Source organism: Vigna unguiculata, chromosome 3 (assembly GCF_004118075.2).
Source record: "Vigna unguiculata cultivar IT97K-499-35 chromosome 3, ASM411807v1, whole genome shotgun sequence".
In the NCBI taxonomy this organism is placed as follows: Eukaryota; Viridiplantae; Streptophyta; class Magnoliopsida; order Fabales; family Fabaceae; genus Vigna; species Vigna unguiculata.
Genome location: NC_040281.1, coordinates 545358 through 596124, shown reverse-complemented (window position 1 = coordinate 596124; position 50767 = coordinate 545358). Strand labels below are relative to the sequence as shown.

Sequence of the window (50767 nt, the reverse complement as noted above, 5' to 3'; positions counted from 1 at the left end):
ATTAAAACTTTAGACAATAATAGTTTAACCTTTTTTTTATCCACTTTTAATCCATCACTTCAATCACTATTAGATCATCACATCACTAAAAATAATCAAAATAAATGATCTAATGATAATTGAAGTAGTAGGTTAAAAGTGGGTCAAAAAAAGTGGGTTAAAATATTATTTTCTTAAGACTTTATTAAACTCTAAATTAATTCCTATTAAAAATAATTACAAGATTAATAATTTATATTTGTTTTTGAGTGATTCTTTATCATTCGTAATTTTCAAAGAATAAAATTTTAAAATCATTTTAATTTATAAAAAAATTAATTTCAGATAACAGTCATTTAAACGATAAAAAAAAGTTAAATGTAATTATATTAATTTAAAATAAGGTAAAGGGTGAAATTCAAAGATATATGTATGCAAAAATGAATCCTTATATTTTTTTTATATAGGTATAGAGGATTATTATTCGGTATCCATATTTTTTTATTTTACTTTTTAAATAATTGTTTTTATGTTTTCCTTTTTTGAATAGAGAGTAATATGCTTAGAGTAATAAGTTAAACAGTGTTATTCGGAACTACAGATTACTGAACTATTAAAAACTATTTTGGTGATAGTAAGTGTTGCCGTTGCTTTTTCTTTTGCATCATTTATTATGCATTTGTCTAACAATGGGATTTTTTTATTAGAAAATATAAGCTCTTTAAAAACTATGTAAATATGAATTCTGGTAATATAGACATACAATTTACAATTACACTTCATGAATCCAATGTGTCTTTTACGAGAAAAAAGAGTCGAGCACTCAAAATATTAACAAGTAAAAAAGTAAATAAACATGATGCATACTCACTGATAAAAAAATAATTTAGGATAATAATAATAATAATAATAATAATAATAAAATAAATTATATTCCTATAACTTATTTCTTGTATTTTAAATGTTCTAAAATGTTTGGTTTAAAAAAATATTGATCTTAGGATATTGTTTATGAAATGTAATAAGGACAGAGTGTGAGAAGAGAAACACTGTGTTAGAAAAAAGTGAGTAACTACATTAAAGTTGACATTACAGTTTATTTGTGATCACTCTTAAAAGTTGCAATTACAAAATAGTGAGTTTATGGATTTGATTTTGTGTTGTTTGCATTAAGATATTCTGATGAAGAAGTTACATCAATGATGTGGCTATTTCCCTCAAACTGTTTCCATCTTTCGAGTGCTTCTGGTAATGTCATATCAAAATCAATTTCATCTGCTTCATTAACGTTTGTTTCTGAAGGCTTCCACACTTGAACAAGAGGAGACAACACATTCACCACATGACTCATGTCAGGGCGTTGGTGAGGCTCCCTTGCACAACAGTGTCCTGCTAACCCTGCAACAGTGCTAATACTCCATAATGTTTCCTCATCAACCTTAATTGTTGGGTCAATGGTTGTTATGAATGAATCTTTGTTTATTAACATCTTGCGAAACCACGTAACGAGGTGGATGTTCTCTTCTGGTTGACTATCATCAAGTGCCTTTCTTCCTGTTATCATCTCCATAAGAATAACTCCAAAACTATACACATCAACCTTTGTGGTAAGTCTCCCAGTAGCTGCATAATCATGCATGATATTCTCATATTAGTGCATTGAATATTTACATTTTGAGTGTCTATTCTGATGCATAAGAAACAAAGTTACGTTTAGCAAGCGTGTAAACGAAGATTATCCAAGTGGGTAAGAAAAAAAACATAGCTTTTTGAAAGAAAAGTTTGAATGTTAATGTACCTGCATATTCTGGTGCCATGTACCCAAAAGTTCCTGCTAATCTAGTTTGAAACGAGGTTTTCCCTTCAGGAGCAAGTCGAACCAGTCCAAAGTCTGATACTTTAGCTCGCATATCATTTCCAAGCAAAATGTTGGATGGTTTAAGATCTCTGTGAATGAAAATTTGTTGTGCTAAACCATGGAGATATTCAACACCTCTAGCAACATCCAAGGCAATATTGAGTCTTATCTTCCATTCAAGTGGTTTTAGCCCCTCTTCTTTCCAATTGATCAAGTGTCTACTAAGAGCACCTTGAGGCATGCATTCATACACAAGAAGTCTCTCACTACCATCTAAGCAAAACCCCAAGAGTGCAACCAAATTTCTGTGTCGAACCCTGGTGAGCACGGCAATTTCAGACGTGAACTCACTCGACCCTTTTTGATCTACAAATCCTGTTGATTGCATCCTTTTCACTGCAATTTTTGTCCCATCGTGCAATTCCCCTTTGTATACAGTGCCAAAACCCCCTTTTCCCAAAATGTTTCCTTCACTAAAGTTGTTAGTTGCTTCTTTCAAAATCTGAATTGGAATTAACATGTTACTAGCTTCTCCTTGATAAACACTCTGTGCAGAACTTAATGATAAACTAATATTTCCTTCTACGTGACCTCCACTGTTTATCTTTACAACATTTCCATCCCCATAACGAGGAGGTACCACAAACGTGGTTTGGTTTTGAAGCTTACCCTTGTACTTTTCCTTTCTCCTAAACTTAACAAGTATCAAAACCCCGACAACAAGTATAATAACAACCAGTATCGTAATTCCAATAATCATTGGAGTATTATTCTTGTTTGCCTTACCTACATTACTTGGAATAGTTTGTTCATTCTTTCCAATGTCAGGATTGCCTTCATATTTAAGTTCCACACCTTCACGAAATGATGGCACTTTGCCGTATATATGATTGTTGGAAACATCTAACTCTTCTAAATGAGGCAAAGTAGCAAGTTCTTCTGGTATAGTACCCGTGAGATTATTGTTAGCAAGAAATAACTTTGTCAGCGAAGTAATACCAGCAAAACATGGACAAATAGTGCCAGACAAACCCATGTTTTGAAAGTTGATAACCGAAATATTTCCTCCAGAACAAATTATACCTGTCCATCTATTTGCACATGGATCATTACCCTGCCAACTTTGAGCAAAATTTAAAGGATACCCAAAAGGTTGAACAATAGATAATAAAACATTTACAAGGGGACTGCATGATTGCCCCACCACATTTGTGCAGTATTGGTTTCTCCCTCTATCCATGTTGTTGTCCACTCCCACACCATTCTTGAACATAGGAGGGGATCCTTGAAGAAGGTTGTTTGTTAAGCTCACAGACTTCAAACTTGGTAAAGCAACTAAAGAGGGTGGAACAACACCAGTCAATTGGTTATCCCTCAAGTTCACATCATAAAGTTGATCATGGTGTGCCAAATCTGGTATAGGGCCAGTGAAGGAATTCCCATTAGCCCATATTTGCTTCAAAGATACCATTTTGCTTAACACCGCAAGGGTGCCATTGAGTTTAGAGTTGCTGTTTTGTCCATTCACCAGAAGATTTTCTATTGAACTACCTGCAAAGCTTGCAGGCAACCCACCTTCTAAAAAATTATCAGACAAAGCTAAGAGAACCAAACCTGCAAAAGGACCATCTTTGCCGAAAAAGTTTGGGATTGTCCCAGCAAGGCCAGTGCTTTGAGCACTGAAAGTTTGTAGTGCGACACAATCTTTGAGACTGTTAGGAATGTTCCATTGAGAGAACGGGACGTTGTCAATTCTCACCTCTTGCAAACTGCTCATGCCTTTGAAGAAATCAGTAGGAAATAAGTTAAAGTTGTTGTCATGGATTATCAACCTCTGCAATGATTTTGCGAGGTAAGGGAATGCCCCTGTAAGATTATTGTCTTGACACTCAAAACGTGTCAACGCTGTTAACATCACAAGCTCTTTGGGGAGAGTCCCTCGGAGGTTTTGATTCCCAATCTGAATAGCTTTCACACGTTTTGATGAATCACACACAACATGTCTCCATTTGCATACATCTTCACCTATCCATTCTAAGCTATCAGGGGCATTGATCGTGCTCTTTAAAACTCCCATCACCGCTGCATCTTGACACTTGATCGAGATAACAAGGAAACAGAGAATGAAAAGAAGATCATAAAATAAGGGACCTCCAAAACCCAGTTCATGCTTCCTCATATTTAATCACCTTTTTCAAATCATATGAAGAAAAAGAAGATGACAGTGGAGAATCCCAAAAGGGTTTAAGGGGGTGGTGGTGTTGATCACATTGCATCTGATACGGACATGGAGGAGAAGCCCTCCAATGAAAGAAGCGAAATGCAGAAGGAAAGAAATTGCAGATGAAAGTTTTGTTCAGGTAAAAGAGAAAATGGTGGAAGACACATGCATGTGTGGACCCTATTCTCTGGAAGTTTCAAAATCAGTGGTTTGCATTGCATGTTTTAATTCCACTCTTCGGAGTGAAAGTAGTGTTTGTAGTAAATTATTTCCATTTAAAAAAATAAAAATTAGTAATATTTTTACATATAGACTAAATATTTGTTTTTCTTTCATTATTATTATTATTATTATTATTATTATTATTATTATACACTTGGGGTGATAAATACTTAATTTTGTTAAACTAAAAGTATAATACAAAAATGAAGAAAGTTAATATTTCTTTATGGTTAGATCTCAACTTGACAAAAACAAATTGGTTTCAAGAAATATACCTATATTTATATTTAGAATAAAGGTTTTAATAAGTTTATAGATAATTATTAATTATGCTTACTCTATTTTCCGCTTGTTACAAAGTGAGGATTAAATAATATACATCGTTATGAGTTGAATTTTCCAGGTGTTTATAATTAAACTAGAATTATTTTATTTTTAAAACATAAAAAAGAAATTCATTATCGAGCTCTGATTGCATCAACACGTGGATCATGGTTGGACACGACAAATTTCACATAAATATATCTTGATACATGATTACATTGTTTTTATATTATTATCTCTAGTATTAATAATCTAATGACCATTATTAACAAATCCTGTAAACATATATTTAAATAAATTTATTAATCACATTTTTTTAATTTATTAAATTTTTTTTATTCTTTCTTTAATACTAACAATCAGAATAAAAAGAAGTTTCATATTTTTTAAATTTATTAATTATTATTAATTTTCCTTAAATTAATAAATTTTCAAATAATGATTACAATAAATAAAAATAATTTAAAATAAGATACAAGTTAAATTTTGAAATATGAATAACGAATTGTTTACAACTAATAAAATATTACAATAGTTTAAAAAAATATAAACTATAAAATTAAATATTTATATGTAAAACAAAATTTAAAAGATACAAAGCGATGAAAAATAAATAGTAATTTACAATTTTTTTAAAATTATTTAAAATTATAGTTTATCATTTTTAATTCGTATATTGAGTTTAATATATTCAACATATTTAATTTAGATAATATTTGTTGATAGATTTTTTAATTGTGGAATGATTTAAATTAAATAATAATAACATTAATATTTTTTAGGTGTAAAATAATCATTGTTTTCTCTTATAATTTTTAAAATAAAATGAATCCTCGTATCATATAGTTATCATATACAACACTTATATTGTATCTGTATATTATAGTTAATGAGTATATCAATTTTTTAGTTTAAATTTAATGATACTATATAAAAACTTTTAAGAGTGGTAATCGTTTATATATTATTTTTAGAACAGTTTTTATTTTTAATCCTTTCACTTTTCTCATTAAAAAAATTTGATGGTTGTATACTATATTTTAAACAAATAGTGTATATATATATAATATAATATTTATTGTGTATTATAAGAGACTAAGAATCTCTCATAAAAAGTACTTTATATATTTTATATTATGATTCAAACTTTTGGTCACATATTTATAAATTTACGTTTTATGGTGGACAATGCATATTTATATTTGAAATTTAAGAGGTACATTTATTTACAAATGTCTGTTAAATTAGATTATATGTGTTGGATATACAATATTTTTTATAAACTAGTTTACACTTTATAACATATCTTATTTCTCAACTTTTTTTTCCCATTCATTATTTATGTTTTAAGATGTTAAGATATTTATAATCTATAATCTTTATATATTCAAAGGATTTTTTTTTTTGTGTTTAGATTTATTTTTTAATATTATTTTTCAAATAAATGTATTTTTAAACTAAAATATTCGTTATTAAATTAAATCATGATAATCACCTTATGATAAATGTGTATAACGGCATAACCCACTTTTTCAAATTTTCGTCTCATCTACTGAAATTAAATAATTAGGTGTTTTCGAATAAAAAGATAAAAAAGAATTGAAATTTTACAGAAATTGACTAATTGATCCATTTCGTGTTGAATAAGAATTGAAGATGCTCCCAATATAACAAAGCAAAGTACACATTTCAATTTCACTCACAAAACTACCCAAACCCAAACCCTCTCGCAATTGCTTCTGCAACCCTTTCAGATCGCTCGTTCCGTTAAGTACCATTCTCAAACCCTAACCCTAACCCTAGCTGTTGCAATTATTCGTCAATTCAGTTCCTCTTCGCGCAACCATGGCTACGACTTTGGTGAGTTCCGCAGGTGGGATGCTGGCGATGCTCAACGAGCCCCATCTCTCGCTAAAGCTTCACGCGCTCTCCAACCTTAACAACTTGGTCGACACCTTCTGGCCCGAGATCTCCACTAGTCTGCCTAAGATGTGAGCATTCTCTTTTCCTCCTTCGATCTCTGCTTTTTTTCGAATTTGGATTTGGGTTTTGAGTGTGCTTTTTGTTTACACGGAAGTAATATGGTTCCAATTGCTGTGCGCTTTTAGTTTCTCTGAGTGTATTGGTCAATAAAGAAGAATAAAGAACTGTTTAATTGTAGTAATTCAATTGTATTATATTTAATTGCGGTTTAATAGCCAAAGGGGTATTTTTTTTGGTCACCCTTTCCATATATAGTGATAAAATCCATGAGTCAACGTGGTCCTGAAAGCGTGGCTTCTCTAGGAAGGGGAATGTTTTTAGCTGCATCTTCTTAGTGCTGCAACTTGTAGACTTTGTTATTGATGCTTATGGTCTTTATTTTTCTCGATTATCTAATTGTTTGGTTTGCTGTTTGCTTGAATTGAATATTTGGTGTGCGTGGTTAGAACTTAGAAGTGGGAATGTAGAGGATTTAACCGTTTGTTTGTTATGCGTGTCGAACAGAGAGAGTTTACATGAAGATGAGGAGTTTGATCAACATCAAAGGCAACTTGCTGCTCTTTTGGTGTCAAAGGTATGTGTGATCTGTTAATATCTTGAACCAACTTCTAATGGAAAATTCTCGTGACACCAATTTTTCTTGCAAAATCGTTTTCTTTGAAATGGATAATTTTTCACAATATTTGAGATGTAAAAAAAAGTATTGGCTTTCATCTCTTTTTTATCTTTCTCAATTTTTAAAGCAGTCACCAAAGGATATGTTTTCTCCTATCTGGAAAATTTCATCCCTAGATGAAGTCGGTTTCATTGCCTATCTTAGTGATCTAAGTATGCATCACTCTATATTCTTCAGGTTTTTTATTACTTGGGCGAACTTAATGACTCGCTATCGTATGCCCTCGGGGCTGGTCCTCTTTTTGATGTTTCAGAGGATTCTGATTACGTTCACACACTTCTTGGTGAGAGTTATAATCTTTGTTTTTATAAGACAACTGTATGGCCCTCGGCAGGCAACATATAAAGTGTTGTCTGTGAATATAACTAACGATGATTAATCATTCCATCCTAAGGTCCAATGTATATTTTGTTTATTTTTGTCTATCTTCAGCTAAGGCCATAGATGAATATGCTAGTCTAAAGTCGAAGGCAGCAGAGTCAAGTGATGAATCTGTCAAAGTGGACCCAAGGTTGGAAGCCATTGTGGAGAGGCTGTTGGATAAGTATGTGAGCCATAATCATTCTTCTGGTTTCTGTAAACCAAATGTATCTTAATCCTTGCGAATCCCTCACTTTTTGTTGCTTTATCTAATTTAGGTGTATCGTGGATGGAAAATACCAGCAAGCTATGGGAACTGCTATTGAATGCAGGAGATTGGATAAACTAGAGGAGGCAATTACAAGGAGTGACAATGTTCAAGGAACTCTATCATATTGCATTTATGTCTCTCATTCCTTTGTTAACCTTAGGGAATACAGACAGGAGGTAAGGGAATTGAAAGTTTTCTGCTTGTGTTAAGTCCTAAGTACTGTATGTGTCTAGTGAAGTTGGAGGGTTGTATTTCATTGAGATGGGTTATGGTTTTAGTTATCTTTGAAATATCTCTCTGGGCTATGTTTCATAATTTGAATTTTACATCTTTATTAATTGTGTACTCATATGGGATGTGAATATTTTGCTCCTGCATGAATTTATATGGTCAAGTAAGAGGAAGATCAGCTGAATAGTACCTTGAAATTGAACTGAAAAGTTGTTGAGTGGATAAAATTTATTCTTTAACAACTAGTTGGTTTGTGGCATGACCTCCAATTTATAAAAATGTGAATAATACTTTTTAATCATAGTCTTTACTACAGAAGGGTGATATTGATCCTTGTTCTTGTTGTCTAGGTTCTTCGTCTTCTTGTTAAAGTGTTTCAAAAGCTTCCTTCACCAGATTATCTGAGTATTTGTCAGTGTCTTATGTTCTTGGATGAGCCAGAGGGTGTTGCAAGCATACTAGAGAAACTTTTACGTTCTGAAAACAAAGATGATGCTCTTTTGGCATTTCAAATTGCTTTTGATTTGGTAGAGAACGAGCACCAAGCTTTTCTTCTAAATGTTAGAGATCGCCTATCACCACCTAAGTCTCAGCCTTCGGAGGCTGCACAACCAAAACCCAGTGACGCAGATTCTACTCAAAATGCTAGTGCGAATGGACAGGATGATGTCCAAATGACGGATGGTGATTCTGCACCTACAGTTGATGTTCCGGAGGACCCAATTGAAACCCTGTATGCTGAGAGGTTAAACAAAATAAAGGGAATTTTGTCTGGGGAAACTTCAATACAGTTGACTCTGCAGTTCCTTTACAGTCATAACAAGTGAGGCAGTTTGTATGGTCATATCTTCAATTTTGTGGTTGGTTTTAGCCTCACTGAATTATTGTTCTTTGTTCTTATTCTGTTTTTTTTTTTGTAATCTGCATTTAGGTCTGACCTGCTTATTCTGAAGACAATAAAGCAGTCTGTGGAGATGAGGAATAGTGTCTGTCACAGTGCCACAATTTATGCCAATGCAATTATGCATGCTGGAACAACTGTGGATACTTTTCTCAGGGAGAATCTGGTTGGTTATTATGGCTATTTTTCTCCTTATCCCCTCTCCTTGTGTTTCCCATATATTTTGATTACTTCCCATCCTTAAAAATATTGTCTCTTGAAAATCTTAGGATTGGTTGAGCAGAGCTACTAACTGGGCCAAATTTAGTGCAACTGCTGGTCTTGGTGTTATCCACAGAGGCCATTTGCAGCAGGGAAGGTCACTGATGGCACCCTACTTACCTCAGGGTGGGACTGGAGGTGGTGGTAGTCCATATTCAGAAGGCGGTGCTCTCTATGCCCTTGGTCTTATTCATGCTAACCATGGAGAGGGCATCAAACAATTCCTTCGTGATAGCCTGCGCAGTACCACTGTTGAGGTGCTCATAAATAAAGCTTATGATGTTCTTTTGGTAGAATAAGAAATAACCTGTGGTTATATTTAACACAAGCTTCATGGGCAGGTTATTCAACATGGTGCATGTCTAGGTCTTGGATTGGCATCATTGGGAACTGCTGATGAGGATATCTATGAAGAAATAAAGAACGTTCTCTACACTGATAGTGCTGTTGCTGGTGAGGCTGCTGGTATCAGTATGGGTTTACTCATGGTTGGAACTGGTAGTGACAAGGCAAATGAGATGCTCACTTATGCACATGAGACCCAACATGAAAAAATTATTAGGTAAATGTTTTTTACTTGACAAGTTGTGAAATTGGGACTTCTCTTGCTTATGACTGTTCAATAATTTCAGGGGGCTGGCTTTGGGAATAGCACTTACTGTTTATGGGAGAGAAGAGGAAGCAGACACTTTGATTGAGCAGATGACTCGTGATCAGGATCCAATATTGCGTTATGGTGGCATGTATGCATTGGCCTTGGCATACAGGGGAACGGCAAACAATAAGGCAATTCGCCAGTTACTGCACTTTGCTGTATCTGATGTGAGTGATGACGTTAGGAGGACTGCGGTTCTAGCCTTAGGTTTTGTGTTGTACTCTGATCCGGAGCAGGTTAGTTCTATATCTTTGGATTTTCCCTAGTTCTGAATTGCCTTTTCGTGGCTTTATTTTTTGTTTTGGATATTTTTTGATATTTGCAATGTTTATCTACTTCAGACTCCACGGATTGTTTCCCTCCTATCAGAGTCTTACAATCCACATGTTCGATATGGGGCAGCACTTGCTGTTGGTATTTCCTGTGCTGGTACAGGTCTCAGTGAGGCTATCTCTTTATTGGAGCCTTTGACTTCGGATGTTGTTGATTTTGTTCGTCAAGGTGCTCTTATAGCAATGGCTATGGTCATGGTTCAGATCAGTGAAGCTAGTGACTCACGTGTTGGAACATTTAGGTAAGTCCACCCTATTTATTTTGCACATCAAGGCAATAATTTTGTTGTTTTCTGACATACCCTGCACTGTAGGCGACAGTTGGAGAAAATTATCCTTGACAAGCACGAGGATACCATGAGCAAGATGGGAGCAATTTTGGCCTCAGGAATCCTTGATGCTGGTGGCAGAAATGTGACCATAAGGCTACTTTCTAAGACAAAACATGATAAAATTACTGCAGTGGTTGGTCTTGCAGTTTTCAGCCAATTTTGGTATTGGTACCCTCTTATCTATTTTGTAAGCCTGGCTTTTTCCCCCACAGCTTTTATTGGTCTGAACTATGACCTGAAATCTCCTAAATTTGAGTTCTTGTCACATGCAAAGCCTTCACTTTTTGAATATCCTAAACCTACTACCGTTCCTACCACTACTTCAACTGTGAAGCTTCCCACTGCTGTTCTGTCAACATCAGCTAAGGCTAAAGCTAGGGCTAAGAAAGCTGAAGAGCAGAAGGCAAATGCTGAAATTTCATCTGCTCCTGACTCTTCATCTGCACCAAGTGGTGGGAAAGGGAAGTCATCTGGTGAAAAGGATGGAGATTCAATGCAGGTATTGCATTTTTTAATTAATTATTGAAGGCTTTCCTTTCATGTTCCTGAATTCAAAGCATTATTCGACTATTAGTTACTATCTTTTATTGTGTGCGGGCTCGGGAGAAATTTTCTTTACTAGCTTTAAGTTAACACTTTTGACCTATGAAGCTCGTATATGCCTCTCAAATAGCATGTCCTTGTGTGCGGACACTGACACACATTGAACACTGACACGTGTATGACAACTATTGGTGAAATGTCGAATTCAAAAAATATTTGTTGTCTCTGACATAATTTTGACATGGTTTGAACTCAATGTTAATAAAGATATTTAATACAAAGATTTTCTTAAAACTCAAACTTACTATATACGTCTCTATTATGATTATACAAATAAGGAACAAATGCTATATGATCATGAGTATTTAGATTATATATGTATTATTGAGAATGTTTTTATTAATCTCCTATCATATGTTCATATGATGTGAAATTTTTTAAAGTTGCTAATTTGTCTTTAAATGAATCCTGACTAAACTGTTTTCTTTTTTTTAATAATGATGACCAAGAAGGGGTGAAATGTCTTGAATGATCTACATCTTCCTTTCTCTTTTTGGATGATATATAAATGAATTAAATTCATTTTTTAATTAGGTGACAAAGTGTTTAGATAATTTTATTTAACTAATCTTGTTTATAGGTGATTTTGAATACTTAAATATTGATTGTCGATTTAAATAATTCATAGTAATTTAATATATAGATCCGTGTCACCTGTTCTACATTTTGGAGATTACACGTGTTGAAGTGTCCTTGTCCGGTATTTGTGTTATCTGTGTCATTTTCCGTGTTACATAGCTTTTAAGTAAAGGGAATACGGATTGTGGATTGCAGTTTTGAAACTGCATCTATTTATTTGGTGGTTATGAAATAGGTCTAAGACTTGGTATGTAAGGAGGGGGAATGTAGCTAAATTGCTGTTAGAAAATGATTGATCCTGGAGATCCAATGGTCCCTGAAAGCTCTTTGCTGGATCTTTTTTTTTTTTTGTGTGTAGGCAGAATTTAGCATAAACATTTCCTTCATTGCAAAGTTGATATTGTACTTGTTGGACATCTCACATCAATAAGATATATAACTAATTTATAATATAAAATACGACCTTACAAGTCTTACAAATATGACTTAAAATCTATATTTGAAATTGTTAGATCCATGACTTATCAACATGTATATGTTTGCTTGATGACCTTTTAAAATTTCACTTTTCTGTAGGTTGATAGCCCATCGACGGAGAAGAAATCAGAACCTGAATCATCTTTTGAGATTCTGACTAATCCTGCAAGGGTGGTTCCTGCGCAGGAGAAGGTTATTAAATTTTTGCAGGACAGCAGATATGTTCCAGTGAAGTTGGCACCTTCAGGATTTGTGCTTCTCAAAGACTTGCGTCCTACTGAGCCAGAAGTGCTTGCTCTCACTGATACGCCCTCATCAACCACAACTTCAGCTGCTGGTGGGTCAGCAACTGGATTGCAGAGTTCTTCATCAGCCATGGCTGTGGACGAGGAACCCCAACCTCCTCAACCATTTGAATACAGCTCATGAGTTTGGTCCTCATTCGCAAAGTTCATTCATCATGGTCCTTGTGATAAATTGGTTCTTCCGAGAAATGGTTCAGCTCAACTGCACTGTTGCCTATTTTAAGTCGATTTCTGGGGCTATAAATTTCATTTTTCCTGAATGCACTATACTGTGGTTTTTGCTCCATTATGTAGTTAATATCTGAACCAGTTCATACTAAATTGGGGCGCAGAAGCAGCGTGCGGCCAACCTCATGTGTTAATTTGTTTTTTTATAGTCTCCGATTTGTTTTTGACGAACTCCAATTCTAGAGTAGTGGCACTGTTTTTTTTCTCTTGATCTTTAATATTTACTATCAAGAACACGAGATTACGAATTTCTGAAAATGGATTTAAGTTTTCATATCGCTTCTTAATTGTACTCCATAGTCGTGAGATTAGAGAAGAAATTAGGATTAATTAGAATAGCAGGTATTGCAAGCCTATTCGAATAGCAGGTTTTGTAAGACAATCTTCGTCGCAGAGTATCTCATGGAATATTCATAGAAAGTGTCATTCTTTATTCATTGTAACACATTAACTAAGACAAAATTGATCATAAAAGATTTAGAGTACTTAATAAAAAAAGAAAAGTATGAATAAATGAAAGGTTATTATATTCATAAAGAACAAAAATGTATAAACTTTTTAAGATAAAAAAAAATTGTTAATGGCAGATAACAATGACTTATATATACATAAAATTAATATTTCAAATAAATTAACATTATAAAAGATATGCCATTCATGTTAACTCAATAAAGTTTAATTGAGATATTTCAACTGTTAAGCTAAAAAAGAATAATTGATAAAAAATAATATAAAAATAACAATTTTAATAAATATTAATTTAAATGTGTTATTCATTTATATAATAAAGTATATTATTTATAATAAAATTTATCAGTTTTATCTAACATTTAAACTTTAGATATTTAAAGGATTTCCTCTTCTACGAGTGCTTCTGGCTTCTAAATAGAAAAGCAACATTTTTTTTACTGTGTTTGAAATCGCAAATGATATAACAGTTTAACATAACATTAAAATGATTTTAGCACTCACTCAGTATCATTGGTGTTTAAATTTTGGTAATTGTAATAGCAAACATCATATTTATGGGAAGTTTACTCCCATTCTTTTCTTAAAAAAATCAATGAATTGAAAATATTTAATGATAATACAATATTGAACACGTCAAAAAACTCAATTTTTTGTTTGTTTTAAAAAAAATCAGTCTTATATACAATTTCATCATTTTCCAAAAGAAAAAACAGTCCTTTAATGTTATGTATACATTTCAACTTCCCGTCTTCTAAACTTAGAATCTACTATGTGAGAATTGTGTAATCCTCTTCTTTTTTAAAACTAAACATTTTATTAAGTTTAATTTTAAAAATCTACTCTCCATCAAAGTTCCAGTAAATAACAGGTTTGGTTTAATTAAATTTTAAGTATCTGATAAATCAATTTAAATTTATTAAGTACTCACTAAACTTATCTTATTCCACTGTTTAATTTAAAATTTCTATTAATTATATGATAAGATTTTGAATTATTAAGTATTCAATAAATTTATCTTATCCCACTGTTTAATTTTCTAATAATTATATCCATTATGATATCATTATTAAGCGATTAACATAATTGTTATATACTATTTTACTATTTTAAAATTATAATATTACAAAATTATAAAATTATAACTAAATGACAAAAACCAAATATAACAAATAAATTTATTAAGTACATAGTAAATCAAAAAATAATTTATCAATACTTAATAAATTATAAAAGTAACAAAAGTAATTTATTCAATAATAAAAATAATTTATTGGGTAAAAATAGTTTATTGATACTCAGTAAACTTTAAAAGTAATTTATTGGATACACAGTAAATTATAAAATTAATTTATTAGATGTTCAGTAAACTATAAAAGTAATTTATTGAGTAAATTATACATAAAAATAATTTATTGAATACTCAGTAAATTATACAATAATTCATTGAATACTAAACTATAAAAATAATTCATTGAATACTCATACTCATTAAACTATTAAGGATTAAATATACTCATTAAACTATTAAGGGTCATGATTTAATTTTAGAAATGTGTTATTTAATTATTTTTAATCAATTTTTTTGTATAAACATATTTTTATTCCAATATTAATCTAAATAATATATTCATTCCTTCTCGTTTGTATGTCATTATTATCTATCTATAACGATAATAAACAAATAAACAAATAATAAAGATCTATAACAAATAAACAAATAATAAAGATCTATAACAATAAAGAAGATTTTTCTTTTTTGTCCGTATTTCATAATACTCATTTTACTCTTAGTTATTTTATAAATAATTTAGTTTTAATCATTTTTCTACAAATCTCTTTTATCTTTTATCTTATTTTTAATATTTTTTTACAAATCTCTTTTATCTTAAATTATTATTTAAATTTTCTAATATTTTTAATCATTTACTAAAAAACCTTTTTTTTAATATTTTTTTATAAATCTCTTTTTATCTTTTATCTTATTTTTTTAAAATTTTATATTTAATAACTATTTTAAAAATTAAAACAACAATTTGTTATTGATCTTATTGAAAATTAAAAGATGGGGGCATGTGTGTTCCCTAGTTACATCTAAACAAAATACCTTAAACTTTTTGGTCAAACAAATTCAGATATAGTGAGAGCAAACGAAAGTCTCAACCTCAAACAACATACTCAACGGTTTCTGTAGAAAAATGTTATGTTGTTATCTATCTTAATTGAATTTATTGATTCAAATAGATTATAAAAAAGTCATCAATCAAATTAATAAAATAAAATATGTTGATATAATAGGAGGTTAATAAAGATCAATGAACCAGAAGAGAACATAACATAAAACAGAAGTAGTTTTATTAATTTGGTGAGAGAAGGAAACATGCGTAGCATTTATCTCATAACATGACATGATTTTACACTGTGTTGATGATTGATGTTAACTACTTGTGTTGATGTGTTCCAGTCCCAGGAAGCTTCTCTTTTATTTTCTCTATGATTCCTTTCTTCTGCTTCTCTCCACTGTTGTTGCTGTTGCTGTTATCATAATTGCTATTTCTGGTATCATAATCTTCAGCTATGACTTGTGTACTTCCACCGCCACCGCCGCCACCAAACCCAACTCCGGTGGTGTCTCCGGTGGTCTCCATTTCCTGCTGAACAGGATCCTTACTGATAGTAGCAGCACCGTACTGATTCTGATACTGTTCCATATTCATTTTCTTTTTCTTTCTTTCTTCCAACTTCTACCACTTTCACACCCACCAACCTAATTTATATGCATGCACTTGCTACAGACATTAAACTCATTCTTTCTATATGCATGTCATGTCATTTCCAGAGTCTGCCACCTCATTATGTTGCTACCAACTCTTGACACGTGTACGTTATTCCTTCTCTTTCCTCACAAAACAATACATATAAACTCTCTTAAGTATGTTTCTCGAAGTTACTAGTATGATATAGGAGATGGATAATTTCATTTGACAGTAATATAATGTTCTATTGTGAGAATGAAAATGAAGTGAGTTATTTAAAAGCCATGGAAAGAAATTGGAAATGTAGAAAAAAGCATATGGAAGCCTTTTCCTTCTGATGAACAATAATAGTAGTAACTAACCAAATCTTGTACAAGACAATTTTACAGCAAAAAGGATTTCAAAACTAAAAAAAATAGACTATAGTGATACCCTTCTGATAGGGAGTATCGAGATGCCAAAGAAAAATATTGAATTTACATGATTTTCCTCATCCCTTGGGAGATCTGTACACTAGTTGGGGTAGTAGTGGTATACATCTTTTCGGGTTGAAATTGAAATCATGTTCAGCTGGTGGTTAGAAATGAATGATCACTGCATAATCTAAGATATGTTGAAACCAACTGAAGCTGTTGTTGTGTATGTTGAAGCACATTCAGATGACTAGCAAACTATGAAAAATGCCAGTAGTGAGAGTGTGTCCAATTCAATTAAGTTCTGTTGCCATTCTGTAATGAGTTGTTGTTGTTGTTGTTGTCTGAGGTAGGTTTTGGGTTGAAAAACTTTGCAACTGCTTGATACAGATTTTCTTCCTCAAAAGGCTTTGTTACGTAACCATCCATTCCACATTCCACACACTTCTCGCATGTTGCTTGAATTACATCTGCTGTCATGGCCAATATAGGTAAATGGTACTCCTTTTTCCACCCATTTCCTTCACCACATTCACCATTTGCCTTTCTCTCCATTTCCCGAATTTTCCCAGTTGCTTGAAACCTGCAAATAGTTTCATCATATACATATTTAGATGCTTCATCTATAAAAGATTTGATTTTTAATATCATATTAAGAAGGGAAATGATAAGAAACGTACCCGTCCATTTCTGGCATTTGAATATCCATGAAGCAAGCATCAAAATTGTGAGGCAATTGAAGCATTTCAAGAGCAATTTTGCCACTTTCTGCACATGTCACATGAGCTCCAAAATTTTGTAATGCACCTGCAGCGACCCTTCTATTTACCCTATTGTCATCAACCACTAGTATTTTTTTCCCACAAAGAAGGCTTCGTGCAAAAGATGAACCCGTGTCCTTTCCTAGCTGTCTCTTCTTCCCTGTTCCCAGAACTTGTTGAAGACATGCAGCCACCATGCTGGCTCTCAGAGGCTTCATGATCACAGTATCACTGAAACCTGCTGCTTTAGCTTTATCAAATTCAGTATTAGTAATGTTGGTTGCAAGAAGGATCATTTGAGGTATCTTAAACATGTGCCCGTTCTGTTTCCAGTCCAGTTGCCACACGTTGAAGATCCCATCCTCTCCACAAATCCACGAGTCTTTCTCAACAAAAATCATATCAGGCTGAAATATTCTGCCATATCCAACCAGTTTACACAGTCAATGAACTGAACAACAGCAATATCTCAAACAAAAACTAGTATCTAGCGAGAACAAAATTTATTAACTATAGAAAACCACATCACAACAACATTCGAAAACTCACTATTCATAAGCACATGCGTATCAAATTCAGTTTCTTCATAATTGACAACTATATAAGAGAAACTAAAATCTTACCCTGAGGTCAAAGACCAATTTTTCCCACATAAAGAAACAGCCTTGTTGATGCTATTTGCTACTTTGGCCTGAATCCCTAGTCTCTTCAGATGGTATCTAGTAACAGCTGCTCTAACAGGTTTTCCATCAACCACAATGGCTTTAAACCCTCTAAAACTGGAACGCAGGTCTTCCAAGTTATGTTTCTTCATGTCAGTGATTGAATTTTTCTTGATTGTTCCAAAATCTGCAGTGAATGAAAACGTGCTCCCAATCTGGGGCCGGCTTATAAAACTGATCTCACCACCCATCAGTTCAACCAGGCACTTGCTTATACTCAAGCCAATCCCAGTACCACCATAATGTCTTGAGGTTGAGCTATCTGCCTGTACAAAAGGCATGAAAATCTTATCTTGGGCTATGAAAGGAATTCCATTCCCAGTGTCCTCCACACTCACCATCAAGGTCACTTGCTCATAGGATTCACTGGCCACCTTTTTAACTGAATCATCGAAGAAAAATTCTTCATCGGCGATCAGATGCTTGAAATTGTCCCAGCTGTTCCGTTCATCAGCTGCTTCATGTCCACTTAAAGTTTTGAAATTATAACCACCGCTAGACACATGCACAACTTCATCTGATCGTCCATTGAGATAAGTCTCCACTTTCCCATTCATTGTGGAAATCCTATTTTCTGCTAGATGGACTTTCACCAATATATGTCCTCGCTCAGTGAACTGCAAGATTATAATCAGTAATGTTACCACGAATTACCTAGCTAATAAGGATTCAAACATCCTCTTAATAGTTAGAAAATTGAACAAAGTTATACCAGAAAGACATGCTAGTAATGCAAATATGCACATAACATTAGACAAGTTAACTTTGAAAATTTCACTTACTTTAACAGAATTGCCAACAAGGTTTGTTACTATTTGTCTGAATCTTCCATGATCTCCCATGACAATATCTGGAACTTTATCAGAAACAAACACTGCCAGCTATAGTTCCCAAAACCATATTAAGTCCAAGCCAGAAGAATTGTGAATAGGAACCCCAGTAGCCACATTGTCACGAAAGACATACGAATCCAGAAAGGTGAAACAGATCAAAATGAAATGAGATAATTAGTTCAAGAAATACAAAACAGAATTATGAAATTCTGCAACTCATAAAGCTAAATGATCTTCAGACCTTCACAAGAATTTAGCAACTAGACATACCTCTAAACCTTTGTGCCGAGACTTCTCAGAAAAAAGAGAAAGGACATCATCAAGTATGGATCGAATGTCAAATGGAACTGTTTCCAGCTCTAACTTGCCAGCTTCAATTTTGGCTCGGTCAAGCACTTCATTTATCAATGCTATCAGAGCCATCCCACATGCTTGAGCAGTCTGAGCATAATCTAGTTGAGTGGAACTCAATTCTGTGCCTAGAAGCAGACCGAGCATTCCTACAGTAACATGGGGTTTGAAGATAGCATCACTAATAGTAATGAGAAAGTAGGCAAGAAAGAATGTTACTTTTTAGGGGTAGAGAAATTTCGGATGTTACCTAAAATGCCATTCATGGGTGTTCTGATTTCATGAGAGACAGTAGCTAGAAACTGATATTATAGAAAGAAAAAAATGCAGTTTTAGTGATCATGGAGCCATAAAAGGAACTAATTAACTGTGCTAACGATAAGCCAGGAAAAGAACCTGTGACTTGGCAATATCAGCTGATTCTGCACGGACTTTTAATTCTGCCATTTTATGAAAATCATCCTCTACTTTGACAATACGATTTCCAGCACTATACAAAATATAACCCACTAATAAAAGAATCACAAAAAATAAGAATGCCGTGGTAAGTGCTATCCAGTTCGTTGGTGCCTTCTGGTGATACCTGTTAAAAAACTTGATGATAAGCATCTGCTGACTAAACATTTCACAGAAGGTACAACAGCAAGAGGCACCTACCTACATATCATTTTATGTTTCCTGTATGGATCTCCAAAATCAAGCTTACTTTCATGGACAAGAGACATGTCACCTTCTTCATCTTGCTTGCCATACATGATTAAGGGATCAGTAAAGTTTGTGATGTCATATACGTTCACCAAAATTGCTTGGTTACCAGCAAGTTGACCAAGTAAATTCTCCACGAGGGACTCAACATCAAAGGATCCTCCAACATATCTGCTTCAAATTAAAAATTTCAGCGACAACACGGAATTTAAAAGAATACAAGGTTACGGATAACATAAAGCCATCAGATTGAACCAAAGCTAACAAACTTATTCTACAGGTTTTCTATAGAGGAATTATGAAATTCCAACCACAACCCAGAAAGGAAAAGAAAAAAGGACTAGTAGCACAAAACTAACTCTTACAATGGATATGAAACAGAGGTGGCTATCATAAATGTCTTAGGTCTTCAGTACAGGTAAATGCAATAGTAATGGACACAGTAGCCAGAGTAAACCTATCCTTTATCATCATGTATTGACATTTAGAGGAATCAACAGGGTTACAAACTGAGTCTTGAACTTGAGAATAGGTGAAGTCTTCAGTAGAATTATAATTATTATTATATTTACCATTATTTTGGACTATATAAAAAGAAACGTACCTACTTACCCTCTAACGCACTTTAAAATGCATCACTTACTCACATGAGCCTATGATTTTAACCATCCCTCATTCTCTTACCACTCATATGAGCCACAAGACAAACACCAAAATGTTGTGAAAACAAACTTGGCACAAGCCATAAAAGAATTCACAAGGACATACCCTGCTGTTGCTTTAATGCGCTCTTCCATTGTTGGCTTTGAAGGGAGCTTAGATTTATAAACAGGAAATGTCAAAACCACACCAAGATGATGAGAACCCAACAGCTTAAAAGGGCTAGTGAGAACAGCTTTCCCAGTGGCCCTAGCCCTCAAAATATTCTCTCGGTCCTCCTGCATCACACATCAGACAAACTAAAGTCAGAAAGTTATAGACTGATAATATAAGCAAAAATAATGTTGAAAAGGTTTGTAATTTACCTCCCCGGACATCATATCGAGAGATTCGAGGTAAGAAACAGTTTCTTGTGCAAATATCACCGGTGCATACTCATCTCTAACCTGAGAAGGCTTTCTTTCCATTGTCTTTATAACCCATCCATGTTGCTTCTCAAATGATTCTCTCTCGGAGTTAACCACTCTTTGTGCATAGGCCACTCCACTGAGCAATGGCCTTTCAAATGCTGTCCTGGCTGTATACTCTGCAAAGGTTTCCTGGTGAGCAACAAACAATAGTCAAGATATGCAAAAATCTGAGTAGAAAAACCACAAGATAGCATTAGAAGAACATTGTGAAGAAATCAGAAATGAGAAAAAAACAAACCCACCATGTCATAACTAGTTCCAAGCACAAAGCACAATGGAAGATCAAACACAAACCTGATCAATTGCAGAAGGTGTTCTGTAGTAGTGGAAGGTTGAAACAAGGATGGCAAGGGCATGGACGTGGTTGACACTAACACTGAATTGATCTTGCAGCATTCTTGCCCTTTGATCACAGAGGCTACCGAGCACCTCTTTTCTTCTGACTTTAGTGTCAGCATCCATTTTAGTATAGATGCACCAACCAATTAGAGCCATGAGAAGGATCCACAGCATCAAAAGCTTGGGAAGCCATGCCCTATGTGCCTGAATGAAAGTGTTCTTTCCATTGCTCCCTGCTTGCTCACTCTTCATCTTCAAACCAAGACCTATCACCAACAATTTCTCACTGCCCCTATCTTTCTTCCCTATTCATTATCTATAAAAATTTGGAAGAAGCCCAAAAATAATTGTGGTTAGTGCTTATATAGGAGGACTACACTTTGCTTAAAGCTGAAAGTACTCGCAAAAACTCAGACACTTTTCTCTGATGGTTGCAAGAAAAAGGTCACAGATCAAAACTCCATGTACGGCATCATTGCGGCATTGTTTTGCGCGATTCAAAACTCAGAAAGAAGACGCAAAAGCAAACCAAGCACAATGAATGATTGACCAATTGGGCAAATTATTTTCTTTGTTTTTATCTCTTATTAAAGAAACCAAGTCTATTTCAAAATCCACCACCCAAAAAAGGAAAAAGAAAAAGAAAAGAAAAACATGTCACTCACAGACCCAGATTTTAAAAGAAAAAAAACTGATAAACAAGCACGAGTCTCAAAAGCTGTTAAAAGGAGAAAAAAAAAAAAAGAAGCTCAATTTCCAAAGAACCACCTTCCCCTCCCCCAACAGCCAATATTTGTGTGTTTCAACAGCGTTTTAGGATTTAAGGATCAGAATAAAAAAAATGAAAGAGAACTCTAATCAATAATCATGCTGAGTAGGCGTGAAACCAGTGTTTGCTTAAGGACAAAGAACAGCACGTTCACCTTCTTTCCTCTATATAATAATCAAAGCCAGAGATTGACCCCAAAAATACCATACACACACAGCGAAGCACACAACCCAATGAGAAAGGGATAGAGATGGTAAAGAGGGTTGTTGAGACTTGAGAACAAGAAAGAAAATAAAAAACCATGTTTACCTGTCTGTACAGGAAAGAGAACAAGGTGGCTGTACAATGAACAATTGGAACCAATTTGGTTTGGTCTTGATCTGAGTGTGCCCCCCCTTCTCTCTCTCTCTCACTCCATGTACTTGTTTAATTTTTATACCCTTTATTATTCTTTTCTCTTGTTTACTTTTTTCTTGGCTTAATTTAAGCACATAACAAAACTAAATCGAATTTTCCCGATTTTCCCAGATACGCTGTTGTCCCCCTTCCACTTCACAGTTCACACACACAACACAAAAAATATAGTACATCAGTCAAGTCAAGACCTCTCTCTCTTTCTCTCTCTCTATCTCTCTCTCTCTCATTCTTTGCAACAATGCTAATGAATTTCTTTTCACACCAACTGTGTCTCACTGTCTCCTCCCCAAGTTGGTAATCTTTTTCAACAGGCTTAGAAGAAACTCAACCTCCCAATTCAAAGAACCATGAAGCATGAAGCGTTTGGTATGGACTATTATGGATCATGGACCAGTGAGTGAATGGAGTGTTAACTAATTACCTTTTTGGTGTTTTTTCCTACTTTGGAACCTGTATGTCTGAAAAGATTGAAACTTTACAGTCTCCACACTATCTTCACTTCAAGCACGCCACTTTCATGCAGCCCGAATCATTTTCATTTTTTCCTCACCTGGGTCTTTCTCACTTCCACCATTCTCTTGTACTTTTGTTGCGTTCCAACGTTAGGAATTGAAACGGCGAAGAGAGAGAAACAAAAAGGAGGAGAGAGAAAAACCAGAAACTGGAAATCGCAATCACAAATCTGAGCGATAATGACATGGCGACAAGGCGCGGATCTTATTCCCGCTTGAATTACCCGAAATACCCTCACCATATTAATTACTTACTTAATTAATTAGTTGGCTTGTCTTTACTCTTATTGTGACTTTGAAGACTAATAAGCCAATGTTACCTTCACACAGTACAAGCAGTTATTTTAGTTATTTTTTTAGGTTTTCTTTGTCAAACTAACACAACATTAGTTAATGTTTCATTATTAAATAACCTCACATTATAAAAATGTCTTGCCCTTACCTCCTTGTCCTTTTGCTAAATTCTCACTTTGCCTTAGATTATTTGATTGCACTTTTTTGCTTAATTCTCATTCTTGGAAAAACAAATCTAAGACGCAGTAATATTTATTTCCTTCTTTTTACATTAAATTGTATGTCTGTCCAAAATTTATTTTAAATATATTTTTTTATTTTTTAAAATAAAACTAATCATCAAAATAGAAGAGTCTTTACCCGTGAACATCGGTTAATTGGTTGGTACAATATGTACTTTTTCCACCACTGTGTTCCACTATCGACTTTGTCAAAGTCAACTAATATTGTTGTTCATATTTGATCTGCATTGGATTATGATCTAAACACTGGTTTTACTTAAATGCTTAAAATTACGATTCATTAATAAAATTATAAAATTCTAAATTTTTTTATTCTGACCAGAGGACATGGGATAAAAGACTTCAAAAGAAAAAAATTAAATAAAATTATTTACATAAAAAAAATATGAATGAAAATAAATAAAAAAAATCTTCATTTACTATTATTTAAATAACTTAATCTTCATTATGGAATTTTCGATGTATTGTTAACTTCTTTTAGATTTTAACACATTACAGTTAAGTGTCAACTATCGTGAGCGACGGGGAAAAAATAGATTTCACATCCTTATCAAGAAGTTTAATCAAAACCTAAGTACATTGTTTTTCTTCCTTCTAAATTGCATCATTGTCAATAAGTTTAATTTGATATTAAAAAACTTGCGTCGTCAATCCAACTACATTTATTTATCCAGAAGACGTTTTAAGAAAATTATTATCATTTTAAGATTAATTATTAGTTCTGAACAACATAATCTACTTTACCATTTTTCATGTTGCTTTCATTTATGATAAGTACGTAAAATAATTAAATTAGATACAGATAAATAATCTTAAAAGATAATAACTTCTAATTATATATATATATATATATATATATATATATATATATATATATATATATATTTTTTATTGTAATTGGATTCAACTTCGAAAAGTAAAGAGTAAACAGATATCGTTGGTATTCTTAAAGTTTCAATAACGATATTTTCTTAATTGATTTGTTTGCAAATAACTATTTGGAAGAGCTAATCTCTTTCTAATGGATTTCGCTCAACATAATAAAGATTAGGACTGAAAAAATATATATCTTATTGGACTTTAAAAAATTTGAAATAAAATTAAATATACGAATAATATTGAATAAATAAAATTAAGTAAAATAGATAATTTTGATCGAATTTAACGAGTTAAAATTTTATGAATATCTAAATTAACCCAAATTTTTAATTTTAATACTTATAAATTTGTAAATACATTTTAATACGATAAAGTAACTAATTATTTGTTGTCACTCAAATTGGTCATTATTCAATTACTTTTTTATAGTTAACTATGACTTTATAAATTAGATACTTCATTGATAAATATCAATAAAGTATCATAAAATATGGAACACAGGTACGTGTCAAACATAAATACGTGTTATTCAACTAGTTGAAATATCGGTATATCATGATTTTTCAACCCTAAAAGTACGTATAAATTTATTATCTTGGAAAATTTAGTTAAAAGTGGCATCATGTTTTACGGTATGAATTTAGTTAGTATTTTTTTTACAAGAAAATAACATTTCAATAACAAATACATGGTATTTTGACGTTATTTAAGTAACTTAATATTTATTATGGATTTTTTAATGTAGTGTTAACTTCATTTCAATTTAATCACCAAACATTTAAGTGTCAACTACGTAAGTGGCGGGGCAGAATTAGATTTCACATCCTTTTCAATAAATTTAATCAAATCACAGGTAGAGTGTTTTTTTCCTTCTAATTTACATCATTGTCAATAATAAATTTAATTTCATATTAAAAAAATATGCATCGTCTTTCCGACTATTTTTATTTATCCAGAAGACATTTTGAGATTAATTATTATTATACATAGTGTACTTACCATTTTTCATGTTGGTTTCATTCATGATAAGTACGTAATATATTAAATTAGATACAGATAAATAAACACTTAAAATTAACGATATTTATTACTGCGTATTATAAAATGAGTTGTAAACAACCATGGGAAACTTATAAATAATAAAACAATGTCTCACCTAAGCAAAATGATTCACATGATTAACAATGATAATTATAACGTTGTTAATTAGTTTTTTATTTTATCGTCTCCTTAATAGAAGCTTGGGTTACATGTTACTTTACAGAACTTTTTAGATTTTTTTATTGTTCAAATCTTCTGATGCATGTGGGTCTAATAGGACCAAATTAACATGTTAAATCCCTTTCTAAATGCAGATACTAGCTGGCAACAAACTAATAATAATAATAATAATTAATAAAATTATTATTCTTACATTGATTGGATTTATTGGAAAAATTTAGGATCAATTTTTACGATGTAATTTACTTTTTTAATTTTTTTAATAAAATTATAGTTTAAATTTTAATATCTGTGTATGTTATAATCGCTTATGAAAATTTTCAGTATTTAGATGCATTGTCGCGTGAACGCACTATCTTTAGTTTTTCTTTTTAGAAAGAAAAAACAAAAATTTGTAGTAATCATACGTACGTTACAAATTATCGTTACATTTATGACTAATACATAAAACCAGTTCTACAAAATTCACTTTACGCCTTTCAATAATTTTAAAGAATTTTTCTTTTGTGTGTGTAAAAGAAGATTAAAAGTTGAACTACTGAGATGTATAACATGGCTAACAATGGTATATAAAAATGTAAATTTACTTTTAATAAAAAGAAAAAAAAATGTTAAGCGAATGTTTATAACTTATTTTGTATAGAATTTAATAATTCGATTGATTTGTTCCTATATTTCATGTATTTGAAATACTGTCTTTATCATTTCATTTAGTAACTGTATATCAACTGGTTACAATGAATTTGGAAGATGCCAACAAATAAAAAATACATGTTAAGTGTAAAACCACGTTAAAATAGATCGACGTGATTCTATCCACTAATTTATTCTATCTCACTCCTTTAACCTAATAAATTTAAATTTAGACATTGCAATTTGATCGGTCTAATTCATCAACATTGGAAATACATATAAAAATTGACAATTTTATATAATTAAAAGAAAATGTGAGAAAAACAAGCATGTGAAAATAATTTAAAAGTGTTAAATTACAGTGGTTGATATGATTCATTATGTTAATTAATAACTATTATTAGATAATAAATTTATGATTTTTTTAAAAAAAAATTATATGATAGGGTTGGAAAATGGGAGAAAAACAAACATTTGAAAATAATTTAAGTGTTAAATTGCACCAGGTTGACATGATTCATTATACTAATTAATAACTACTATTAGATAATCAATTTATTATTATTTTTAAATTGTTTATATGATATGTGTCAGTGTTACATAATATATTAGGCACGTTGGATCAAATATGTTGACTCGTCAAGAAAAGAGCGGATTGAGTTGGAGTTTCCAACTTATCAATCCGTTGTGATCCAGTTCACCTAGCTCGTCAATCCTTTTTTTATTTTTTATTTATTTTAAAAATTGAAAATAATTTTAAAAATTATATTATATAAACAAATTTAAATATATAAAAATATTTTATAAACAAAAATTTTAAAAAGTTAAAAGAAAATAAAAAAAAGTGATCGGCCTGCCATGGTGAAGTGTGTTACAATATCCAATCTGTTTTTGTTGTGATAGGTCTTGTTTTTGGCATGCTAAAGGCGGAACAGGTTAAAATGGATCGAGTTGGACCGTTTTAACACCCCTACACTAAAGTATATACAAGGATGGAATAACTTTTGTTTATTTTTAATCTAATTTATTTCCTTTCCTTCTGCCTAAACCAAACAATATAAAAAATGATTTTTTTTTCTCGTTCTAATCTCTAAATAACAATGTTATATAAAACCTAACGATTAATTAGTAATTTTATATTTATATTTATATATATATATATATATATATATTTAGTTTTGTCATTATATATTATTTTTGTTACTTAAGTTGTTATTTTTGTAAAAAAATCTATAACACTCGAGTTTCGTATCAAGATCTAAATTTGTCATGTAACTAAAACTCGAGTCAACGATCAATTATAGTTATCAATTAAATGGACACATAATCTTCATTTTTTTTTACCAAAATTACTTTTAAGATATAGTTATCTATTACTCTTTGAAACAAGTCATAATAAGTACAACAGCAGAAGTTGTTTATTTATTATTATACGTATACACTTTGATATCTTCGTTTTCTTCAATTCAGTGTACTTTTTTCTGTCATATTGAAAAGGCACCATTTATTGTATCGCATCATTGAAATAAATTGGACTGATAAGATTATTAATTTTTATAATTGACATTAAATTATGAAAAGATTATCGTAAAAAGATAGAACATTGTTGACTACTATAAGAAATTATCCGAATCTGATGTATAAGAAAAGACGATGACAGAGAAGTTGGGAATAACAATAATCTTTTGTAAGTTACTGTATGGTTCTGAAAAGGACAAATATAGTGGTGACATTCAGCCTTAAAAAAAAATTGTGTGTCTACGAAAGAAAGAAAGAAAGAAAAACATTATTGATGTCATGTTTGATTGATTGAAAGGAAGATGACTTCTTCACGTACACAGTATTGTCTTTTATATTTTCTTTGTTGGGTGCATACACATCTCCACCATACCTTCACCAACAAATAATGTGCTAAAAGCTAAAAACAAATCATGGAAATAACTAATTAATCATATTTTTACTTGAAAACTTTATATAGTATAACAATGAAAAAAATAATTACTATATAAATAAAAAAATTCATAAACTTATTTACGGTTATTAAATATACACAAGCCATGAAAAGAAAAAATATTCACAATAAATGTTTGATAAAAAATTACTCAATAAAAGTTTTCATGTTTTTTATATTGATTTATTAAAAAAAAATTAATATATAAAATACAATATCTGATGATATAAAAGTTTTGATATTTTTCTTACAAAATCTCACATATTATCCGATCTACACAGAAAAACCTAATTAAGTTGTATGAATATAAAGAAGATATGAAGGTGAAGTGAGGAAAAGGGGAAGGAGAAGAGATAAAAGGTGAGAGTCGTAGAAGAAGATTTTGTGTTCATTTACCTGAACTGGAAAAGGAGAGGAAGGACAGGTACGTAGGAGAAGATGTTGAAATTGCAACAAAAGTGTTTGTCCAACAAAACAAAACCCACAACCTTTTAATTTCACGAGTTTATATAATTACATGTACGCAATTAGATTTGAAATAAATAGTAGCATCGATCGGTACCTGCAGAAAAGGAATTAATATCTTCAGAGGGAATAGAGGCAAGATTGCGTGGACCATTCTTTTTTACCCTTAAAATATATTTTATTACATGCGTCTAGGGTTTTTTAAAATTAATTATAAGCGAAATTTAAATACTCTCAGGACATACAACACCAATTGAGATCTGAGTCTAACCACATAAGACATTGACACCACTCTTAACCCAAAATTTTAAGACAATGAATTTATGAGTCTTGATTTTTATATAATACTCTACTTTTTCAATTTTAGTCAATATGAAATTTAAACTCACACTTGTATTCCTAACACTAAAACGGATAATAACTTAGAATCACGATGGTTTGCGACGTAAAAGAAAGTAAAAGGAATCCGAAGTGAGAAGTTGTGGGGTAAATGGTATAGGGAAATTAGTTTGGTTGTCCTGTAGTAAAAATGGGGTATATAGTTTTGGTGCCACTGAAAGTGTGTGAAATGTGGGGTTGTCGGCCATGTGGTGTGCTATTAAAATAGGCAAACTTAGGAGCACTTTCTGAAACAAAAGTCTATGTTTTGTGAGTTAATAAATGAAGATGATGATGATGTTGTGTGGGGCAGAGGTGTGTGTGTGTGTCTATGACCTTATTATTATTGATGAGTTAGGAGTTGTTGTTTTGTAGGTACCTACATTAGCTTCCCTCCGTAAAAAGGGCACTGCCCTTGCATTTTTGCATGCGTGATGCCCTCCAAATGCCTTCCCTCTCCCTCTCTTTCTTGTGGTCCCATCATTCTCCTGTCCTTCGCTCTTTCTTTCAACTCATTCATTCACAATTACTCATTTTCTCTTCTCATTCACAACGTGTAAATCTTACTATCACACATTGGTTTCATGTTAGATGATCTTTATCATTCCACAAAATTCACCGTCTTTATTTAATAATATGACTTTTATATTAATAATAACACATTTTTTTGTATATCCTCGTATAGTTTTGTTCTACGGTTGTATTTGTCATGTATGTATGACTTATTTTTATTTATAATAAATTTTATTGGGTAAAGACTTAGAAAATAGTTAACAATATTAGATATTTTAAAAGATAATATTTGATTATTTGATTATTAAAAGTCGAATGATAATATAATTTTTATTAATCCATATTCATTTTATAAGAATTATCGTTGCTAAAAAGAATTATAAATTTTTTCTTTAGATATCTGATTTAAGTCTTCATTTAATATTAGAGTATTCTATACGACTTTTGGCATCGAGGTTTACAATCTAACTCAATTAGTTTTTTAAACATAGTAAGTTCATTTTCTTTCATTTAAGAATTTTGCTTGATTGAAGATGTTAAAATGTTTGCATGTGACATCAGACGACTCAAGATGAATATTTGTTTGATTAAGATTATTAGGATGTGTTTTGATCATTGATCATAACTCTCTCTATGTGTAGGTAAACCAACCTGTATGAGGTGGAGTTTATGGAGCTTGTAATAGTTGAGTTTGTGTAAAACATATTTTGGAAATCTAAGAGCATATAGATGTTTAAATAATTCTATTAAATCGTAGTTAATAAATTCATTGTGAAATATTTTTATTTGTGTTGATTAAATTATGTTGGTGTGTGAACTATAAATCACAAGATTTAGAATTTAGTCTTTTAAATTCAATAAGTGAAATCTTTGAAATGGATCAGACTATAATACGATATTCAATTTGTTCTAATGATGTGTTTTAAATAATTACCTGACATTTATACGAAAGAAAATATGAAAATCCTTTAGAGAGTCAAATTAGTAAACCTATTATAATAGGGATCAAATTTTTACGGTGAGATTAAAACACAGTATCATAACTGAAGTGGATATATCACTTTGAATTTGTATATATAATTAGAGAGACATGCAAAATGTTTATTTTTAAAGTGTTTGACATGATTATTTTCAATTAGACGGGCAATGTTTGAAGGAGAAGGTAATTAAGCAAATGATGTAGTTAACAAATTTTCTTTTTTAATCTTATAAAAGTCCGTGATGACAGTTGTGGATTATATGGTATAGAAGAACGATTTGTTAGGGTTCATCTAGAAGTTTCAACCAATTAAGTCCTAATCATATCTTCAATGTAATCTAAATCCATTGTTTTAGTATTGCAATTTTAATTATGTTTTCCATTTTCTCAAAACTATGAAAAAGTGGCATTTATCGACACCAATGCTAAATGTTCTTTATTTGAATGAGTATATGAATTATTTTGTGTTTTGAGTTTAGGGTAAAATAGAAAAAAATAATTTTATGGGAATTTTCATCGATAAAGACCAATATTTATTTATTTTTAAATGAATGAGTTATTAATAAACGAAAACAATTATAGTTGTTGATTCCATCTCTTGTTATAACATATTTGGTTTTGTAAGAATTCTTAACTCTTGATTTATATATCAACCATTATTTATGAGTAAATTTTATTTCCTTAAATACATCTCTGAATTGTATAAAAGTTAAATCCATTTTAGAGACAGTGTTTCATTCCACAGGCAGCAGTTTCTTAATTTTTTTTTCCCTTTTTATGTTGTCTTTCCCTCTTGTATCTCTTGTCACCAAAAAAAATCTTTTTTGGAAAGGTAATTTGGAGTTTATTCAGATAAAAATTTTATATATAAGTATTTATTAGGATAAGAGAAAAAAATGCAAGAAATTCTAAAACTAAGATTGATTAAAAAAAATCTTTTTCGTTAATTTTTCATTGTCGTTTTTAAATTACGCACGGAAAAAGTTTAAATTATATAAAAAAACATTTTTATATTGTTTAATTTTTTTCCCAGTAAATGCTTCTGGTTATTTAAACATGCATGTAATCTTAAATTAGGTTTTCTTTGACTATAAGTGGATATAATAAAGCTACCCTTCAACCTTAAAAAAAAAGCCAGCGCAATTATTCTACGAAATTACACTACCTAGCTAAAATTATAAAATATATATTTTTAATTTAACTAAATGTTTTGATATTAATTTGGATTATTTATTGTTCCTTCCTCAAAATTTACCTGACTAAATTTCCTTGTTTAATGTACGTGTGACATGACTTATATCACGCATCTTACATTAAGAAAAAAAACTATTTTAGTTTTAAGAAAATGATATATACATATATATATATATATATATATATATATATATATATATATATATATATATATATATATATATATCATTTCCTTAAAAAAACACTGGAAAAGATGAAAATCACAAAAAAAAATATAATAACATTATGTAAAATCTGAAAATAATTTACTGCATAAATGTTTTCGCAAATTACAATCAAGTTATACCAAGGTAGAAAAATCATTCCTTATTACTAAATAAAAAAAAAACTGTAAATGTTAATATATAAATACGTGTTACATTTAAGATAATAAAATTTAAAATATAAATACTGCTGCCATTCAAAATTATTCATCTAGAAATATGTTAGGACAGAAGGATGTAGACTAGAACCCTAGGATTGAGAGGAAAACCCTAATATTTTAGAAAGTAAACCCTAACCCGTCAAAAAATAAAGTTTGTGGCTTTATCGATTAGGCGAATGCAATGTTGAGAAACAAATAATTGGAGTCCTAATGATTACATCAAAGAGAAAAATGTGACCTTCCAAGTTCCAATTGGGTCATATTCTCTAATGCCTAAGTCAAGATTCATTCTAACACTATCCTCTCCAACATATCTTCTCACACCACCCAAAAAGCAAAGATATACTTACATTTAATATATTATTTTCCAGATAAATATCTATGCTGCTTTTCACTTTATTTTTATTTTTTTTCTCCTTTTAATTTATAGTAGTTTGGATGAATTTAATCATATAAAGTCACTAAAATTAGGATTAATATAATGTCTCAAATTATGTTTCAACACACTTATAAAATGTAGTTATCAAATTAAAAAAATGAGATTATAATATGATCTATGTGTTTTGTTTCATGGAGTTGAAAATTTTCAGAAGGGTCAATGTTGGAGTTAGATAGGGTTAATGGTTGAAAAATAATGAGTTTGAATTAGAGATTGAGTAAACCACTAAAAGACTAATAATTATGACATAAAAGTAAAGTTGTTTAGAAAATGTTATCATAAAAGAAAGCAAAAGTCTATAAATGGTGATGGTTATGTAAAATGACATTTAGATTATGTTGACTACTCATTCCCATGCCACTGACTTCATACTTCTTTCAATACATCAAATGTTTATGGATTTAAATAAATATATTCCACTTTTAATTTATTATTTAATATTTGTCTATCTTGATTTTCATACTTAAGATCAATATTTATTATTCAAGTTTAAGTTAGTAGTAGACACATTTCATAGTATTTACAATCTTTATATTTTATTTCGATATTCAAATAGTTGAAACAAATCAACTTTAAAGTGTTATAATAATTCTGATATTATAATATTAGTGTAGTCACTTTTGATTATAAAAAAGATAAAGATGGATGAGAACTACTAGAACAACTCTTATAAAATAAGAGATTTATGATTAAGATTATAATTTCGCAGATTAAATAATATTATAATTTTTTCTTCACTACTACAAGAAAAATGTTCAAACAAGAATGTGGAGATTGGATCATTATAGAAAAAGATGAAGAAAAAAAAACTTCAATTCTATGAAAAAAAAATCTTCATGATCTCTAGTAGTGAAAATGAAGAGTTGAAAAAGTTCAATAAAAAAAATATAATCTACTATATGATATTAAAGCCAAAAATATAATTACATAATGAATCACTGAAAGTAAGCTCATATATATTTTCTTAAATTTAAAATAAGTTTGTTTTGAATAATTCAAAATTAAAGTGGAGTTTATATTTTTTAAAAAGTGTTTGTTAGGTACCTTTTTTCAATTATTTTCAAAGATTTCACTTATAGGAGTGATAATTACAAATGGTTTGTGAGACCCACTTTGATCTTGTATTCTTATAGTCAAATACCTCATTACATATTTATTCTACAATGTTTAAGCATGAAACTTTTCTGAATTACATGAACTAAAAAGCAATCTTAAATTTAAAAAACAAAATAAAAAATAAAATAAAAATTAAATTTTTAAAAGCAAAAGATATATTTAATATCAAAATATAAATATATGGATAGTGAAGTGTAGTGGGTTGTGAAGATGGTATCAAAATGTCTCTTTGAGCTAAAAGGCAGTGGGCCCATTATAGAATTGACGAGTTTTGAGAACACTCTCTCAACCCGCACCAAATTTTACTTTTCATTTTTCAACGTTATTTCTAAACCAAAAATCACTTCTGAATAAGTTAAAATTTTTAATCTAGAGTGTATATAAACCAAAAATCACTTCTGAATAAGTTAAAACTTTTAATCTAGAGTGTATATATGTTTTTACTTAAACGTAACCACTAAAAAGAAATTAATGATAATCGTACTTAATATTATTATTAGGTATGATGGTAATTATTTAGTGTTTAAACAATAAAAGTGTCGGCATAATAGGTCCAGAGACAGATGGACATAAATAAATTTTGATTACGAAATAAAGATCATGTGAAACACAAACATGTTATTATAATAAGGGTTAAATATATTATTTGTCACTTAACTTTCAGTAAAAATTAGAATCAGTCTTTCTTTAAAATTTTGGTCCACCAAGTTTAAAAATATGTGGATTTAATCTTTATAACTAATTTTTGTTAAGTTGTTTTGTTATTTCAAATATGTTTCACGATAACATTTGAGTTGTTTATCCCATTGGACACACTTTCGCTTCAGTGTTAACTAATAAATCATCATAAAACATGTTTGAAACATTAAATAAACTTAATAAAATTTAGTTAAAATGATTAAATTTACAAAATTTTAAGTTTTAAAATTAGAAAATTAAATTTGACCAAAGTTTTGAGGAGATACCAATTCCAATTTTCACTTGAAAGTTGAGGGACTAAACATATATTTAACGCTTACAATAATTATCTTTAATTTAATACATTTCTTTTAAATAAATTAAAATTTATTAGTTTTTGAAATCAAGATAAAATTAGTGTAACAATTTTATTGAATAAGTACTCATCCAAACGCGCTAACTTGGAGCTTTATAATTAACGTATTTTCATGATACTTTGACGTAAAAACCTTTTTTACTCAGATTTTGATATTATTTTTCACTGTTTTTTTCTTTTTTTTCTTTCTTAAATATATAAAATATAAAAATTAAATTTTGTTAACATAATTTATCCTTATAGGAAGTTTCAACATAAACTAAATAAAGTAATTTCATAATATATAAGTGAGTTACAAACCTCATCTTACAAATTAATTTTGTAAAGTCGAATTAGACTTAAAATTCGACTTCGAGTAATTCTTATAAAAAGCTTTTAAATGGCAATAAATGTGTGAAATAAATTTTTTCCTTGCCATAATATATGTAAGACAGAAAGTGAGTTCAAAACAAAACGATAAAGTGTGAGAATCCGAATTATGGTATGAAACTTGAAACTACATAAAGTCGTGGCAATAGAGATTATATGCCAGCAAATTATTCTTAATTCCCACAAGGTACCAAGATAGATTGAAAGATTCCATAACATACCAAAATTGTCGCCAAACAAAACCATTATTGGCATAATCTTTTTCACATATACTTCATAAAAAGCATTTTCATTTTTCGTGTCAAGAAAGAGAATATTTTGCAGAGATTATCTACTATTTTGTTGATTCCAATGGAAAAAAAAAAAAACCCTCTAAAAATCACCAACCTTACAAAGATAGTGAAGAGTGATATAAATAGAAAGTGCATTATACTTATGTGTAAAGGTTGAACGTGGCAATTTGATGAGATGGCAAAAGCTTAAAGTGGTGTTGCTTGGAACAGTGATTTAACTATAGTGTTGTGTTTAATACACTAATCTCGCACCAAAAGTTACTTATATTCCCTAACAACAACAAAAATAAATCACTTCCGATTAGTTAGAAACAAACAAAAACTCAAATGAAAAGTTCCGCAGTTGTAGGCAAAATTAAGTTATGCACCTAACTTTTTAAACTCCTTAAACAAACACTTTTTGTTTCATAATTAAAGACATAATTTACCAGCTAAAGTTATGTGCTTTAACTGTCTTTACAAGTTACTAAATAAGTGGGTCCTTGCTCTACATGGAGAATGAGTTATAATTATTAATTACAAATTAAAAGTAATTGTTGAATAATTGATTATATTTAATTTATAAGTGCGTGAAGGAGAAGTAGGCGTGGAACAAAAATTGACTGAGAAAAGAATAAGATGATTGATGAAAACGAAGTTTCAAAGGTGAGAAGTGAATCATACTCAAAGGGTTATCCCCAAAAAAAAAAGTGTTTGAACTTTTTAATTTTCGCGTTCGTGGATGGTTGGGTTTAAGCTCCAAAAAGTAACAAATCATAGTTGTTTCTATAGTAGGCCCAGTTATGTGGCCCAGTTGTGTGGCCCATAAATAGTGCAGAGAAAGTTTCAACCACAAACAGAATCCAAGGCTCATTCAACCTTCAATTTCATGTAGGGTATTCTATGTGGATTTACACCAGGGATTTTCTTTCTCTACCCCACCTTTTTCTTCTTACACCCATGATTATATTCATGAAATGTTTGACTTATATTGAAAATGAATTTCAGAAGATATTAAAAAACTCTTGGATCACCTCGACAAGGAACAAACAAATGCGTAATATGAACAATACAAAAAGAAAAAAAAAACATTTTCAAAATAAGATTTGTTGATAAGACAATGTATAATGATATTTCAAACTTTTAATTTCTTTTTATGATATTATAACTATTTAAAATTTATCTTAGTCAAGTTTTTGAATTTCACCCCACATATTGTTATATTCTGGTTAATCTATATTGCAGAGATATAAATTATAAAATAAGCACAATTTTGGATATCAGAAAATTATGAATTTTAGAATACGAAAGCCTTTATGCTAAAAAAGAAAAGGTAATATTGAAATTTAATATATATGGAGGTAAAGAAAGAAGAAAGTATTAAGGTGGTTAAAGAAAGAAATCTATAACAATATATAAAAGAAAATTTTCTATTTTATGTCAACATTTCATAATACTAATTATACCATTTACAATATAATTATTTATTAAATTTTTTAAAATTAATGGTGACTTTGACCTATTTTCTATAAAATGATTTATCTTTTCTTTTTTTTTTATTCATCAATAATTATTCTATCTATTCATTTTATTTTATTTTTAATAAATACATATTTATTTTATATATTAACTTAATAATACTACACTATTATCATCTAGTAATATAATATCATTCATATTTAAAATTACACAGACGCAATAACGTCTATGTTTACGTTAGTATAGAACAATTATAGTCCGATTAATTAGGAGAAGCAATTATGGATTCGTTATGGTGCACGCATCGGGCCCAATATCATTTGTTATTAGAACACCCATTCATTGCTATTCGATGCCAGATTCTATTGATAGCATAGCATATCATAACAATTGCTTTCGTATTAGGTATCGTTCACAATAATTTGTGTGACGAATTCATTTTATTCACTTTTTGTTTTGTTGTTGAAATGTCATTCTTTCTGTGTTTGCAAAGGATGCCTTCAATAATTGAACAGCGCTATTGTTGGCATTGATGTTTTTCATTAATGCGTAAATACGTGATTGGAAAAGTCAAAATTAAAAGACAAGGTTGAAATAACAACGAAATGCACATTAAAAGCAATTAACATGCATAAATACCATTTCAAAAATTCCGACCAACGCCAATAAAACAGATCAAGCAAGCAGGAGAACAGAATCACGTAACCTAACTTTTTTTCGAGTAAATCATTATCTTGTAGAGTCATTCAAATCATTAAATATTATTAAAAAAAATAAAAATTAGTACGTTTGATTGATGTATTTAACATTTCAGCACCAGCGAGGGTTCTATTTATTTTAAAAAAATATATCGAGAATTGGTTTTCGATTTAAAGGATAATTGTTGAATTGGGCAAATCACACACCTATTAGGCTTTTCAGTTCATCCAAAAGCAAACCTACTTAAATCTTAGTTTACATTTTTCTTTCATTTGTTTAGAAAATAAAATAACTGTGAATTGTTTCAATTTTCACACTAATCTAAAATTTCAAAAGCACGCAAGAACAAACGTTAACATTGATATGCTATGCATACAGTTTTTGTACGATTCCCGATGACGTTTTGCCCGTGAGCACAGTGTTGTGTTCAAAATTTGTTCACAAGAGATATAAGCATGATGTTGTAGTTTAATCGTGTTTTTATATACGAAAAAGTTTTTGTTCTGAGGATTAAGTGTCACCACATCAACCCAGGCACACGTGATTGAATCGATCCCATGATTGTGAGAATTGATCCCTTCTTTTGAAGAAGTTGATAATTATCTGTGAGCAGAATCCACATGGTAAGGACCCATTGGAATGTGAAAATCAACACACTTGTCTATCCCAATCCCATCAAACTATAAAGTTCCCAAAAGGTTAATTTTTTCAGACAGATGTGTTACGAAACAAAAACAAAATGATAAAAAAGTCCGAATGGACCAGACACAAGATAAAACAAAGTGAAACCAGAAAATGCCAAGTTCTTCACTTTGACCCAAAAATCTGCATATTCCACCATCCCCCAACCCAAACCAAGACTGGCTAACCCCAATTTGAATGATACTAATGATAATAGTAATATACATAATGTTTAACAGTATTGGGTAGCACAAAAAAGAAAGAAAACTGATTCATCCAAATTCCACCAAAGTTGCAAAACAGAACAAACCATTGATTGTTTGTATCTAAAAGTCAAGAGGTTGGGTTTAAGCTTAAACCTTTGTCTTTGTCTTCCTCCTTGTTACTACTATTATTACTGTGGTTGTGGTTGGTGTTGGTGTCGTTGTTGGTGTTGTTACTACTCAAGTACCTGCAGAGGACCTTACATTTCACTGCACTGCCATAGACATAAAACCCTGGCGTAACCATTATTCTGACGACACTAGGGACCAATTTCGAAGCTTTGTCCCCACCCATATCCTCCATGTAAACTGAATCAAAGTTAACCCCTTTGTCCACTCTGAAGATTGGGAGACTCGGGTGCACCGAGTTGGCCAGCAAGTGCACCATCCACACGCTCTTCGAGGCACCGAAGAAGGCCTGCAACAGGGGTTCGGGCCAGGCACGGTTCCAACCCAACATCGCAACAATCTCACTCATTTTCCTGTCACAGAACCTGCTGAACTCTTCGCTGAAGTGCCTCGTTCCCTTGCTCAGCACCTCCTCCCACGTCAACCCCTGAAGCATGTTGAAGCACCGGAAACTCCCCTCGCACCGCTCCACCGGGTTCAGCACCGCGTTGCACGCGTTCTTCTGGAACCCTATGGTTTCGAAGTCCTCGAAGAACGTTCTGTTGAGAAGGGCCTCCAGGTAGAAGAGCAGGCTTCTGGGGTTCTTGGAGAAGGAGATTTTGACGTCGTAAGGTTGGAGCAAAAACGAGACTTTCTCGTACACCTTGCTTCCCATGTGCCTCAGTTGCATGGTCAGGGAACGAGAGAGAAGCTTAACGGACGATCTGGCTTCGGAAACCGACACCAGGAAGTGCTGAATGACGGCGTCCTGGTGAAGGGTCTGACTCTGTTTGAAGGGCGTCGGAGAAGAGACGGCGTTGGAGTTGGCGTTGGTGCATTCTTCGAGGCCGGATTTCAAGGTGTGGCAATAGAGTTCGAGCTTGTTGAGCTTCTTCTCGAGCTCCCCCATGGAATGCATGAGTCTGGAAGCTTCGAGAAGGGCCTCGTCGCGTTTCCTGGTGGCGTGGAGGAGCTTGTGGGAGAGTTCAGCCACCGCCATTTTCCACTGCTCCTCTCTGGAAAGAGGAAGAGCGTTGTGGTGCGATGAGGACATGGGGCTCTTGCGGGTGAGTTTGGAGACGAGGGAACGGAAGATGCCATTGGGGCTGGCGAGGAGAGAGGAGGAGGATTGTTTTGTGTTTGAGGCGTTGTGGTTGGCGGCGTGATCGAAGGGGAGGATGAAGATTTTGTCTCTGGAGTGTGGCCTGCACTTGTTGCACGACACAGAGGAATCTTCCTCGGATTCGGATCTTTTTTTCTTGTGGGTGTTGGATTTGGTGTTGAGAATGGGCGTGGGAGGATGGTGGTGGTGGTGGTGAGAGGGGGTGCTTCTGGTGTGCCTTATTGGTGTGTCTTCTTCACGCTCCTCTTGAATCTGCAAGAAGAAAAATGAATTTAGAACATGAGAATTGAGGAGGAAGAAGGAGGGAGAAGAGAGAAGAAGGCACAGACGGGGGTGAAGTGAGGGGATTTGGAGGAGGAAGCCATGAAAGAGAGTTGGTGAGAGAGATTCAGTGAAAGTGAAGAAGACGAAGAAGAAGAAGAAGAAGAGTGTGGTCCATGATATGAGAAACGAAAGAGAGTGTGAGATTAAAGATAACAATAATAATAAATAAGGGGTAATGAATGGAGTGAAGGGATTCAACTACTGGTATTTATTGAGAGTGCGGTGGATCACGAAAGCACCAACCACGTCTCTGTCTGGTTGAGAGAGATAGGGTGAGTGCATGTGAACCCATTTATGACCTTCACTTCACACACTCTTTCTTCTTCTTCTTCCTCTCTCTCTTCAAATTTGGAGTTAATGCTGTGCTTCTGTAAACGCCTATAATTCATTACGCCTCCGTTAAAGTAGTGTCTTTCGCAAACAAATGTATCAGTTTCTGAGTTAATTCATTTATTTTTTATTAAACTATCATTAATGATTTATATTGTTTATTTTATTTTATTCTCCGGTATGAATCAAGTGTTTCAATGTGGATGATCTTCCTTACAAAATTTTGTCAGGAGAAATATACACAAGTGGTAGAAATGGTGGGGCAATTTTTTTTCTCATACTTTTTTAAATAATTTTTTAAGTTTATTTTAAAATTTTGGATCAATTTAGGTTTTTATCTTTTGAAATACAAGGATTTAGTTTCTTTAATCAAATTTTGTAAGTTTATTTGACATTTCAAACATGTTTCATAATAGTATATGACTTAACAATTAAGCAAATATGTGTCAAACAGTATAAACAATTGAAATACAATCTTTAAATGCTTGCGAAGCATCAAATAAATATAACAAAATTTGATTAAAAAGATTAAATTCACGTATTTAGAAAGATGAAGGACTAGACTGGTCTAAAGTTTCAAAATGAACTAATTTTAAAATTAAGTAAAAATGAAGAGACAAAAAACATATTTAACCCATTTTAAAAATGATAACCGATATTTTAACATTTGTTTATTTAATTTGTTTGGAATAATTATTTTCACATAGGAACTTTATATTCTCTTGTTAATTTAGTTATGAGAGCGATTTCCATTTTTTTTATCAGTTTATATTATTTTTCTTATTTAATAGTTAATGAGGATAAAAATGTGTATAATTGGATTTTGATATTTAGGGTTGTTCTAATTTTGTTTCATGTATTGATATGTTAAAGAAAGTCGATGTGAATATGTAGATAATTTTTCAATGTTGTTAGGAGTATAAATTTTTATTTATGTTGAGTTTCCAGTGATCATTATTTTCGAATGGAGGTTTTTCATGTGCTTTGATTGTAAAATGATTATTTTTTAATTTTTACATGATTTTTCTTTTGGATAAAAAAACTTGTAAAATTATGAAATTCAAAGTTTCTAATAATTTTTGTGAGAAAAATCATTTTTGCGATAAAATAACTAAGTTAACCACAGTTTATAATGAATAATATAAATAGTTTAATATTTTATCTGTGTATTTATTTATATTTTTTTTCGTAGTAGGAATACTTTGTTTATATTTTGTGAAATATAATTTTTATCATGGATTTTGTGTGGTTTTTTGGTATTTTTATTTTTATTTTTACCTTTTTTTTGTATTTCGATGAATTCTCATGTAACGTTAAATTATTGATAAATTTTAGGGTGTTAGATGTCAAAATTGATAATAACGTCTAACATCAATCTATTTAAAATAATAGTTTATAAGTTAACTTATAATATATAAATTATTTCGTTCCTATTTAATTTCTGTTTGATCGTTTTTAAGAGTTTTTTCAAAATTTTATTTCAATGCAAGAGTTTAAAACTAACTCCTGAGATGTTTTATTTATTATTAGTTACTCATGAACAAATATTTTTTAAGAAGGAAAATGTTTTTTTATTGCTACGGTTCAATGTTTTATTTAATACATGTATTCTTAAATTTTATCATTTTAGTAGATTTCAATAAAAGCGTCTTATAAAATTGAGATGCTTTAAGTTGTGAATTGCCAAACAAATTTATTAGATTAAAAATATTTGATAAAAATAGCTGACAATCTAGTTGATAGGTGTTTGTATATATCTATTTGATTTTGTTGACAAGCCAATTTATTTAAACCAGTGATATAATAAATATTAATTAAATTAATTTTTTATTATTTTCATTAGTTTAAAATTTTCGATTTTTCATTGAGTTTTTTTTTTTATAATTTTTTTCTTGTGTGTAGTTTTATATAATATAGTATAATGAAAAAGTTAGTGACGAAAGAATTGTAAAAATAAATTAATAACCAATATTTTTTTAATATATATATAATCCAAATCCTTATAAGAAATTTACAAAAGTATTGTAACATTATTAGAAATTCTCAATATTTTTCTTGCAAATTTATTAAAATAATTTGCAAGAAAAGAATTTTTTCTACCATTTTTTTTAAAATTTTTAATTGGTAGGTAATTTTTTTGTGGATAATCATTTTCTAAAAAATTATAAAATTTACAAATATTTCTTACAAATTTTTTTGGAAAAAATGTTTTATACAAAATATTTTGCAAGAAAATTAGTAGCAAATTTATTTTACAACAAAATTTATAAATATTTTTTACGAAACAAATTTTAAAACAAAATTAACAGCAAATATGAATTTTTTTAGTAGTATAATTTTCTCAATTTTTAATTTAAAGAAGAAGATTGCTTGTATACACACACTTAACCTTGAAATTTAAATCAATACTCACTCAAAAATATTCAATTAACTTCGACTATTAAGTCTGTGATATGTTATGGAAAAGGAAAAAAAGTGTTTGCAAAATACATGATCAGTTAATAAATGAACAGTTATTTGTGTTAGAAATTGAAGGATGACTATTAAATAATTTACATTAGATAAAAAAACGTAAGATGATCGATTTATAGATAAAAAAATTCACAAATCTATATTATTTTGAGATTTTAAGTTAAAGTCGATGAGAGCTCTTTTATATAAATTTGTTTACTATTTATCTGTGCCAAATCTTTCTTATGGCTCTCTTTAGAAAAATCTCAGAATTTATTTATCGAGTCAACACATTTATCAACTTTTCTACTTTTTTCATTCAGTGCTGAAAATTCTACACATGAAAATTCTACTATATAATTAAAATAAAAAAAATATATACTTGTCTCATAAAAATGTGAGGTATTTAATGAGAGTGTGAGTGATGGCCCACTCAAATAAATTCCATTACCAAATTCACTCTGCTCACTGAATACTTACACTGTTCATTTATTTCTGAAATTCCCATTCACACTTCTCATAATTCATGTGATATATATCACTCAATATAAAACAAAAACTCTTAACCTTAGTAACAATGGAGTCTCTGAAGAGAGGCAAGTACACCATTTTTGCATTTAATATTCCTACATCAATCCTTAAATCAACAACCATGTACCATGAAACACTGCATAATCATGTTGCAACTTCTTTTATATTTCAATTAATACCATTTTAATTAAAGATAAAATGGTATCACTGGTTTTTTTTTTTTTTTTTCTGCTATTTTGAGTCAAGCAAATCTCGGTTCAACCTTTGTATTTTGTCTTTCTTTTGTACTGCGACTTTGGTACGAAACAAACGCACCATAAAAGAAGGATAGTTAAGATTGTTGGTGGTGGTGCTGAAGTGTGTGTACATATATTTTTCATTCACTTTCGATTCCTTTTTATTTTATTTGTTTTACACAATTTTTTTTTTATTTCTATTTATTATGTTCTCTCGCAAAAAGCAGAAAAACATGTCTGTCCCAATAGAGACAAGTGACAAGCATGAGAAGAAGGCAAGGGCATAGATTAAACACTGCGTAGCCAAAAAACCCAATCCAACCAATTTCAAATCCCAAGACTTCACCTTTTAGTTTCAACACTGCTTTCAAACCATCCCAAAACAACTTCAATCAAAAGGGTAACAGTGTGGAGGAGATTGGATGATGCCATGAAATTTTTTTTTGTACTTTTACAAACACTTATCTTTTAGGTAACCGTTCATCACGTGAGGTGCAAATTTGAATTTCTCTTCTGACAAAAAACTAATGTATTAGCGTCCCAATCACGACCCTTTATGGTTTTTAGGGTTTATAACGTTTTTGTTTATCAAGTTTCAATAAAATTTAAAATTATTTTTTTTTTATTTTTTGACTAATTTAAAAATATGTGAATTTAATATTTCTAATTAAATTTTGCTAAGTTTATCTAACATTTCAAACGCATTTCATGATAATATTTGAATTGTTTACACCGTTTGACACATTTTCGTTTCAATGTTAACTCAAATATTATTATAAAATACATTTAAAATGTCAAATAAATTTAATAAAATTTGATAAGAAGAACTAAATTCACGTATTTTTAAAGATGAAAGATTAAATTAGAATAAAATTTTGAAAAAAGACTAATTCTAAAATTCACTGAAATTTAAAGGACAAAAAACATATTTAACCCTTTATAATTTTTACCCAGAAAGTTTGAGCTTTTTTACTTAATTAATCCGAGATTTACCATGGAAGTGTAATGTAATCATATACTAAACTCAATTATAAAAGTCAGAGCCATTGGTAAAGTGAATGGGATCTTACTTGTACATTCTGAAAGAAGTTTTATGAAGCTTTGCAAGGACTATATCTCTATGTAGGTAATCTATATTACTGAGATATAGTGTAACCAAGATGTAGGTAGGTATTGGTGATAAATCACTCAGTGCATGTAAATTCCTAATTCAATTATGACCCTAGGGTTTAACAATGAGGATGAAAGTGATGGTTAGGGTTTAGGAGTAAAGTGTAGATACTAAAAGAGAAACTAGTTGAAGTTGTGAAGATGTAAGACTTTTCCCGTTGTGGACGTAATATAAAGTGTTGAATTTGGATGTGAAGGATCGAAGGGCAAATTCCAAAGTTAAGGCATATTTTGTTATAGGTTCGGAAGATACCTACAACCGAAAATAAAAAATAAAAAATCCTCAAAGTTAAGGAAAAGTTGCATTAAGTTGAAAAGTGTGTCTTTTGTACACGAGGACAGACAACTGTGTATGAAAGCAATAGTTTGTGTTGTGACCCCTTCTATCCTTATTATCACCACCAATTGTATGGCCATTCCTACTACTTCAAAATTCTGTGTAAGAAAATCTAAGCCCTTACCTTTTTTTGGATTTTTATTTGAAAAAATATTTTTTAGATTAAATTTTGACAATTTTTTCTTATAATCTCATATTTTAAGTGATTTTAAAATATATAAAAATAAAAAAATAAAAAATAGAAAACTATCTAAAAAAATACCATCTCAAATTATGAAAAAGGTTGTCAAAATTTAATTGTTAAAAAATTATTTTTCTTTTTGTTTTAGACACAGTATTTTGACACCGTAATTTTTTTTTATTATCATTTTTATTTGACATCACCCTTATATTATTCATTCTCTTTTCCTTTAATAAATACATTTTTTTTTTTTACTTTGTTACAGTCCATCAATTTTTACACGATTTTATTTGTTCTAAATATTTATATAAAGTGGTTTCACTTGATAGCTTTCTAATATGCACAAAACTATCTTCTACATCATTGAAGATTATTTGAAAGTAAACGATCTTTTTCCATTGTTAGTTTGTTTGCCTCACCACAAAAACTCCCTACAATGTGAAATCTTGATTAAGGATTTTCTTTTGATTGTTGTGAAACCCTGAAAACTTTCGTCAGAGAAATCTGTGACAAAGACAAAAAAGCCGACATTCCCTTTTGCATATTTTTCTCCAATGGTGTGTAACATGGTTTAAGATGTATACCAATCGTCATTATCAGTAGTCTTTTTCCTTGTATTATTTGATGCATCTTGTTAATGACAGCATTTTCAGAATTCAAACATTATACACGGAAAAGAGGGTATTTTGGTAAAATTTCAATCATTTCAGTGTTTCACCTAAGTGTTGATGCACATAAAAAAGCATACATACATACATACAGCACAAGTCCCGTTATGGCATGCATTGACCTGCACCAACAGGCACACAAGGAAAAATCGTGACTCGGCAACTCATGTTTCAGTACCATCCAAAATTCCCAATTTTGACTTTTTTTATTTTATTTGTCTTTCCTATGGCGGATTTCTGATGCGTTTATTTATTTTGTGCAGAGGAAGAGCCCCACTTATGGGACCATTTCAGAAATCAATTCCATCATCTACTCTGAACCAGAGAAATTGAGACTAGCCACCACAGATATTTTAACTTTAATTTAAATTAGATGGAAAGAGGTATTCGTACGAGAGTAGTAGCAGGGATAGTTTTTGTAAGACCTTGTTTTTTAAATCAGTGACATTAATTTCAATAGAATTACTTTTAGAACTAATTTAAATCTCAATGAAGAACATAGCGCTTCATGGAGTTCAACAATAGCCGGTGGTTTCGAGAAATGATTACAGGAACACAATACTGAGCTAAGTAGTTTTATGAGTAAATTCTGATATGGAAATATATCCACCTACACCTCATATTTCCTTTATTCATACTTATAAATAAATACTGAGAATTTATTAGATAAAGATAATTTTATACGCTGATAAAACACCGGGAACACAATCAGCACCAATAGATGACGAATACATGGAAATCTACCTTTTTTTTCTTCTCTCCACCAAAGAATGCGTTTTGTTGTCTCTCCTGCGAGATTGTTTCCTTTAAACACAATTACAGAGAGAAAAACTAATTCTGAAGCATATAACCAATAACCAATAATTACCGTCAATTTTCCACCCAACACATATAATCTAGATTACACAAATATGTAGTACTCTTTCAAGTATCACGTCCTAAAGGTTGACTACAAATATCAAAGGGAGAAAAAGGTGTGAAATAAGAAACAAACAAAAGTTTTGCAACTTCCTAAGAAGTTATAAATCAGAGCAGTTTCAATCTTTTTCCTTTGATTCCACTATCGCAGTAGGGCCCATTCCCCTTTTTGGCAAAAGAATCGCACCGATAACAGTATTAGTTGCTGGATCTTAAGGAAAGGAATCTTGAGCACACGTTTTCGAGCTTATTAAGATGCCTTTTGAGCCCATATCACTGAAGAAATTTGACAAGAATTTATGTATCAGGATTGACCTAAAATGCCATTCGACCAGCCAGCCTGCTTTCAAGTATCCTCTTGTCTATGGCTGCGTCAATGGAGCTCATCTGAAAAAAAAAATGATGATAATGATCAGCATGTAATCAAAGACCCCAGATACAACAATAAACCGAATATTCTACAGCATGGTCTTATGCAAGAGATCCAAACTCTGCGAAAGAAGCTGACCTGTGCCAAGTCTGAATTCACTTGTTCCATAAAATAAATTGTAATGATGCTACGAATGGGCAAAAATCTGATGGGTAAGACCATTTTCCACCCAAAACCCCAAACTTTGGAATCAAGCAGGGAGGAAAAAGAATAGCATTGGTAAAACCAAACCCAATAAAATCATATATACATACTCTTTTATGGTGTACAAATGCTGGGATGAAAGATCACGAAGTTGATTGTTTGCAGCAAGCTTCACAAATTATGTGGTGGTAATTATAACTAACTACCAAAACAAAATAATACAGTACCTACTTGAATGTTTAGATGCCCACAAAAATTGGAGCATAGCTTGTATTGCAGCCATAGAGGCCATTGAAAATAAAATAGCATGCACTACCCATTCAGTTTGGAAACAAGCAAGGACTGTCAAAATGATCCTATTTACTTTGCCATTCATTTTACTTTTAAAAAGGATTATAAATTTACTCAGAATGTACCTTTTTAAATAGGAAACAATGTCTAAACAATTGAATCTGAAAACAGGAAGCATAAAGCCTACTCATCTGGTTAGATGTGAAAGCAACTCCGTCTATTACAGAGGTAGTATGACTTACCTGGCTACTTTCATCATGCACCTGATATTTTGGCAAAGACATTCTTCTTTCTTCCTACAGTAACCAAACATCACAACATTACCAACCAAACAAAAATATTAAAATTAAAATGGAACACAAAAAGATTTTATCAAGAACATAGCTTACCATGGACATTGCCTCGTCATCCCAAACTAGGTAGACTTCGTTGGTGGCAGGTTGAGAAGCAGGAGCTTTGTTTGCAATTACTGGGGGAGGCCCAATTGAAGGACCACCAGTATTTGGACCAGAAGCATAAGAGTGTGAATTACTTGCTGCTGCGCCTATATAAGAAACAAATAGTGAGAAGGAAATGCTTGGTGTACCAATCTTATAAAAAACCCTCATGCAGTTCTGAATCAAGGTATCAGTCATAATTGTTCAAAGGAGAAAAAACATAAAGGTTACCTGGAACTCCTATAGCCTGGTAACTACTTGTTACTGAAGAGTGGGTACTCAAATGTGTATCAACAGGGACATTTGTAGACATCACTGGAGTAACTGATGGAACACTTGAGGGCAGAGGTGGAGCAGAATATGTCAAACTTTGAGTCGTTGTATGGTTGTTTCCAACAACAGGGAACAAAGGTTGCGAAACTGGGACTGGTGCAGATGTAAGCAATCCAGGAGGAGCAATCTGAGTTTGCAGGGCTGCTGGAGCAGTTGCTGGCAGTGGAGGCCTGACATTCTGCACAGGAAATAATGGCTGCTGTGTGTATGGGGCAGGAGGAGGAACTGAAACAGCTGGAGGCTGTGAAAACCATGGCTGCGGCCGAGGTGGAACCATCCAAGCATTTGGTGGCAAGGGTACAGCTGGATTATAACTATATAACAGGAAATAAGCATGTGAGCAATTTTTGTGCAAGTGATAATTTTAAATAAGTAAAATATGTAAGATTTACAACTTCCTCCTTGCGTCAAAGAGGATGAATACAAATAGAGACATTAACACAGAGTAGTAACATACACTTGTGGAATTGCAGGCAAGGCAGATCGTGGAGGATATCCTGTACCCAGAGGAGGTGGCCTCATTCCACCTACAAGCTGAGTTGGTGGAATATCAACCTTGGCTGCCTTTGATGGAACATCATCCTCTGCATTAAAAACAAAATACAAACAGTTGTGAGAAAGGAGATTAAGCATTTAATGTTTCTTCCTGCCAACACTAACAATATTCATAGAATGTTGTGGCTTTGAGTATTGGAGAAATGTTCCTATGACAGCAAAACACAATCAAGAAACAAGAGATACATACAGCAGTTACAATACATATCTGGCATTATCTTACAACAAATTAAGCAAAACATCATTTTATTCGATATAGGGGTATCAAAGTGTCAACCTTAAGTAACTCGGGTTCAGTTTGAGCCACAATTAAGAAATCGTATTTCTTTTTTCCAACCCAACCCAACTCGAATCCTTTGAGGGTTTTTGACACCTCTAACCCAAAAGGACAAGTGGAAAAATAACACCCAACCCTCGAGCAAACACACAAGGATGTGGAACAACTGGTAGCTAATAAGTTGTATAGTAAGCCAAGTATGAGTCAAAAATACAAAAACCATAAACAACTTTACGCTTATGACAGAAGCCATCAGACGATTACCTTCTTCGCCATAATGTGCTGCCAAGATATCTGGTGGAATCCCTTGCATTCCATATATTTCAATATCTGTACTCTCTCTGCCCGGTTTCGCATTGGGCACCCTGAGAAAGAATAGAGAAGGAAAATCAAAACAATAAATAACAACGAGTAGAATACCAGTACTTTGTGAAAACGCATAAAATTTACAAACACCCACACTTTAAGAAGCAAATTCACTTGGCCAAAGTATCCCCTATCTTACACAAAAAAGAACCCATTCATGGATAGATCATTAGAATTCGGTCCAAATCAAACCACCATACAGCCAATCAATCCCTCACGTTCCTTAAACAGAATCACAACCAGAACACCTACTACATTTCTAGCAACGCATAGGATGTAACAATAAGGCGATTGTTAGGGGCACAAATTACACAAATTATATTAACTCTCTTTCATCCTTTAAGTGTGACTTAAGCTATTATAAAAAAATTATAATAATGCAAAGCGGGAAAGAAAAAAAGAGGGAAATAGGGATATACTTGGTGACGGATTCCTTGTGGACCTGGAGCACGTGGATGGCCATGCCGCTGGCGGTTGAGAGCTTTTTGTGGCAGACGTGACACTTGAAGTGCTTCGCTTTCTGATGCTGCACCAAGATCTTCTCGTCGTCGAATTCGCGATCGCAGTAGTAACACCACACCTTGGAGGAAACCCTCTTCTTCTTCTTCCCCATGATAGTGATTCCGATCACTCGATAATTGAGTCTGTGACGAAGGTTGGTGTCCGAGGTCTGTGCCCTGCAATGGCAGGGAAGAGGAAGAAGAAGCTAGGGCACGGATTCAGCAGCGAAGCGGAAAGATTCAATCGCGGCCCAATTCGAAGGAAGGCAGATACTTAACGTTTGTGATGGAATCACATCCACGGCTCACATAAGAAACAATCAAAATCAATGATGGGTGTTTTCGAAAGGCCCAAGAGCAAATAGTCCAAAAGTAGTCTTGCACATTCACCTATTTATTCACAACCTTTTCTTCTTGCACCCGCATTACTACTAACTGCATCACCATACTGATAAAAAAAAAATCTTAAAAATGCATCCTGTCACGTCCTGATTTTAATAAAAAAATATAAGATAGATATATAAAAAGATATATTATA

At 31.5% G+C, this 50767-nt stretch overlaps 6 protein-coding genes across 11 annotated transcripts; 1 reads left to right on the top strand and 5 right to left on the bottom strand.

Moving 5' to 3' along the window:
* Positions 1 to 1105: 1105 nt before the first annotated feature.
* On the bottom strand, positions 1106 to 4128 carry LOC114179719 (receptor protein kinase TMK1-like). The gene is made up of 2 exons (XM_028066143.1): positions 1778 to 4128; positions 1106 to 1602 (listed from the first exon to the last, which is right to left on the bottom strand). Exons 1-2 carry the CDS (start codon positions 4014 to 4016, stop codon positions 1121 to 1123), a joined length of 2721 nt encoding a protein of 906 aa, XP_027921944.1. The 5' UTR covers positions 4017 to 4128; the 3' UTR covers positions 1106 to 1120.
* A 2149-nt stretch (positions 4129 to 6277) lies between these two features.
* Positions 6278 to 13056, top strand: LOC114175576 (26S proteasome non-ATPase regulatory subunit 1 homolog A-like). The gene is made up of 13 exons (XM_028060328.1): positions 6278 to 6595; positions 7092 to 7161; positions 7441 to 7546; positions 7696 to 7807; positions 7902 to 8070; positions 8476 to 8948; positions 9057 to 9192; positions 9296 to 9544; positions 9629 to 9849; positions 9920 to 10178; positions 10284 to 10516; positions 10589 to 11105; positions 12365 to 13056. Exons 1-13 carry the CDS (start codon positions 6450 to 6452, stop codon positions 12692 to 12694), a joined length of 3021 nt encoding a protein of 1006 aa, XP_027916129.1. The 5' UTR covers positions 6278 to 6449; the 3' UTR covers positions 12695 to 13056.
* A 2651-nt stretch (positions 13057 to 15707) lies between these two features.
* LOC114178114 (water stress-inducible protein Rab21-like) lies at positions 15708 to 15977 on the bottom strand. Its single transcript, XM_028063832.1, has one exon. The coding sequence runs from the start codon at positions 15975 to 15977 to the stop codon at positions 15708 to 15710; it is 270 nt and encodes an 89-aa protein (XP_027919633.1).
* A 347-nt stretch (positions 15978 to 16324) lies between these two features.
* LOC114177692 (histidine kinase 4-like) lies at positions 16325 to 23138 on the bottom strand. 4 transcript variants are annotated; one of them, XM_028063151.1, is made up of 12 exons: positions 22355 to 23129; positions 21232 to 21592; positions 20833 to 21066; positions 20576 to 20745; positions 19760 to 19978; positions 19499 to 19685; positions 19353 to 19404; positions 19022 to 19251; positions 18701 to 18799; positions 17820 to 18535; positions 17116 to 17613; positions 16325 to 17018 (listed from the first exon to the last, which is right to left on the bottom strand). In XM_028063151.1, exons 2-12 carry the CDS (start codon positions 21526 to 21528, stop codon positions 16733 to 16735), a joined length of 2988 nt encoding a protein of 995 aa, XP_027918952.1. In that variant the 5' UTR covers positions 21529 to 21592; positions 22355 to 23129; the 3' UTR covers positions 16325 to 16732. The 4 variants fall into 4 exon arrangements, with proteins under 4 accessions (XP_027918952.1, XP_027918953.1, XP_027918954.1 ...); XM_028063152.1 differs by having other exon boundaries at positions 16439 to 17018; positions 22884 to 23138; XM_028063153.1 differs by lacking the exon at positions 22355 to 23129 and adding an exon at positions 22200 to 22321 and having other exon boundaries at positions 16439 to 17018.
* A 15099-nt stretch (positions 23139 to 38237) lies between these two features.
* On the bottom strand, positions 38238 to 40418 carry LOC114176189 (IRK-interacting protein). Its single transcript, XM_028061142.1, has 2 exons — positions 40080 to 40418; positions 38238 to 40002 (listed from the first exon to the last, which is right to left on the bottom strand). The coding sequence occupies exons 1-2, from the start codon at positions 40113 to 40115 to the stop codon at positions 38590 to 38592; spliced, it is 1449 nt and encodes a 482-aa protein (XP_027916943.1). The 5' UTR covers positions 40116 to 40418; the 3' UTR covers positions 38238 to 38589.
* A 6381-nt stretch (positions 40419 to 46799) lies between these two features.
* On the bottom strand, positions 46800 to 50520 carry LOC114177980 (protein SUPPRESSOR OF FRI 4). 3 transcript variants are annotated; one of them, XR_003603254.1, is made up of 7 exons: positions 50149 to 50520; positions 49628 to 49728; positions 48989 to 49115; positions 48430 to 48845; positions 48151 to 48305; positions 47405 to 48057; positions 46800 to 47283 (listed from the first exon to the last, which is right to left on the bottom strand). XR_003603254.1 is itself a non-coding variant. In XM_028063613.1 (7 exons), exons 1-7 carry the CDS (start codon positions 50340 to 50342, stop codon positions 47212 to 47214), a joined length of 1119 nt encoding a protein of 372 aa, XP_027919414.1. In that variant the 5' UTR covers positions 50343 to 50520; the 3' UTR covers positions 46800 to 47211. The 3 variants fall into 3 exon arrangements, 2 of the variants coding, with proteins under 2 accessions (XP_027919414.1, XP_027919413.1); XM_028063613.1 differs by having other exon boundaries at positions 48004 to 48057; XM_028063612.1 differs by having other exon boundaries at positions 46800 to 48057.
* Positions 50521 to 50767: the final 247 nt, after the last annotated feature.

What these genes read in the sequence shown, in the direction of transcription:
- LOC114179719 (XM_028066143.1), bottom strand. Translation starts at nt 4,016, where the DNA reads ATGAGGAAGCATGAACTGGGTTTTGGAGGTCCCTTATTTTATGATCTT. An exon ending in CATGGCACCAGAATATGCAG is followed by an intron (nt 1,603 to 1,777) that starts GTACATTAACAT and finishes ATGATTATGCAG; the next exon opens with CTACTGGGAGACTTACCACA.
- LOC114175576 (XM_028060328.1), top strand. Translation starts at nt 6,450, where the DNA reads ATGGCTACGACTTTGGTGAGTTCCGCAGGTGGGATGCTGGCGATGCTC. An exon ending in TTACGTTCACACACTTCTTG is followed by an intron (nt 7,547 to 7,695) that starts GTGAGAGTTATA and finishes GTCTATCTTCAG; the next exon opens with CTAAGGCCATAGATGAATAT. An exon ending in TTAGGGAATACAGACAGGAG is followed by an intron (nt 8,071 to 8,475) that starts GTAAGGGAATTG and finishes CTTGTTGTCTAG; the next exon opens with GTTCTTCGTCTTCTTGTTAA.
- LOC114178114 (XM_028063832.1), bottom strand. Translation starts at nt 15,977, where the DNA reads ATGGAACAGTATCAGAATCAGTACGGTGCTGCTACTATCAGTAAGGAT.
- LOC114177692 (XM_028063152.1), bottom strand. Translation starts at nt 21,528, where the DNA reads ATGAAGAGTGAGCAAGCAGGGAGCAATGGAAAGAACACTTTCATTCAG. An exon ending in TCGATATGATGTCCGGGGAG is followed by an intron (nt 20,746 to 20,832) that starts GTAAATTACAAA and finishes TGTGTGATGCAG; the next exon opens with GAGGACCGAGAGAATATTTT. An exon ending in CTGATATTGCCAAGTCACAG is followed by an intron (nt 19,405 to 19,498) that starts GTTCTTTTCCTG and finishes CTATAATATCAG; the next exon opens with TTTCTAGCTACTGTCTCTCA.
- LOC114176189 (XM_028061142.1), bottom strand. Translation starts at nt 40,115, where the DNA reads ATGGCTTCCTCCTCCAAATCCCCTCACTTCACCCCC. An exon ending in AATCCCCTCACTTCACCCCC is followed by an intron (nt 40,003 to 40,079) that starts GTCTGTGCCTTC and finishes TTCTTCTTGCAG; the next exon opens with ATTCAAGAGGAGCGTGAAGA.
- LOC114177980 (XM_028063612.1), bottom strand. Translation starts at nt 50,342, where the DNA reads ATGGGGAAGAAGAAGAAGAGGGTTTCCTCCAAGGTGTGGTGTTACTAC. An exon ending in CACAAGGAATCCGTCACCAA is followed by an intron (nt 49,729 to 50,148) that starts GTATATCCCTAT and finishes ATTCTTTCTCAG; the next exon opens with GGTGCCCAATGCGAAACCGG. An exon ending in AGCACATTATGGCGAAGAAG is followed by an intron (nt 49,116 to 49,627) that starts GTAATCGTCTGA and finishes TTTTTAATGCAG; the next exon opens with AGGATGATGTTCCATCAAAG.